Source organism: Peromyscus maniculatus, chromosome 19, assembly GCF_049852395.1.
Source record: "Peromyscus maniculatus bairdii isolate BWxNUB_F1_BW_parent chromosome 19, HU_Pman_BW_mat_3.1, whole genome shotgun sequence".
NCBI classification, from domain to species: domain Eukaryota; kingdom Metazoa; phylum Chordata; class Mammalia; order Rodentia; family Cricetidae; genus Peromyscus; species Peromyscus maniculatus.
Genome location: NC_134870.1, coordinates 7,878,586 through 7,950,674, shown reverse-complemented (window position 1 = coordinate 7,950,674; position 72,089 = coordinate 7,878,586). Strand labels below are relative to the sequence as shown.

The following is a 72,089-nucleotide window of genomic DNA, read 5'->3' as shown; positions in this document are numbered from 1 at the left end:
TCACTTCAAATATATTCACAAAACTAGTTCGATTGAGAAAAAAGTATTAAACTATAGCATACAACTGTGAGTCAAAAGAAACATGAGGAAAGCCAAGGATAGCTGTATAAATATAAGATACAGTCAATGCCAAAGGAAAAAAATAAATCTTCCAAGAAGAGAGATATTATAGAGTATTTTTAAATGCCAGCACACAGAGAAAATATAGCAGTTCTAAAATATGTGTGTAGGAATCAATGATGTTCAAAATACGTGAAATTCATTATTTTTAATTTGTTTTTATTTATAAAATAATACAATATATTTTGTTATTATTTCTCCAACAACTCCTCCCAGAACATCCCCCACCTCCCTCACCACCCAATTTCATGTTCATTCTCTCTCTATCAAAATAAAGTCAAAACAAACAAAAATTAAATGAACAATAAGACAAAAATACTGAAACTAACACACATACACACAAACAAATGGAAACCACTGAGTTTTGTGTTGGTCAACTACTCCTAGGCATGAGACTTTCCCTGGAATGTGGCTGATGTACCACAGACAGTCAACTGGAGAAAATTGGTTTTCCTTTTCCCACCAGCTATCAACTGCAAGTAGCATCTTCATTAGTGGGAATTTGTACCCATTTCTACTTCTTAGCACTACGGTTTTGTCTGATTTGAAACTGTCTATGTCTTGTGTGTGCTGTGACAGTCTCTGTGAGTTCATATGTTTATCAGTCCTGTTATGTCCCTGAAGTCACCATCACTTCTGGCTCTTACAATTCTTGCTCCTCTCTTTCCCACAGATCCCTGAAGCATGAGGGAAGTTGTTTAATAAAGACTCAGCTGGCTATAGCCTATTCTTGGTTCTGAAATTATTACTTGGTGGAATAAGATGTTTAGTTGTGGCATTGTGTCTCCCATTATATGATGTCTCCATTTAAATTACTTTCATGTGTATATATATTTTAGGAAGCTTCTATGATAGTTGACTTGCGTATGGCTTCTCCAAAGGCCTTCAGTGTCAGTTGCTGCTCCTCTATTATCCCCCCCCCTCTCTCTCACACAGACACACACCCATTTAGTTCAATTCTAATTTCTCCTTTATCTCTTTATAAGATTACACTCTATTGTCCTTTCCTTGGAAGATCTACTCTTTTCCCTTGGTCTTTTACCAGCTAGCTAAACTCAGAGGCTATTCTGAGTAAAATGTACACACATAAAGCATAAGAGATAATATCCATGTGTAAAACAAAACATGCAATATTTGTCTTTTGGTACCTGTGTTACCTTGCTCAAGATGAACATTTCTAACTCCATTTATTTACCTGTAAATTTCATTTTTTCCTCAGCAGAATAATGATATTTTCATTATCCATTCAACATCTGATGAACATCTAGTTTGTTTTCAATTTCTGGCTGTTACAGAATGAGCAGAAATGAAAAATGGATTAGTAAGTATCTTTGTAGTAATGAAACAGGCCCCAAACCATACCACACCTGACTCCATGCTGGAAGTATACCATTCAGGCCATAAAATTTAGCACACAGACAGCATCACCCACCAAAATGAAAACAAAGGCCTAATCCATCATAGTCCATAGTTCTGAGAACATCTTTAAATGTACTGACTTTAGTTTTTGGCTTCCATAGTTTTGCTTCTGGCTAACTGTTCTTGTTAACTGAAGTATTTCAACCCATGATACATTTTTATTCTTAAAAGCTCACCCCAAGAAAGGCTCAGGATACGTTGGGATTCTGAATACCTACTGTAGTTGCTGGCTGGCTAATTAAAATTTTTATTGGTTTCAACCATGTCTTACTAGTCTTCTCAGGTAACCCCTCAACAGTCAGATATGAGCTCTTTGGATATATGCCTAAGAATCGTATAGCTGAATCTTGTAGTAGATCGATTTTCAGATTTTTGAGGAACTGCACAGTGATTTCAATAGTGGCTTATTAGTTTTCACTCCAACCAACAGTTAATAAATATTCCACATTCCCTGCATCGTTGCTAGTATGTGCTGTCATTTGTTTTATTGATCTTGGCCATACTGACTGAATGAAATCTCAAAGTAATTTTAATTTGAATTTCCCTAGTAGCCAAGGATGTTGGATATTTTTAAAGTGTTTGTCATCCATTTGTGTTTCATCTTTTGAGACCTCTGTTTGGTTCTATACTCTAGTGTATAATTGAGTTATTTGTTTTCTTGATGTTCAAGGGTTTTTCTTTTTAGTTTTTTTTTTAATATATTCTAGACACTAACTCTCTATCAGATGTGCATTTGGTAAAGATTTTTTTCCCCACTCTTTAGACTGCTGGTTTTCTCAAAGGATGGTGTCCTTGGCTGTAAGTACAAAAGGTTTTTTTTCTTTGTTTTAGCTTTATGAGGCCTTATCTTTACCAATTTATACATCAGATCGAGGGTTATAACCTTGGTTATCTCAAGATATCTTTGAGGCTATTTGTGAAACATACTGTTTCCAGATTTCCTTCTACGAGTGTTTATTATTTATATTTAGGGAGGCTACTGATTTTTGTGCATTAATATTGTGTCTGCTTTGCTAAAAGTATTTATCAACTACAGAACTTTCCTAGAGTGGTCCGCAGGGTCTTTTTATGTATAAAATCAGATATTCTGAATGAAGAAACTTTGACTTCTTCCTTCTGTATTTGAACCACTCAGTTGTCTTCTTGCTGTAGCTAAGACTTCAGGTACTATATTGAACAGGTATGGAGGGAGTGGATACTTTTGTCTTATTCATAATTTTAGTAGAAATACATTTAGGATGATGTTGGTTGTGAGCTTACTGTAAATTGTCTTTATTATATTGAGGTGTGTCTCTTGTATTCCTAGTCTCTCCAGGACTTTTAACATGAAGGGGTGGTGATTTTGTCAAAGGCTCTTCCTGCCTCTAATGAGATGATTTTTTAAGCTGTTTCTGTGGTGGATTATGCTTATTGATTCTTATTGATTATTATGTTGAGCCATCCCTGCATCTCTGGGATAAAGCTGACTTGGTCTTGGTAAATGATGTTTTCCACTGGTTCTTGAATTTGGTATGCAAATATTTTATTGAGATCGTTTACCTCTAGGATCATAAGGGATGATCTATAATTTTCTTTTGTTGTTAGGTCTTGTGTGATTTTTTTGATACCAGGGTAATAGTGGCTTCATGAAAAGGATTAGGCAATATTCCTTCAGTTTATATTTTCTGGAATAAAATCTGAGGAGTATAGGCACTAGTTCTCCTGTATAGGTCTAATGTAATTCTGTGTTGAATCCATCTGGCCCTGGGTTTTTTTTGGTGGGATGGAGTGGAAGATTTTTTTTAATACCTGCTTTTATTTCATTAAGGCTTATTTATTTTTTTAAATTGTTTATTTATTCTTGGTTTAAAATTAGTAGAATATATATTATATGTGTATATCCTACAAATTTTATTAGTATTTTATTAATTTGCTGTGGATATTGCTCTATATGCTGTGAATGTGTTGCTCTGATTGGTTAATAAATAAAGTGCTGATTAGCCAGCAGCCAGGCAGGAAGTATAGGCAAGACAAAGAAAGAGGAGAATTCTGGGAACAGGAAGGCTGGGTCAGGAATTTCTAGCCAGACACAGAGGAAGCAAGATGTAAAGGCAGAACTGGGAAGGTACCAAGTCACATGCCTTAACATAAATAAGAATTATGGGTTAGTTTAAATGTAAGAGCTAGTCAGTAGTAGGCCTGAGCTAACAGCCAAGCAATTTAATTAATATAAGCTTCTGAGTGATTATTTTATAAGTGGACTGAGGGACTGTGGGAGATTGGCGGGACCTGGAAAGAAATTTTTCCAGCTAAAAAAGGCACCCAATGTGGGGCAAGAGTTTCCACTTAAAACCTGAGAAAGCTTTAAAAAAAAAGATTCTAAAATGGAGCTAAAAACAGTTCCCAAATTGTCTCTCTCAAGTTAGCCACAGCTTGCATGCTTGAGCTACTCTATGGCAGGTACAGGTGTGTAGGCTTGACCTGCAGCATGGTGGCAATGAGGTGTCTCCAAGCCACATATTATGCTGCTGCATGATGGATTTAGCCTTTGCTAACACAGACCAAAAAAAAGGAAGAAAGAAAGAAAGAAAGAAAGAAAGAAAGAAAGAAAGAAAGAAAGAAAGAAAGAAAGAAAGAAAGAAAGAAAGGGAGAGAGAGGAAGGGAGAGAGGGAGGGAAAGAGAGAGAGAGAGAGAGAGAGAGAGAGAGAGAGAGAGAGGAAGGAAGGAAGGAAGGAAGGAAGGAAGGAAGGAAGGAAGGAAGGAAGGAAGGAAGGAAGGAAGGAAGGAAGGTTGGTTTTTGGGCTATACGCTGCTTCTCCCATTTCACAGGCAATATTATATCCTTCTGAGGTCTTTGATGTAGTTGAAGACTAGATAGTTATAATTTCCTTAGTTATGATAAAAGATAAGTTAGATATAAAACCTTAGACTCACAGATATATGATAGATAGGATATCTTCTTTAATTCTGCCAAATACAAATAGACTAGATATTGTAACTGTAATTCTTGCTTGATAATTGTTTTGTTATATGTAATTTTACTATGTTAAAGTTAAAACCTTCCTTTTTTAAAGAAGGGGGGAGGGGAAGTGCTTGGATATTGTTCTGTATGCTGTGAATTTGTTGCTCTGATTGGTTAACAAATAAAGTGCTAATTGGCCAGTAGCCCAGCAGGAAGTATAGGCAGGAAAAAGAGAGAGGAGAATTCTGGGAACAGGAAGGCTGAGTCAGGAGTCACCAGACAGACACAGAAAAAGCAAAATGTGAAGGCAGAACTGAGAAGAGGTACCAAGCTACATAGCTAAACATAAATAAGAATTATGGATTAGTTAAAATGTAGAAGGTAGTCAATGGTAGGCCTGAGCTAATGGCTGACCAATTGTAATTAATATAAGCTTCTGAGTCATTATTTTATACGTGGACTGTGGGACTGTGGGGGCTTGGCAAGACCCAGAGAAAAACTTTTCAGCTACATTAATTTCTTGATACATCAAGAAATTCATTCATATCTTTTGTTTTGTGGTCTGTTAGAATAAAGATTTTTAAAGTTTATCCATGTGATTCTCTGAATTTCTTCAGTGTCTACTATAATGTTTCACTTTTTATCACTAATTTTATTAATATAGATCTTTTATGTCTGTCTTTTTAATAATTAGGCAAGACATTTGTCATTTTTTTTATTTTCTCAAAGAACCAACTCTTCATTTCATTGATTATTTGTATGTATTTGCTTCTATTTTGTTGATTTCAGTCTTGGATTTAATTATTTCTTCTCATCTACTCTTTTTGGAGGTTATTATTTCTCCTTGTTGTAATAGAGTTTTCAACTATGTTGATATTAATATGAGAAATGCAGTTTTCAATGTAGACACTTAGTGCTGTGAACTTGCCTCTTACAGCTGCCTTCATTGTATCCCACACATTTGGGTATGTTGTGTTTTCATTTGGAAAAAAAACATGTCACATATACAAGCAGACTCTTGAAAACAACATCTGACTTTTAATGGAGACCATGAAAGCCAAAAGGGCCAGGATTGATGCTCTACAAGCAATGAAAGATCAAATATGCCAGCCCAGATGACTATATAGAGTAAAATTATCAACTGCTGTCTATGTATGAAAATATTCTACATTAAACGAATTTAAGCAATATATGTCCACCAATTCAGCTCTATAGATAGCACTATTAGGGAAACTTCAGTCTGATGAGAAAGTAAACTACATCAAGAGGACACAAGGAATAAATAATCCCAGAACAGTAAATCTAAAGAGCAAGGGAAAACCCATACCACAACAACAAAATGAGAGGAATTAATGAACTCTGCTTATTAATAACTCTCAATATTAATGGCCTCAAATCCCTAATAAACACATAGACTAATGGAAATGGACTGGACTAGAAAACAGAATCCATCTCTCGGCTGCATCCAAGAAATATACCTTACCATCAAAAATAAACAATACCGTGAGATAAAAGAACATAAAAAAGCCCAAGAAGCAAGCAGATATAGCATTATACTATCTGATATAATAGAGTTCAAGCAAAAACTAATCAGAAGAGAAGGAAGTACAACACATACTTATTAAAGGAAAAACTCTCACCAAGTGGATATTACAATTCTAAACATCTATTATTTTGAAATAAAAGGATTACAAATCATGAAGCCTAAATTATTCTGTGCTTTAATTTAACAAACATTGCTTAATACCGATAATAAAATTCTGTATATAGATAAATAATACAGAAGGGTAGCTGCTCTCTTTTTATACTAATTAGAAAATGGGGTCCTTATAACAGATAAGTGAGATTCAGACTCAGTATTTTGTTCTCATATGCACAAGATTGATATATTTTAACTAAATAGCTTGATTACTAATAACATAAAAATAGTCAAAAGTGAATAACTTAATATGTATCTGAATTGAGAGCACATTAGGTTCACAATAATGAACTTACACTGTATATTTACAACAGACATATTACATACAATTAAATTCAGTCAAATGCATGTTCTTGTATGCCTATGTCATATCAATTCTTCATAGAATTCCATTAAGTTAAATTAAGCCATATAACAATAATGCTCCTTAATATTTAATTCAATCTGACAGTAGATAATTTTAAATTATCTATAAAGATAAATAGGAGGTGCCAGGCTTCCAGTACATAAATGCTAATTTGCACAACTTTTTACAGAGGAAATTCTCAAGGGAGACCAAGCAACAATGCATGAGCTAATTTGGTCAGCAAGCCATATATCAGAAATATAGAAACTAAATGATTTCTAGCTCATAAATGTTCTGATAAAGACCATGCAACATCAAGTGACATTTTGGCTCAATGGGATAATTGATAATAACCTAGCGAGTCCATCTTCATAGTTTGAGAGAAAAGTATGCTTGTTAAACAATCTGGGTAGATGTCTTAACACAGACCCTTAGTGTTGGTAAGAGATACACCTAACACCAAACTACAGATACTACAGGTCAAGATGGCAGACTAAAATGACGCATTTATGTCTACTGTCCACTTGGAATCCAATTAAAATATAAGAGGGTACAGAGATCAATGAGTTTATAGCAACACTAAAAATGAGTGTAGCCTCTCACAAATATGTAATTACAACTAAGATCAAAAGAAACTATGAAACTACATTGGCAAAGCAAATCAGATAGCCTGAGAGACATCATTCAAGGAAGTTGAATAGAAGGAGGGACCCTCTACTTGGGCAGAATTTCAAATACTTTCATCATGTCTACCTTTAATTTTCTGACTTTTGTCATTTGTTTGTGTGAAGAAGTATTTTGATCCCCTTACTCATCACACAGCAAAGTTCTCCATAACCTTTATTTCATGTTCCATCTGATGTAACCTGAGTAACTTAAAGGAACAGAAGCCAGAACGAAAGTTGTGTCTTGTTCAAATATACATTCTCATGGAGCATGAATTAAGTCTAGATAATAATAGCGAAGTGGTAAAATTTAAGCCTCCTCTAGTATAACTACACTTGACTAAATACTCAGTATAATTAAGAAACAGGGATCAGAAATACTCATTTATGTCTCAAAGGAGAAACACTCACCTATCAGCTCTCATTCCCTCTTCCAGCTGCATGCATGTGGTCTTTTGAAAGTTACTAGAGGTCCCCTGGGGTAGAGTCACACACTTCTTAGAAAAACCTAGTAGCAAGATGGTCAGTGCCTTGAAGGACTTGTGCCAGGGTGGACTCAACAGAGGATCAGAGTAAAGAAGCACACTGTCAGACACACCTTCCTTTCTCCAACTGGTATGAAGGGCTCATTCATGTAAACAATTTTCCATAGCCGTGTCCTTCCAGAGACTTTGTTCTGAAAGCACTGATCACTGTTCTTCTTTCTAAGTCAATCAACCTAGGTTTCTGCAGTAGCTTTCTAGTATAAGCTGATACCTGGCAGGTTCGTAGACCTCATAAGCACTCTTTCAAATATGTAATGGATTTTTCTCATCACAGCTTATATAGTTGATGGATTTCAGAACCATTTTGTTAGAAATTAAAAATCTGTTTGTAGTTGAAATGGTATTGTTTTGAACTAAAAGGTTAATTTAAAGAGATCTGGGAAGCCCTCACTCTATCCTGTCATATCTTTTAGTTGGGTTTGTAAGCTTATATTTAGAACTGCATAATTTTCTCTAGATTTACACTTACTGGAATAAGTAATATTGATGGTCAACTTGATTGAATTGGTGCCAAGTCATTAATAAAGCACAAATCAGCCGGGCGGTGGTGGCGCACGCCTTTAATCCCAGCACTTGGGAGGCAGTGGCAGGCGGATCTCTGTGAGTTCGAGGCCAGCCTGGGCTACCAAGTGAGTTCCAGGAAAGGCGCAAAGCTACATAGAGAAACCCTGTCTCGAAAAACCAAAAAAAAAAAAAAATAAAGCACAAATCTGGATGTGTCTATGAGGATGATTGTAGAGTTAGTTAAATCATGAAGACTCTTGTGTAATCCAGCAATGGAGGGATACTCTGAACAAGCAGGAGAGAAAGTAGGTCACTGGAAGTATGTCTTCCCCTCAGATGCCATCCCTTGGCTACTTCCTATCTTGACTTTGTTTCCTGGTGATGGAGAAGCTCTGTCCCATCATCACTTCCTGTTACCAAAAAACGAAATCTCTAAAAGCAAGAATAAGATAAGTACTCCATGCTCTAAGTTGCTGCCACCTGGTATTTTATCATATAATGAAATGGCTGTCTAGCCCAACTAGACATTCATAAATGTAGGTACTTTTTTTCATTATACCTTACAACTGGAATTGTCACATAGCAAAGCTGTGGCATTTTCTATAGAGATATCTTCTTAAACGAACAAGAGAGTCTCACACTTTACTTTTGTTACTCTTGTTTTTAATGATGAACTTTCATCATTTCATGCTTCGAATTATCTTACACAGTGATATTTAGATATCCAGCAATAATCTACAACTTACCTATATTCGAATCTAATTTCCAATAGTCTGACGAAAAACATTTCACAGCAAAATGAAAGTACCATTAGATTTATAGTTTTTCATGCAGTATGCTCAAACCATTTTTAAATTTTATGAAATTCTCCTTAAGGCCAACACATATGGATGAATCTAGGGCTTATTTTGTGATAAGAGACTCTGGTTCCACAGAAACTAGTTTATTAAGTGAAATACTAGTTCTGTGGTAAAAATCTCAGCCAGTGGTTCTCAACCTTCCTAACACTGTGATACAGTTTTATTCAGTTTAACCCTTTAATATGGTTCTTCATGTTATGGTGACCCCCAACTAATGAGGCAATTCCATGGAGTCTGTCTGATAGTCAAAAGGGCTTATTTTGGGTTAAATTACAACAAGCAAAAGGGAGTTGGTTGTGGGGTTCAGGAGAGGTGAGGCACGGTACGACACACTTCTCTGGAGAGCTCTGCCATGGTCCGTAGTACCAGCATCCAAAACCACAAGGTAGCCAAGACAGTGAACACATATGCATTACAGGGGCGGGGCAGGCAGATACCTAGCAGTTACCTACTGCCTACAGGGGCATTGCTTCAGGGGTAAAGCATAGACAACCACCCCTACACTAAACCATAAAATTATTTCAATGCTACTTCATAACTGTAATTGTGCTATTGTTATGAATTGTAATGTCTGATAGGTGACCCCAAAGAGTTTATGATCCACGGGTTGAGAACCACTGCCATAGGCTAATAAATAGCCCTCACAAATTATCATTTTTGGGTATGGAAAGGGGGAGTGCCTAGAACAGCTTAGCACTGGAATGAGTAAAACAGAGATGTCTCCTCACCACCCAGTCTGTGAAGGATCTGAACGGAATGAATAAATGGAGAACAGAGCCAAACTAGTGAGCAATTTTGCTTCCAGTTTAAGCTGGGACTTCTATCTGTTCTATCATGTCCAATCCCACTCAGACCTTTGGGTTGACTAGATCTTTGGCTTCCCTAGGTCTTTAGCTTCTAAGTGAACAGTACACAGCTTTTCTTAGCTTCCACAGTACACAAGCTGGTTTCTATAGCAAATCTGAATTCTAAACATTACATTAGAATAGATTAATTCAGGGGATGGGATGATGGCTCAGTGGGTGAAGTGCTTGATATACAACCATGAACACCTGAATTCAGACGCCCATCTCCCATATACAAAGCCAGGAGTGGTGGCATCTATCTGTAGCCCGGCACGAGAAGCAGAGACATGAATTGCATGGCCTCCCTGGCTAGAAATTCTAGTTAGAACAGTGAGCTCCAGGTTCAGTGAATGACCCAGTCTTTAAAAAAAAAAAAAATGATGTATAGACAAACTGACAGAGATAACCCAGTGTCAGTACTTGGTTTCTATAATATACTTCTGCACTGGTATTCTCTCTCTGTCTCTGTGTCTCTCCGTCTCTGTCTCTATTTCTCTCTCTCTCTCCATCTCTTTTGCTCCCTCTCTCTCTCACATACATACACAATAAAAATTTATATACAACCAAGAATTTAACCCAAAATTCTTTTCAGAAGAGACTGTATCATCTGGTATTGCTCAATGTTTTCAGCAAATGGTTTTTAATAAAAAGCAGAGTAATTTTATTTTATTTTATTTTATTTCTAGACAGGGTTTCTCTGTGTAGCTTTGCGCCTTTCCTGGAACATGCTCTGTAGACCAGGCTGGCCTCGAACTCACAGAGATCCACCTGCCTCTGCCTCCCGAGTGCTGGGATTAAAGGCGTGCACCACCACTGCCCGGCTGTTTTTTGTTGTTGTTGTTGTTTAAGATTTATTTATTTATTTATTTATTTATTTATTTATTTATTATGTATACAGCATATGTGTCTGCAGGCCAGAAGAGGGCACCAGATCTCATTAAAGATGGTTGTGAGCCACCATGTGGTTGCTGGGAATTGAACTCAGGACCTCTGGTAGAGCAGTCAGTGCTCTTAACCGCTGAGCCATCTCTCCAGCCCCCAAAAAGCAGAGTAATTTTTAGTCTACTTTGTCATTTTGAATTGTCTACCCAAGTAATAACCTGGCTATAATGGGGACTGATTCCCCAGTGCCCCACCATCCTTAAATCAATGGTTATTATATACAAAGTAAAGGTGTTTACTAACTTACTAAGTGTATAGGTAGTATTTAATTCATGCAAAGGAAGGAAAATTCTTCCAAAGAGAATCTTTTAATGAGAACTAATGGAGCTCAGGAGAAAATTTTGAAAATCTTCAATTTTATAAGCAATGTGGGTAGAAAGAACAAAAATTACAAAGGAGGTATGGTAGTTTGAAAGAAAACACCTCTCCAAAAGGAGTGCCACTATTAGGAGTTATGGCTTTTCTTGAAGTAGGAGTGGCCTTGTTGGAGGAAGTATGTCACTGTGAGGGTGGGCTTTGAGGTCTCCTGTGCTCAAGCTGTGCTCAGTGTAGTAGACAGTTCCCTTCCTGTTGCTGGTGGATCAAGATGTAAAAATCTCAGCTACAGCTACAGCACCACATCTGATGGCACACCACCATGTCCCACCATGATGGTAATGATCTAAACCTCTGAAACTACAAGCCACAACAACTAAATGTTTTCCTTTATAAAAGTTGCTGTGGCCATCGTGTCTCTTCACAGCAACTGAAGCCTTAATCAAGACAGGAGGATCCAGAGAATAGATGTGACAAGTGAACATAAAATCCAAAATGTCCTTATAGGGGGAAGAACAAGATGTTCCTAGTCCTGGTTTTCCTGGTTATTTGCACAGCAGAACTCTTCATTCCACAATTCCACCTATGTCTCAATCAAGATCTTCACATAAGATTAGTTCATCAAGGTCCACTTCTTAGACACACTGAGCCATGGCAGATGATGCCACAGAATAAGCAAGGAGTGCAATCACCCAGAATTGAGGGGATATTTCCAACTGAATAAGGCCACAAGATACAACCTTGCATGTGAAGGAGCAATGATGATTAAACATGGAAATGACAGTTAGAAGAGAGGATTGAGCATGGGAGAAATTGAAAATCAGTGGGTTTTAAGTAACAATGAGAAGGTGTATCCATTAAGTCCCAATGATGGAAAGTAGATCAGATAGATCAGAAAGCAAAGGCACCGCCGCCAAGCTTCTCAACCTGAGTTCAAACCCTGATACCCATACAATGTAAGAAGAGAACTTGAGTCCTGCAAGATGTCCTTTGACATCCACACGTTCACATCACGTGTATGTGAACACACATACATATGTACAAAAATATAAAATAAATTTAAATTTTAATGAAAACAGCAAAAGTCCCAATGATAGAAAAGGAAAGTTATATATACATATTTTTAAAAAGACAGTAGTAGAGGTGAACTGGGAAAATAGGAACTGTCAGCATGAGAGTAAATGGAGTCATTGAAATCACGGAGGAGTCGTGGTTATGGGAAGTGACAAGATCTAGGGTATGTGCATTCGAGTGACCGGAAGAAGAAAAATACTAGACAACATCATAAAGACAAACCATCAATAAATTGCAAGTCAAGGCACTAAAGTTTAATCAGCAGGGATATTGAAAATATGTAGTACAATGATAAGAATAGTATTGGAGAGTAACAACTATGCTTGGAGGAGGAAAAGTGCACAAAGTTCATGAAATTGAATTTCTGGTTTGCCTGAGATTTTTAAATGACACAAGCAAGTAGATCAATGAGGCAACAAAATGTACTTTATTTGAATTGACTTCCAGAAGGGACTTTTAGTGTGGCCCATTCTTCACACCACTAAATATCTGGAACTCTCTGGGTTTCTCTTTGTGTGCTCTGGGCAGTGTATTTTATGTTATTGACCAAAAATCCCATTTATAGCTCAGTTAATACAATGGCAAAAGCATGATACATGCCAAGCTCTTTCATTCTTTATGGTTGGCTCTGTGATTTTAGTGAATAAAGACCTATAAACTCTAAGGAGAGAAAAAAGCAGAGTAAGAGCCAGTGATCTTTCCTTCTCATTAAAACTCATGGATACTCTGACACCAAATAACTTTACCTTATAGTTCAGTATCTTTATGAAACATTAGTACCTTTGACTCTATGAAGAAATGCCAATCACACTTTAATCCAAAGGCACAAACTCAAAAATCTAGAACAAATACAATTTTATCAAGGAAGTATCAAATCCTTTTCTCATACTTTAAAAAATGTCTCATTCCCATACCCATTCATTAATATTTGCATCCAGATTCATTAGGGCAACTTTCTGTGGGATGGGGAGGGACCTAGAGTCAAATCAGTTGTTCAGTGTGACATTCTAACAACATGAATCTAGCATGGGGAATTTTTTATGATTCTTCAATGCAACTTCAACTGAGGTTGTTTGATATTCCCATGCTTCCTCTCATAGAGATTATAATCTACTGTTCACAATATACTATCAACGTTAGTGCAGTATGTCTTGTCAAGAGACTGCTTACAATCTGATATTATGATTTGACTGATCTGTTTTCCCTGCAGTCATGGTTATCCAAAACAACAGATTGCATTGTCTCTCTCGTATATAAAGAAGAAAGATATGACATGGTATAAAGACTTGTTATCTTTTATTAATGCATACCCCCTTAGACTAAAATCAACATAAACAATGGATAAATAAGTGTGAGGAGTCTATATATGTATTTGAACTTTAAAAGATGGTTTGGCATCCTATAATAAAATCTTATTTTCAAATGCTTCATTGTGACATGGGCAGCATCATATAAATTTTTAAAATGACTGAAATAAATGGGGGTATGTCAAGTTCAAGGTCAAGTTTTTAAGAATTTTTTTGATTTATGTTTGTTTGTCAGAAAGAAAGGCTAACATCTAGATAAATTCCTTCATATGGAAAAGCTATGAAATGTAAGAAGAAGCTGAGTTTGTCAAAATACAAAGAAGAATATAATCAATATTGAATTCTATCACATAACTCATTTAGGACATTAGAGGAAAGTGATCTTTCTCTAGAAGATGAGTCATAGTTATTGCATGATATTCAAACATAGTGGTCATGAATGAATGCAATATTAATTTTAAAATTATGAATGTTTGGAGTTTGTTTCCTATTCTCAAAAGTGATTTACTTATATCTTTTACTGTTTTATGGTTTTTAAAACCACAGGTCATTAGATGGAAAACACCTCTGTTTTAAATGTTCTTCTTTTGTTTTAATATCATTATACAATTTTTTTCCTTGGGGGTGATATGTGTGTACATGTTCATGTGGATGTGTACATCCATATTAACATGCACATGGAAAGCAGATGTAGACTGAACACTAATCACTAATGTAGACTGCCCCTAATCACTCTCCACCTGTGTTTTGAAATAAATCTCTCACCAAATCCGGAGCTCTCCAATTCATCTAGATTGGCAGGCCAGCTGGGCCCCTGGGATACTTCTGTCTGCTTTCCCAGGGCTAGGATCACGGGCACATAGGGCCACGCCCACCTTTTTTTTACACGGGTTCTGGTATATCAAATTCAGCTACTCATTCTTATGCTACAAGTACTACAAGTACCAATGTAAAGTATTTTACCAACTTTGTGCAATTTCCTCAGCTCCATTATTATAGTGGTGTCTGTGTGTGTGCATGTGTGTGTGTGTGTGTGTGTGTGTGTGTGACTATGTGTGTGCATGTATGTGTGTGTGAATATGTGTGTGAGAGTGTGTGTGTGCGTGTGTGTGTGTGTGTGTGTGTGTGTGTGTGTGTGTGTGTGCGATACTCTCCTATTGTAGGGATAAAACACCATACCAAGGCAACTTATAATAGGAAGGGTTTATTTGGGACTCACAGTCCCAGAGGTGTGAACACCCATCCCCATTATGCTGGGAGGAAGGACAACAGACAGACATAGCCACTGTAGTGGGAAACTAAGAGCTGAGGGCTTAACATAGTGAACCACAAATAAGAAGCAGAGAGAAAACATGAGACAGCAAGAAGCTTTCAAACCTCAAATCCTACTCCAGTGTTGTCCTTACTCTAGTAAAATCCCATCTCCTAAGCCTCCCTAAATAGCATCACCAACAGGGAACCAAGTATTCAAATGCCCAAGAATGATCCATCACATTAAAACCACCACAGTGTGTGTGGGTGTACCCATGTGTCGGTGTTCATGTGTGAGCATGTATAAGAACATGTGCAGTAGCATGTATGTGGAGGGAAGAGAAAAACCTTGGGTGTCAGTCCTTGTCTTAAATGTTTTTAGACAGTGTCTTGTTGTTCACCATTGCATACAACAAGTTAGCTGGCCCTGGAGATTCTAGGGTTTCTACACTTCCTATTTTGCCTGAGGTGTGCTGAGGTTACAGATGCTCACTATCACATCCCAGTTTTACACGAGTTCTGGGGACTGGAACACTAGTCCTTGCACTCATACAGCAGGTGCCTTGTCCACCTAGACACCTGCCTCCCCCTCATATTCTGAGCCTTAAAGAACAAGAACAACAAAGGGGAACCTATTTTCTCAGATGTCTCTATCATCAGTTTCCTAACCATCTTCTTGTTGTCCACGAAGCTGAGCTTTGTCAAGCCCTGGACTGCTAGATGTTTAATTCATGTGTGTTTGGCAAGGCATCCCTTCATCTGCAAGTTGAATAATACATTCTCTTAAGACTCAAAATTGTGTTACTACTACCAACACAATAATAATAAAAGTCCAACATCTGGTGTGTGAAGCTGAAAGACTCTATCAAAGAGCAAATGAAAATCAACAGTATAAAGCAGAAGACAGCTACTGTTTCCTGAAGTGTCTGCCAGCTCTAAGGCTGGGTCAAACACAGCTGCCAACTGCTCATGTTTTTGAAACTCCACAGCATTTTGTCTCTGCTTCTCTTGGCAGTAAACTCCATTGCATCTTACAGCTCCCACAATGGGAGTAAAACAAAAATGAGGGATCATCACCGTCCTCCAAACCTCACTACATCTTTTGGGATCATAGCAAGAACTCCACATGAATAGAGCACAATTCTTTATAGGAGAGTTGGCTAAACTCATAACCAGCTGAAAACATTGATGAAACATTCGAGCTCACTTTCATCCATACCAGAGCTGCGAATGAGGGAAAGCTAGCAAGTAGCCATAATATGAAAGATGAAAATATATTTTATCTTTGCACCAAAAACAATGCTGAGGTTCCTTCTCTCACACACCAACTAATTAGCTTCTAATTCCAGTACCCCAAATCCAGATGTCCCAAGCAAGTCAATATGTCAATATATTCTTTATATTGGGCATGGAGTCCCTGATTCATATCTAAATGAAGAATTCACAAAATAAGAGGGGACTTCAGCTAAAAAAAAAGAAGGACTTTCTACACAGGGCTGGTGAAATGTACAGAGAGCAGCCATGTGGTACCAGTTCTCTATGGCTTAATTTCAAATGGGATTTCTGAATGTTAGTTAAATTTATAAACACCCAGAATAAAAGCCAGATAGACCTTTTTTAGTGACTTTGCTCTGGCCAATGTAACATACCTAGAAGTGATAGAATACCTTGCAGAAAGTTTCTTTCTGCCTTGGACACATGTGAGCAGTACAGAGGGCACACACACCTGCGATCACAAAAGAGAATTCAAATATGGAAGGTGATGGAAAAAGTAGGCAGAAGAAACCTGATACACAGTAATCATAGAGGTTCTAAACCTTATTGCTAGACTTTGAGAAGAGAGAAAAATGAACTGTGTCTTATTTTGTCCAATAGCATATTCTTTATTCTTGTCACATGCAAAAGAAACTGATCATCACTAACACAGCAGAGGAGGCCCATTGTCTCATTTTATTTGATGCATTCAGAAACAATTATGGACTTCCCTTCACAGGTGTTCCGGGGAGAGGATTTCAATGTCATATGCATCTCAAGAACCATAATAGCACTGTACAATGTAATTAATTCAGCCCATTTTACTACCTCATCCATCCTCTGAATTCTCTAATTTTATTCGAGCTTTTAAGGTATGTTGGTACTTTTATAAATGTTTTCAATATTTTCAGTTCTCTTTCCAGATACCTGGTAGTGTTGCTCTTCCACGATCACTTAGAGTCAGATGACTGTGGCCAGTGAGTAGTGAGAAAAGGTGGTACTTGTCACTTCTGTTAGAAAAGTATGAGAAGTAATATGGGGTTATCAATGTCATCTTTCTTCCACATTGATGCCTGAGAAATGCTTCTAAGACAGCGCTCATTTACTGCAGATCCCCAAGTGCCTGTGATAAGTGCCTCCAGCTGTCCTCATACCAAACATGATGTAGACAAGAAACACTCTTCAGTGCAGTGTTGTTTTGAGTAAATGAGGTTATTTTTGAAGTAAATCAGACCCATGACTGATACAGACAGTGCTCTGAGCATCCACTTGTGCTTGACTTTATATCATAGGGGAATATGAATCAATTTCTTAAAGCTTGTACCAATTGCAATATCAATGTTCTTTGCTCAAGGGTTCTTCTATTTTCACTTGAGTCTTTCATATATCCCTAAATATGTTCAAGTCACTCTTCCTTTCCAGAATGTCTTTATGGCTCAATCTTTACCTTTCTATGCCACTACCCCCAAGTATCTGTTTCATGCTATCTACAAATATCCATAACTCACTAAATACCATTATTTTTTCATCTGTATTCTTGGTCATTCCTAAATCTCTAGTTAGACTTATCCACATGACTCTATTTAAAAATGCTTTGTGTAGGGCAAAGAAATTGACCAGTGGTTAAAGCACTTGCTGCATAACTATTAGGACCTAAGTTTGTTCTCCAACACTGTAAAAAGAAGCAGGTGTGGTAAAATGCCCTTGTAATCCCAGGGCTAGGGAGACAAGCAGATGACTGTGTCTTGTTTGCAGGCAAGCTTAGACTGATCAGTAAATCCTAGGACCCACTAAGGTAGATGTCTTAAATAAAGTAGATGTCTCCTGAATAATGAAACTTGAAGTTGACTTCTGGCATTCACACACACACACACACACACACACACACACACACACACACACACACGTACACACACACACATGTACACGTACACACACACACACACACACACACACACACATACACCAGTACACACTTATGCATCTGTATACAAAGGAGCACACACATGTACATGCACACATATGATGTTGTAAATAGGGACATCAATAGTTTCATAGTTACCAAATACAATGACTTTGTTTGACTTAAACATTGTGCCCCCAATGGAACCCTTGATGGCATTTTTCCATAGCTTTAATTTTGCTGCTCTTTTTCTTGGCCTCTTCTCATCCCAAAGACAATTTTTCATGTCCTTTCTTGGCTCCTCTTCTAACCTCAGAAACCACCAAGATTGTGTGGTCAATCATATTGCCACTTATACTCTTTTCTTTTCTCAGATGAGCTTGTTAGCCTCAGGGTCTCTTAAATCTTAAACCTTACAGCCTCTTGAAATCTTAACTCATAGTCTCCAAACTCATTCAGTAATTACCAACAGATCTCAGAGAACTCTAAGCTCTCATAAGTAAATAAGAAATCGTTATCTTCTTTCTCTAGTTTATACTCCTTCCAATTCTGTTTCTGTCCAATCAACACACTTTGCTGGAATCATGTTATCTCTTCTTCTTCAGCACCTAAGTCGGAGTTTTCTCCACCCCACTGCCAAATTTCCCTCAACAGCACACTCAGGCAGAGACCACTCATCACCACACGGAGTCCAAGGCCTCATGTCTCTGCATTGTAATTACAAATGAATTTCTTTAGTTTTGTATCATCTATTAAGTTGCTCTCTTAAATATCCCCCTGGTTAGCTTGCCTGTCTTCCTTTTCCACTCACACAAACTGGCCCATCAGATGACTATCAAATCATCACTCTCAAAACTTGATTTGGTTAGATGATCTTTAAAAATTATACACAAAGCCCCAATATAAAGCCAAAATTTTATAAAGTTTTAGGTAAACCTAACCTACCCAACAATCTGTACTATATAGGCAGGTTAATGTGAACCTCAGACCTTTTCTGTCCCAAAACTTATTTTCTGTATTACATTTGTCTAATGAATGTATGCTTGTATTTTACCATCTAGACCTTGAATGTCTCTCTATGTTTCCAGTACAGAGAACAATGGCATATGAATATATATATTCAGTTATAGGCAATAAAATTTCCAAGCTTGGATCCTTTTTAAGTAAAAAAAGAAACAGAGATCATAGCCAAGCTATCATTTATTGAACTTCATTGCTATTTTCCTTTCCAGCCAAGGTCTGAGTGAAATCTAGTTTTCCCTCTTTGTAAAGGATCATGTTATCATAAAGCAAATCTTTCATTTAGGTAGAAAGTATTTTCTGATCTTTTATAGAAGAGGAAACTTGGTGCTAAATTACTTAGAAACGGTTTCAGAATGTTGTAAAGTAAAAGCCATAATGAATAACTTGTCCATACTTTGTATGCTGACTCATTTTTGAGCAAATTTTTAAAGCAATGCACAGGGATTTAGATGTGAGACTTTCAACAAGATTAATGGAAGCAAGTCTCCTTAAATCCCCTGCACAGCTCTGAAATTTTCCATGTGCTATCAGTTATAGCTCTGTGACTTAAAATTCTGGCTTTGGTTTCAGGCTGCAGATTTAAAGGATGCATTGGATGTGTTTGATATTGACAACCTTGGGGCCTCAGTTAATTAACGTGATACTGAGTTTTGAGGATAAGCTAGAGAGTGTCCTATCTGGTGCTGGAGTCTTTTCGGCAGAGTCCCTGAGAGCATCTGCCTCTCGGATGTCTATATCAGTTGAAATATACAGAGACAAAGACCAATGGAACTCTTTTATCATGTTAAGAGATAAGAATGTAATATATATATATATATATATATATATATTACAGAAAGAAAATGCCATCAGTAGCACAGTTCCCATATTCCCCGGCAAAAGTATGACTGTTCTAGTAACTGCTGAAGGACAATGATAGAAATGAGGTTTCACTTTTATTTAGTGTGAATTCACTAGTGTTAAAAGATTTTTAGCAGTGACTTGTCCATACTTAGCTCACCATGAGATAGCTCTTGCCCACAAATGGAACATTTGTGGAAAACTCTTCCCAGATGGATATTATTATCTACTTAGGACAAGGACAGGAATGTTGATGGAGTCTAAAAGTAAATTCAAATAGTTTTAAATGGATACTTCTAAAATTAATAATTCCCCTTCAGGTATCTTCCACATCACCAAAACAGCTCTGAAAGCTATGGGATGTTCTGAAAACTTTGTGCCACTCCCATGCTAATTTAACTCAGGACAGTGGCTCCAAACATAGAGTAACTCATAACAGATCGTACCTAAAAGCATATTTCGTTCTGTTCCTGATAGGCAAGAACTGAAAATCATTAATATTTGAAGACTATCTCTTTGTTACCATATGTTTGGCAATATTTAACTGCTGTCACAATCATGTAGGCTACTTCTCTAAGATTAAATTTCTATTAAATGTAACATTGATTCAAGTCAAAAAGTCCATAACAAACATATTTTCACATGAACTATAATCTATATATCCACACAGAACACCACTTCTAATTCAGAATCCTGCCAAAGTGCCAACTCTGAACGAAAAGACATTCCATTTTAAATGGAAAAGCCTGGAAGAACATGATAGTCAAAGCATTTAATGCTTCAATTTGTAAAGTTACCAGGGAGTGGGACTTTGTAATAGTACTGTTGTTCTAGGTAGTATGTGGAAGCTCTACAGACTCTCTATATCTTTAAGACAATCATATTCTCTGATTCAAATTATTTAAGCTGAAGTAGTTCTTTATGCAAGCAGTATTGAACCTATAGAGAGTTTTTCTTATACACACACACACACACACATTATACATACACATATATTCTCATGAATATATGCATCTACATCAAATCTAAGAAACAAAAATGAGAGAAAATGTGTTGTTTCATTCTCTCTGGTGCTGGCTTAACTCAATGTAATTTCCTCCACTTTATACAATATTTCCCTGAAAATATGACTTTGTTCTTTATGGATGAAAAAGTTCTTTTATGTATAGGTACCACATTTTCACTGTCTATTTCTCTATTGTTAGACACTTACTCTGGCTCTATAATTTAGCTTGTATAAATGTTGATGTACTAAATGTTGATGTGCAATAAAAAACAAGAGCATTACCATATACATGTATTAAATAGCTACAGAAAACTCCCTGAGGAAGAAAAGGAATTTCCAGGTTGAAAGCTGGTACCTTTGCAAAGAAATTTTATAGAAACATGGATTGTCTTTGTAAAAACATCAGTAAAATATATCTGAGAATTCCAGTCACTGTGTTCTGTTGGCAAAACCATTAACACAGTGCAAGTGCATTAGTAATGTCACTGATCACACAGAGATGGGAAGGAAGGGAAGGTCTTTCTGGAACTTTTTGAGCATGAGAGGCAAGGAACAGGAATAATAGATGTGACGGAATAACCTCTTCAAGGCATCCCCCACCTCATCCTAGCTTGCTTTCTGTTGAGGTGATAAAAACTGGTCAAAACCAACTTGAGGAGGAAAGGATTTATTTCATCTTATACGTTACACTCTATCACGAAGAGAAGTCAGAATGGGTACTTAGCAAGAATCTAGGGGCTAGATTTAAGCATACACCATGAGGGAATGCTATTTGTTGGCTTGCTTCTCCATGGCTTTCTCATGCAAGACTCCCTGTCAAGCGGTGACATTGCCCATAGTGATCTGAGCCCTCCCACATCAATAAATAATCAAGAAACTACCCCCAGATACTTGGGCAACAGGTCAATCTGCTAGAGGCAAGTCCTCAGCTGAAGTTGTCTCTTCCCAGGTAACTCTAGCTTGTATCAAGTTGACAAAAACTAACCAGGGTTCTCCCATAATGAGAAGTAAAGAAAAAAACTGTGACTAGCTGTCAAAATGGACCCACAGTTGGATCACAGGTATCTATATGGAGAATTTTCCATCTAACATTGAAGGAGGAAATAGTTGGAGATGGAAAAGAATTCACATCTTTAGCAAAGTAATATTTTTAACCATAATTCTTTTGAATTTGACCCAGAGTAACTTTTCCATAGTATTCAATTCTAGCAAAGTCACAGTGCAGAGGTAAAGAAAACCCTTCTCACGTACATGCCTCTGTTCCAGATTCCTCTTTTAAGTGGGGTCATTACTCTTTACCCTGCAAAACAAGCATTCTGCCTAACACCCACCAAAATTGAAATCATTCCTCCATGTACAAATTTCTTCTGCATACTCTCTACAACATTCAGGAAACGACAAAATCTTAGCTTAATCTAAATGCTTGAGCAGATCAAACACAGGTCTGAAAACCAATATTCATTCTAGATTTGTATAAATTCAGAGAATGTTGGACTTCATAGTTGACCTATTTAATTAGTTTAGGTATCAATATTCATGGTCCTTACCATAGGACATTAAAATTGTGGTGTTGGGCATATTGTGAAATAAAGTCTCAGGAAAAGTTTAACCTATGCTCATTTGAGAACTTTACACAGTTTTACCTGCTTGCACAAGGTGCAATATAATGACCAGACTCAATGTTCCTTTTTCACGGAGTAGCATCTGTACTGACATGTGGCTAAGTCTTAAACCACCTAGACACTTCTTTGTGCTTAAAAACATTAGTCTTCTCCTCTGGGGTCCAGTTACTTTAAAAAGAAACCTGTGTGCCACCTATGCACCACCAACTTCAAGAATGATAGCATTTGGAAGTAGGGGAATGAATGTGTGTCTCCTTGGTGATTTAACTGTGGTTTTTTTGCTGCTTTTGATCTTCATTGTTAGTCACTTTATTTAGTGAAATTAGACTATCTTCCTTTGAACAAAAGAAATGATTTTAAACTTAGAGTAGGAGATGAAAATTCATTCCCATGGGAGACTATTATGCTCTTTAGATGTCATATCCCTGGCTGGAGCTGCTATTCCTTTTTCTTAAATAGAAAAAAATGAGGTGACTCATCTTTATCTAAAGGATACAGTGAACTGACAAGGTTCAGTAGATAACAGTTGTTGTTGTTGTTGTTGTTGTTGTTGTTGTTGATTCTTCCCAGGGACCTCTGGTAATTTGGTTCTCAGCATTCCCACAACACATGCACATACACTTTGGGATTCTGAGGGGAGTTTGCACACTGTATGATTGCATGCATTGGTCACAATTCAATAATCTGCAGGTATGCACTTGACCCTTGACAATCCTATATGAGTATTTAGTGGGAAATTTTGAGACTGGTTCTGAAGAACTTTAGTGTCTCCTTGGGTGACAGGTTGTTTGATGAAAGATAGGAAGCTGTCCTATTCTGGAGCCATTGACTAAATATGTGAAGAAAGGGGCTTTATTATGAAAGGCAAGCATGAGTCAAAACACACAGCAAGAAAAAGACCTTTGAACAACTCTCGATTGCTTCACCTTCCGTTACTGGGGAGTTGTAGCTGGGGACAGAGCTCAGATTATACTACTGGCCTTTGGACAGTGTAATCACATGGAATGTTATTATTCTGACTCCAAAAAGCTATGGACATGCTGAGTGGTCTCATCAAATCCGCTATTCCCTCTTACACTGGCAGTGCTTTAAATGTATTAATTTACAATTTTAGTGAAAGTATCCAAAGCCAAACAGCCAAGTATATTGTCAAAATGAGCCCCATAAAAATCAAAGTCCTGATACTAAAAACTTCTATGAAGAGGAATGTAGAGGCATTGAATATCACAAGCAAGTTTTCCTAACAAACACTGAATAAAACCTCCTGATCTTATAATACCAATATTGTATTGATAACACTTACTTGGCTTATTCTATTTTTTTCCAATTGCTTCTGGTTGCAATTGCTTCTAGATACTATTAACTTGTTCTCTGTAGGGATATCCTATAAAATGTTTCATTCTGTAAGGCTTATTTTTTATAAGGTGAATTTTTTTTATAAGACAGGGACCATAGCAAAATCTACTCAGTCTCATGATATGTGTAAATGAGAATCGGTACAATGTGAACTCAGAACCCATATCATGATGGGTAGAATTAATTTTCATATCCAAAACTTAGATGTGGCATTAGTTTTTTTAAAAGCAACCTAATATGCTGATGAGACAGCTCAGTAATTTAGAGTGTTTGCTGCTTCTGTAGAAAAGTCAAGTTCACTCCAAGCAGCCACATTGGGTGGCTCGCAATCACCTGTAACTCCAGTTTGAGGAGATCTGATGCTGTCTTCTGACTTCCATGGAAGCCCAGCACACAAGTATACACACACACACATACACACACACACACACACACACACACACACACACACACGTACATACATACGTACGTATGTACATACGTATGTACATACACAATAAATAAATAAATAAATAAATTTTTAAAACAAAATCATTATTGCATTCTAAAAATCACTATCTTTATATTTAAAAATCCCATCATTTTTTCAAAGATTTCCTTACCCTATATGTATTTGTATTATGTGACCAGCATGAGTCTATGTGCATCATTCATGTACAAGTGCCCACAGAGGCTGGAAAAGGGCCCTGGAACCCCGGTAATTGGAATAGCAGGCAGCTGTGGACTGCCACGTGGTAATAGGAAAGCTCTGGCTCTCTTCTGGGTCAATAAACACTCTTTAATGCTGAACCATCTCTCTGTGCAACTCACCATCATTCTTTTAAAAGTATTATCTAATCTATCAAAATGACCCCTAGATATTTTTATCTCTATTTTTAATTGGCATTATTCATTATACATGATTCCATAAAGACATTTTCATACAAGTACATGATGGACTTTGAGCCCATCCTTCCTGGCAACCTTCTTTCTTCCTGTTTCTTACCCACACCCTTGTAGCTTCCATTCTTTCCCCTAAAATGTTGATTCTACTTCCAGGTCATATACACATACATTACCATAGGTTTCTATAGAAAAGCTGGGACCCGCAAATGAGAAAAAACATGATGTTTGTCTTTCTGAAACTGGTTTAACTCATTTAATTTGATAATCTCCAATTTCCTGAAGATTATATAATCTTAGTCTTCTTTATAGCTGAATTTTTTTAATACATAGACATACCATGTTTCCTTTTTCACACCTCTGTTGACAGAAACCGAGATTGGTTCCACATCTTGCTATTGTGACTAGTAAAATAATATGTATTGAAGTGCAGCATCTGTGGTATATTGACTTGGAGTCCCGAACATAAACATCCAGAAGAGAGTCATAGGTTAGATCCATTTTGAGTTTTGGAATGCATTCATACTGATTTCCATAATAGCTGGAAAAATCTTCCTTCCCAGAAGAAATTTATAAAAACTCCCCTTCTCCATACCCTCACCAGCATGTGTTATGACACATTTTCTTAAAGACTGTCATTCTGCCTGGAGTCAAATGAATCTCAAAGCTGATTTATTTGTATTTATCTGAGGATTGATTAGGTTGATCATTTTTCATGCTGGTTGGAAAACTGTTCTTCATTTTTTGAGAAATGTTTCTTCATCTCTTTATCCCATTTAATGATTAGATTGTTTGATTCTTTGCTATTTTGTTGTTTTGTGTTCTTCTACTTCTTTGTGTATTCTAGATACTAAGTCTCTAGCAAGTAAGTAGTTAGCAAAGATTTTTCTCCCCTTCTGTTGACTGTCTCTACAATCAGTTGCTTGTTTCCTAGGCTCTTTTGGACAATAGAGGTCTTGATGGAAATAACTGATCTGAGCAAGTTCTATTTTAAGAAATACTGGATCACAAGGGAAATGATTACTATTTATACTCCCAAAAAATAGTGCAGGTGGTTTAGACTTAGTCACATGATGAAACAATGCTGGATGGAGAGACTTTGACAATCGCAAATGCTTCATTTGATCCTTCTGGCTTTTTCTGTGTTTTTTGTTTGTTTGTTTTTCTTTTATTTTTTGTTTTGTCAGTTGAAACAAATGTGTATTAGAATTAGCCAGCAGGACTCAGTTTAGGATCTCAATTAACCAGAAGCCAGCTAAACATACACCTTCTTCTCTCTACCAGACCTTATCAGGGTATTGATTTTGGCCACATCAATGTCATAGAGTTTCTCCATGGCCTGTTTGATCTGGAGCTTGTTGTCCTTGACATCCACAATGAACACAAGTGTATTGTTGTCTCATACCTTCATGGCTGACTCAGTGGTCAGGGGGAATTTGATGATGGCATAGTGGTCAAGCTTGTTTCTCCTGGATCCACTCTTACAAGGATATTTGGACAACCTCCAGAGCCTCAGGGCATTGGGCCTCAGGAAAGTGGACACAGATCTTTTTGTGTTGTGACACCTTTCAGCTCTGCCTTTTTGGCTTTCAAGCCTTTACTTTGGCTTCAGCTTTGGGGAGGAGGGGCAGGAGCTTCCTTCTTTGCTTTTGGAGCCATCCTAGCAAAAAGCTTTTTTTCTGGGTTTATTTTGGTTGGTTGGTTGGTTGGTTGGTTGGTTGGTTGGTTGGTTGGTATTTTGTTTTGTTTTGTTTTGTTTTGTTTTCCCCAGCTGTCTTAGGCTTTGGTCATGATTTCGAGACATCATTGTGAAATTTGATGCCATGAATGTTTGACTTTGCTTATTTCTGTGAGAGTCATGGTTGCAGGTCTTATTTTTACATCATCAATCTGTTTTCACGTGGATTTTGTGTTTTGCAGATTGAGGGCCAAAGTTCATATTACCACCTGTATATATCCAGTTTCCCAAGCACCAAATGTTGCAAATGCTGTTATTTCTCCTGAATAGGCTTGGAACTTTTCAGAAATCATTTGTCCATATAGGCCATTGTTTACTTTGGGCTTTTTAACTTGATTCCAGCTTCTGGGTCAGTCTTCAGGACAGAAACACACTGTTCTCATTTCATAACTTTGTCGTATTATCAGTTACTATGAGGCCATCTCTTTTTTACTTCTTCCTCAAGTTGTCTTGACTAATTGGTGTCAAATTCAACAAAAACTTTAGGATGAGATTTTTGTTTTTGTTTTTGTTTTGTGTGTGTGTGTGTGTGTTTTGTGTTTTGATTTCTGCAAAATAAAATCTAAAATTTTTCACCAAATTTATAGTCTTTCTTTGATAATATTGATATCTTAATATTATTAGTTCTTTCAGTTGAGAAAAATGGAAGGTGTTTGTGTATATCTTATTTTTGGTGTTTGTGTGTATCTTATTTTTAATGTTTGTCAATTTCATTATGTAAATTCTTCATTCTCCCAGTTAACTCCTGCCTGTTTTATTATTTATTGCAAATAACATTTCTTCGATAACTTCCTTTTGGGATTTTTCATGGCTATAGAGGAGAGATGCAACTAACTTTATGTTGAGTTCATCATTCTGTCTTCCCTGAATTTAGTTAGTACTACCAGACTGTATATGGCCTCTGTAGAAGTTTTCCAGATCTAAGATCATGTCACACAGACATACTTGGCATTCCCTTTTCCAACTTTGACAGATTTTGTGTCTTTATCTTCTCTAATTTTTCTTGTTACAAAGTCTAGGATGTTGGGAGCAGAATCATTAAAAATCTCATTGATCCTAGAGGGGAAGTTCTCATTCTCACTAATGAGTGGGCTCGTTTTCACTTCACGCAGGAGGTTTTCCTTCACGAATGGCACTTACTGTGTGGAGACAGCTTTCAACTGTTGCTAATTTGCTAGGAATTTGCATGAGCTAAGGATGTTGGAACATTGCCAAATGACGACTTTATGTGTCAGTTGAGATGAGGATGTCAAGATCTTTTCCAATTTATTCTATGAATGTGATCTATGGTTATTTTGTCTAGCCAAACCCATAGGAAGAGACATCCCATAAATGATAGTAGGAGAGACTACAGGGTATGGTCCCAAATGGACCTGAGATGATTAAGATTCCAAAGAAAAGTGTAAGTGCCAGGATGTTCAGTCCAATGCCTACATAGAAAGTGCTTCAATTTTCTGCACGAAAAGATCATGAGGAAAGGAATGCGCTGCCTCCTTGTATTCACAAAGAAAGGATATGGCTATGAAATTTACATGAGGTTTAGGAGACTTGGCTCTTGGCCAAGACTAGTTTCTATCTGATTAATAACATAGTCAACCTATGTTTTCTTGCATCAAACTAAACAGTTTCTTCATCATTTTTGGCATGATCAAGATCCCTGCTTGGCCTCAAACCTGAAGAACAAAACATGCAGTTGACTGGGTCTCAAAAGATTCAAGGCACCAGATGTTTTTTGCTCAGAACAAACAAAAAAAGCAGAGGCATCAGAGATAGACCTGGAAATTTGTTGACCATCCATCAAGTCCAGGAATAAACCCCGTTTGGTCATACTTCATAATTGTCCTAGTATGCTGCTTGACTCAGTTCACAGGATTTTGCTGGAAATGTGTAAACACTGCTCATAGGGATAGCAGTCTGTAGTTGTCTTAGAGTCTGCATAGTTATCCCCAGACTCCACATACTCCCTGCATCCTCATAGCCACAAAGGACTGCAGTCGTCCTAGGCATTTAAAACATGGAAAACCAGCTCCTTTTTCATTTCTGTAGAATCATTATTTACTTTCCCCAACATCATTTCTGATTTTTAATAATTTGAGTCTTTTCTCTTGTTGTAAATTTTTTCTTATTTTTTATTGTTTGAAACACTTGTTTAGAGAAGGAGAAGAATACTTTGTTCATTAAAGTATCATGAGTAGCTTATTGAAAGCAAACATTTCTAAAGTTGTATTTTGGGAAACTGACATCTCGAGTCAGTGGGAAAATTTAAGGAATATACTGATTTCATCAAAATATGGGATAGGTGAATAAGCAGTGTTCCGGGAGCAGAAATCTTGAACACTGTTCTCGGTTCTGGCAGCAGCAGAAATTGAGAGCTGTGGAAAGCTATTTGTTTTACTCAAGCTTCAGTTTTCTTATCTAGAAAATGAAGGAAGTGGACTGGCTTATCTCCAGAAAGACTTCCAGCAAGAAGCTTTATCATTTCTACTTACTTGTATGTTTATCATTAGCATGTGTTTTTATTTACTTTGAGCAAATTGCAGAGATTCCTGTGGATATTTTAATTATGTAAAGTAAGAGGGATTGTAACTGGCTTGCCCGGCAAGTATAAGGAAATACTAGAGAAATTCCTGTCTCCCTCCTTTGACAATCAAACTTTAGAAATAATAGACCTCAAGAAATTAGAACCTTCCCCCAGGAATCTTGGCTTAGGAAGCAAAAAGCCGCTAAAGCCTGGGCCAGCCAGAGGGGAAACTACTCTTCCGGAAAGATATTTTCAACATGTCTGATCACTTCATTGGAAAGCAGAGCCCAAGGAATGGTGGTCGATGGTGAGCACAGTCACAGATGCACCAGAACTGGTTATGTCAACTGTCCCTTGCCTTCTACGTAAACCTTACACCCACTAAGATCTCAGAAATCGGCTGAAATGGGCCTTGTATCTCTGTGGTCTTCTCTCAAGTGTGGAAACACTAGAAAACCTCACCTTCCCTTGCTTTTACTCTTAATGTAGCTCTTCTGGTTGACTAACTGAGGGCACGTGACTAAGCCTGGCCGATTTAGGCAACCAGAGTCTGGTAACAATTTCTTTTTATTATTTCCATACATGTATATAATGAACTATAAGGAACTTTCATCAGATTATCTTTTCTTTTCTTTTCTTTTCCCAAGGGTTTTTCTATGGAGCTTTGGTGCCTTTCCTGGAACTCACTCTGTAGCCCAGGCTGTCCTGGAACTCATAGAGATCAGGCCTTTTCTGGGATTAAAGGCGTGCACCACCACCACCACCACCACCACCACCACCACTGCCTGGCCGGATTATCTTTTCTTATATTTTATCTATCTTCAATTAATCTTTCAGAAAACCAGCTTCGTCAACCACTGTTTGTTCCAGCATTTTCTATTTTTTATTTATCAATGCTATAAGAGTTATTATTTTCATCCTTCTGGTCTTTGACTTAGTTTCTCATTTTTGCACTCCTTAAATTTTAAGAATATATTGCCAATTCAAGCTCTTTTGGTTACTCATACATACAAGATCTCATTTTTTAATCCAGACTAGCCTTAAACGTGAAATTCTCCTGCTTATGAAACCAAAGTTCTATAATTTCAGGTGCATCTCGACATGCTTTTCATTGCCCTTTTTGTTATTATTGTTTTGGTTTTCATTTGCTTTTTTGAGACAGGATTTCTTTGTGTGGCCTTGGCTGTCCCGTGACTAGCTCTGTGGACCAGGCTGGCCTTGAATTCACAGAGCCAAGATTTGGGATTAAAGACATGTGTGCCACCACTACCTGGCTCATTGCTTTTGTTTTGTTTTTGTTTTAGAAAGATTTCGGTCATATACATTTAATTACTCGATAGATTAGCTGATGGAAAGATATATTGAGCAGATGAAGGCAAGGTTCATAAACTCAGGAGGGGCAGGTTACATTTAGGCCAGGTGAGGTTTAGACATTCAGACTACATTTAACACTGAATATAAAACCTTTTGCCACAAAAAAAATCAGTGTATTTACCTGGTTTCTAGAATTATCCAAACTTCCTTTTAAACATGATTTTGTTGTTGTTGTTGTTGTTGTTGTTTAGTTTTTCAAGACAGTGTCTTGCTCTGTAGACCAGGTCAGTCTCAAATTCACGGAAATCTGCCTGCCTCTGCCTTCTGAGTGCTGGGATTAAAGGCTTGTGCCACCACCACCCAGGCTCATGATTTATCTTTTTAATATTTAAATATTTTCTTTAGCAAACATATCCAAAATACTAAGCTTCCTTTTATAATATTTTTTAAATATCAGAATATCCTAAACTGTTCAAGATACTTTTCTCTAAGCCACAACAGCTTTACATCTTTCTTCCCTAACACATTTGTCTTTCCACATTGTAATTCTCAAAGGTAGCAGAGGGATAGGGGTATAGCTCAGGAACAGAGCATATTTGAGGCCCTGGGTATGATTCTATCACCCCAAAAAGAGGGGAGGGGGAAGCCTGGAGAAAAAAAATAAACAAAAGCTTATCAAACCCCTGTAACCTCTTCCTCACTCATATTACAGCGCAGCAGCTTGTCAATTCTCGCTCTCCTCAGACATGACTGACTGCAGCTCACACAGCAGCCACTGGCTGGATTCCTCCACTTCTTTACCAACAGTTCTAAGTCAGGTTAGTCTTTAGTCTATAGATTTCAACAAGTTTTAACCTGTGAAGAAGGTCTTCCTCTTCCTGAACCTGCTCTGTCAATTTTGCTTTTTTTCCCCCTTTAATCTTTCTCTAGTATTCTCATTGACAAACCATTTTGGAAGGCACTGGATGATCCAGTATCAAATGACTTAGATTCGCATGTATTGATACTCTCCAAGCTACCTTTTTCAGATTCATTCTCTGTGTGGGTGTGTGTTTCAAACTTCCTTGGAACTCTGGAGAGCTTTCTTCTTTGGAAGATGCTCCTGGTTCTGAAAAGGCCTGATCGCTTTCTTCATTCTCCACTTTAAATAACTTCACCACAAGACAAGAAGAATGAGATGGAGATCGTGTTTTCTGTCTTTAAGTGTCCCACTCACAGATTGCTTTCCTGAACTATTTGTTTGGGGTGATGGCGGTTTCTCACTAGTCTCAGGGGTGTCAGGTAAAATCGATGCTGAATCTGACAGGCTCTCCTTGGAAGTGAACTCCTGATTTCCTTCTTTGTCAGCCACGCCCACAGCATGACACAACAGACACACAGCACAGCCAAAATAGATGGACCTCGTCCCAGGGGCAGGCCCAAGGGTGGCTCATTGCTGTTCAATACACACATTTATACCTTTACGTTTTCCCCTTATCCCTACGTTAGTGGTGTCTCAGACATTGTATGGTATATTTCATTAAGGCTCATCTATCCTTTTTTTTTCTTCTCTAATTTCTCTTGTGATTTTTTTTTCTTAGATCTATTGATGGTTCAGGTATTTAATTCAATCACCACAAGTCTTGTTTGATTGTCTCCTACCTTCCAATTATATTTGCGTTAAGTTCATCATGCTGTCCTTAACATGTCCTTAACATACTGTCCTTCCTGGAAAATGTCCTAGGTGTCTGTGTGCGAAGCTGCTGATAAAAGTGTTTCATCTCTAGACTTCATGTGTACTCTTCTCTTGTGTTAATCAAAGGTTTTATTCTGTGCTTCTCCTCTGCCCAATTGTTGTGTCCATTGTTATGAGTTAGGCATGGAATTCTTCAACTGTTATTTTGAAACTGCCCCCTTGTTTAATTATGTTAGAAAGGCTGCCCATCTTTGATGACTTCTTGCCAGGAACACCTTTTCAATTCCTTCACTTTCAATCCATTTCTGCCTTTGGTTATAAAATCAGTTTCAAGTCTATAGAAAGGAGTCATAAGGTGCTTTATCAGCGCTGCCAGCCTCTGTCTTTTGACTGGGGAGATTATTCCATTCACATTTAAAGCAATTACAGAGAAGGAATTCTTCAGTTGTTTCACTGCACTCTTTGTTTTCTGTGACATAAGACATTTGTTCCCTCATTTTCTGCTTCACTATTTTTGGTTTTAATATTTTGATTGCCAGCTTTCTTGGATTAAGGGGCTCCTAGAGATTAGTGGAGTACAGCTCTGTGAGAGTCAATGAAAGAATTTCTAAACATTCTGTGCCTCAAATAATAAGTAATAATTATTTTAAATTCATTAGTCTCAAATATTACACAGAAATCACTTCATAATTTAAAAGAAATTCACAAAAATATTAGTAAACAAGACTAGTAATTAATTTGTTAATTTCATGAGTCATGTAGAGAACAAAAACTTTCATACTTGTCCAAATACTTACCTTTTTATGGAGCTTAATTTATTCATGTATCTCCAAGTTAATAATGTTTTTCTGTTGCTCTCTGTCAGACTCCCTTAAACTTTTCTTATAATTCACACATGTAAATTCACATATTATTCACAATTTCTGAGAATGTAATACTTTCAAAGACATCAGTCCAGATGTCTCTGCCCAAAGTCATGCTAACTATGGCATCACAACTTGTCAGGGATGAGTATTCAGCTTTCTTGGGAAATATGTTGTTCTACAGATGAAGTTTAAAGCCTGGTTCTTTGTTTTTCCTTCTCTCTGGCTTCATGATATTGGGTTAATTTATGTGTTTTTCAATGAAGCCCTCTGGGTACAAGAACTACCCATTTTCTTTATCCCCATTATTCCCATCCAGGATGTACAAATTGTACCTTCCTTGAGATTATTCCTGAAACTTTTAAAGAACTTATGATGTGCCACTGCTGATATATTTCTGTTGATAGGATTTTCATTCCAGTTTATAATGAATGTATGCATTTTTAAAACGTTCCACAGTGGGTCATGAACTTCCTATGGGCTACCTACCAATATCAATGGGGTCTTCATTGCACCTTACTGGTACACTGTAGCTGTGATGATCCATTTCTGAATCCTATGCTAGATATAAACTCCTGAGATCACTCCAGATACACATATTTGTAGACCAGATGCCCTTTGCCTCCAGGAAGTGAATTTCAACGTGTCCTTTGCATCCAAACTTGAGGAAGACTACAGAAAATGGAACTGAATAGAGACAGGAACTGAATGGTGAGGCATCCAATGGGAATCAACAGCTTCACTGAAAAGGTACATAGTCCAGGAATAATACCATGGCCTATCTCCTGGGGAGCTCTGGGCTGGGAACACCCTTCAAAGTGGTCTTATTAGAAAGAGAATCAACCTACCCACTGAAAATAAAGAACTTTACAACTATTTAAGTCAATATTGACTCCACCCTTTTACATAGAGCCCATATATTATTATTACTTTGACTCAAGTTAGATTTCTGTTACTTGAAATAGGTATACCTGCAAAATAAACAATAAACAACTATCTCAACAATATGGTTGCCATTATGATACCTGAACCATGACAATACCAATGGACATGCTAACATGAAAGGGGGAACTCTCATAGGACACAGCCTCAAAGAAGTACAGGCATCTACCAACTGCTGAGAGAGAGAGAATTTGACTTCCCCAAGAAGGTGACACCTAACTAGTTACCCAACACTAAATAGTCAGCCCTGAAATCATGTACACACAAGCAATAATGAAGGAACTCAGTAAATTGTGTGTGTGTGTGTGTGTGTGTGTGTGTGTGTGTGTGTGTGTGTGTGTGTGTAACAATAATAATTAAAGAAAAAGAAACCATGAATTTGACAGGGCAGTGGGAAGGGCTGGAGGAAGAAGAGAGAGGGAGGAAATGCCACAATGATTTATACTTTAACTTTTAAATATTGCAAAAATAAAAGTAACTTGGATGAGAAAAAAATCACCAGTCCCAAAAGAAAAAATAAACTAATAGTAAAATAAAAATAAACAAACATTAAGCAATGGGAACATTCCGGATTCTAATTTTGAAGACTCTAAGTGAAATGATCTTGAAAGGTTATCAAATCCATTTTCCTGCCTTTAAGCAGAAAGACACAACCCAAGACAGCATGTGGATTTTTAATAAATGCCACCTGTTACTGGCATATGCTTGTGGGATTTGTATGTATAAATTATGGTTATGAAATAGCACAAAAATAGAGAACAATGCTATATTCCTATCACCTCTTTAGAAGGCAAAGAGTCATATTAAAGGGTATATTCTTTGTTTCTCATTTTGAAAGAGCATTACTAATTACTTTAGAAATGGATTTCGAACAAAGCTAATACTGCCTTGATGAGACTACCTCATATCTGTTTTGAAAAGATATACTCAACTGTCAAAATTTTTATTTTAAAATGTCATATCTTTGAGAAAATACCTGTGTTCTGTTATTATTATCAGTTATGTATGGAAGAGATCAAAATTCATTAAAACACACACACACACACATACACACACACACTTCCCACAACTATAAATGATATTACATAATATAAATGGCATTATATCTGACATTATTTTATGTGCTTCATACTGCAAACATGCACTCTACAAACCAAGGCAGAATCTGAATTTCTGCTTTAAGAGACTGGAAGGATGATGAATGCCCAACAAATAACTAAGAATTTTCTTAAAAGTCAGAGAGAGATTTCTTTCAGACTCCAAAATGATAACACCAATGGGGGAAAGAGATGGAAAACTCATTAAGTCATTTCGTATATCTTTGTTGTCAATACTGTATAGACATGTCAGGAATGAGACTGCCTTTGCATTTTGCACAGCCAAAGTGGAAGAGAACCCACTTCAGAAGCAATGGTATGTGGTGACTCCTTATTCTGCTATTTGAAATGCTGACCAAGAAAATCAGTTTGGTTTTTCCAAAACTGTTCCAAGGGATGTCTTTAGCTAAGAAGTCATAAAGACAAAAACACAAGTTAGATGACTGCTCATGTCCCCATTCTGCACAGGACTTAATTTATTCAGCAAATTTAAAGCTGTATGTTTGCAAACAAGGACATGTTGGTGTGTGTGCCACTTTACTTGCCATGTATTCACACTATCTAATTCTATAGAAAGGTTTTGGTAAAATATCACACTCGGGACAGTGCTCCAGACTGTTTTTCTCAGAATTCTCCAGACCAAAAAAGCACTTGGAGCTTCATCAGTCACAGACTTCAACTGCCCAGATGATATAACAAGATTAAAGTGTAAATTTCAAAACAAATAAGAGTACCCATTTCTCTGTGTGATTCAGATTCCCTTTTATAATAAAAGAGATCACATTTCCTACAAACACTCTCCTTACCTCAGTAAACAAATCTCATTCTCTCCTGGTTGGAGGGGAAGCCATTATTTTCTTCCAATAGGAAACGTTTTATATTTTGATTTCCTTTTAACACAAGATATTGAGTCTGCTAAGTAATTAAATTAAATCTCATGTATTTTCAATTTTTTTATTGTTTATATATTTATATATTAAGGTAATAATCTAATAACCTTGTATTTTGTGCTCTTATAGATCTCAAGGGAGTTACATTCCACACTAGTCATATGATGTATTTTGTCCAAACATTTTTTTGAAATCCATTTGAAAAATACTTTAAAGAAGGTACTTAAATACTGAGACAAACAGACTCACAAACACAGCCATGCAGATTTTTTGGTTCAAAACTTCCAAATTCATATAACTATTGAAAATCCTGAGGGAAATGTAGAATGATTAGCCTTGATAGAAGCTTGATAGAGCACACACTACCACAACACAAATATTATTTCATCTGAATTAGCTTCCAATAAGCAAGAATAATCTTATGAAAATGCATTATATGATACAAAAAAATTATCAACCCTACATATTTGCATATGACTATGTGGATGTTAGTTTTGGCCAAGAATGGCTGAGGGTGGCGATTTTCTTTATCTTTGATTCTCCTGATTATAGCCATCATGTTGTGTCAGAGTGACTTGGATGTCATTACAGAGTTAACCTACCTGTCAATCTACTTGAAAGGAATCCTCCCCTTCAGTATCTGCTATAAATCTTCAGTGTCTTCAGTGCTATATGACGTCTGTCTGAAGTACATTTTTCATAACATCACCAATGCCAGTAGAAGAGAAATGAATCACAGGGTTAAGTATTTACTGGAAGGGCTGATGTGCATCCAGAGATGTCAAGTCAATGATTCTTGCTATGGTTTGAATATGAACTGTCCTCTACAAGATCATGTTTTGGATGCCATATCTCCATTACAGATCCATTCTGAACTCCATAGAGTCTTCAGAAGCTGGGGCCAAGCTGTCAGATTAGGTCACTAGGATTAACCTTATGAACATGAGAGCCTGGCCCTTGGTACCTCTGCCACCAGGAACTTCCCCATATCTTCCTCACTGTGATGAGCTGCAATTCCTCTGATACTCTGAGCCAAAACAAACCTTTTCTCCCTCCCATTGTTTCTGTCAGATGCTTTCTGTCACAGCCTTGGAAGATCAATGAGCGCAGTCATCTTGACCCACTTGACCTTCTTCACCTTCTTGGCCTACTTGGCAGGCAGTGAGTTCTCGCTTATGTAATTACCAACATCAAAACTGCTTGCTTCAAGTTGAGCCCAACCTTGGACCCTTTTCATGTTCTAAATAAACCTTAAATACACCTACGCTCTTTTAAAATTTTATTTTAGAATTTTGCTAAGGCATTTCTTAGCTGTACCTGCACCTTCTAATGTTTGAGTAAATCACAGATATATGTCATACTTTTATCTTCCTCCTGCTGATGTTCCTGCTAGCCTTTAAACACAAAATTTAAAAATACCTGATCATCTAAGAGCACACAGAGCAGCAAAAGTCCTCGTCAAACACTGTACCCTGACTTCTCATCTTTTGGGATCACATCCTTCCCTGACTATCTCTAAGTGGACTATTCAATCTACACTAACTTCTATAATATTTTATGTCGACTTGTCAATTTTTTTATGATTGTGGAGGCCATAGGTGATGTGGTACATCTTCCTCAGTCACTGCCCACCTTATGTTTTGAAAATGTGTTGTTTGGCTAGATGGGTGGGCCAGTAAATACCAGAGATTCTCTTCTCTCAACCTTCCTAATACTGGATTTATAGGTACAAGCCTCCATGCCTGACTATCATGTGAGTGCCAGGACACCCTAACATAGGTCTATGTGCTTGTGCAACAAGAACTTTACCAGCTGAGGTGCTGCCTAATCCCTTACTCCTTAAATTGTTTGTGTAAGTCCTTGGTTTACCAGAGATACAGAAGTTGAAATACCAAAAGTGTAGTAAAAATAAAACAACCTGTAAACATACTATCAAAAAGGAAAAAAAGTGCACCACAAGAACCCCAGCACCTTTAAATGTGATTTTTTTCAGTCTTTATTACCTTCCAATTCTGTATACCTTGACTACGTAAGCTCTTCAACAACTAGAACATTAAATGAAGTAACATATATAAAATAATTTACTTCACTAAAACCTCAAAAGTAAGTAAATTATCTATTGAATATGCTTCAGTTTGATTAGCTCAGATATCCAAGTCTCTCCTGAGAGAAAACAGTTACATCTTCCAGCAGCTCAGTTCAAATGACAGTTTCTTGAAGAAGCAACATCCATAATTCAGGCCAACCTTCTAACTTTGTCCATATGTGTTCAGCTTGGTGCTTGAGCAAGAGAATAATAGATGAATCCACAGGTGGGGGAGTGTATTAAAGAAATAGTTTCCATGAGAGACAGCACATTTTATATCTATTGGTGGAGACTTTATTTACTTCAACAGATACTTCCAAACTGTTTGCAATGTCTCATGCCCATAATATTTCTTATGTCAGATTATTTTCCTTAGCAAGTCATTTCATTTCATCTTCTTTGCAATACAAGCTCCTATATATTCTTCAATGAAAGTCAAGTGGAGACTGGAGAGATGGCTCAGATGGTAAAGCCCTTGCCTCTCAATCCTGAGGACTTGAGTTCAGATTCTCAGCACTTATCACACATAAAAAAACAAGTATGGCAGTATACACCTGTAATCCCAGCAATAGGGAAGAGGAAATAGAAAGGTCTCTGGGGTGGGGCATGCTGGCTGTCCAGTCCAGCCAATTGGCTAGTTCTGAGACCCTGTCTCAAAAAACCAATAGGCAGAATAAGATATTTGATATTGACCTATGGTCTCCACATGCACATATACCCATATACTTGTTGTTGGTTATTTTTTACCCTTTACTTTTTGGGAGGCCCACTGCCCAGTTCCCAAATGAATACACATTTCTCATAAATGCCTAGCCTTAGCTTGGCTTGTTTCTAGCCGGCTTTTTTTTTAACTTACATTATCCCATCTACCTTTTGCCTCTCAGCTTTTACCTTCTTCTATTTCTGTATATCTTTTCTTTACTTCATATTCCGTGTCATGCTGTGTGACTGGGTGGCTGGTCCCCAACATCCTCTTCCTTCTTTTCTTCTTCTCCGATTTCCCTTTCTCCCATATTTCTCCTATTTATTCTCTCTGCCTGCCAGCCCATCTATCTTTCCTCCTGTCTCGCCATTCAGGTCTTTATTAGACCAATCTGATGTTTTAGACAGGCAAAGTAACACAGTTTCACATTTAAACAAATGCAACATAAAAGAATGCAGCATATCTTTGCATCATTAAACAAATGTTCCTCAACATTAACAAATGTAACACACCTAAAAATAATATTCCACAACATGTACACATACAAACACATGTAAACATGTATGCTCCCCACATATGCACACCCACATGCATAAGAGAGAAGTGGGAAGAAAGGAAGGAAAGGAGGAAGGGAGGGAGGAAAGTGAGAAGAGATGTGGCTTCCTTCAGGACATGTTCAGGGTATACCCCTTGCTTCCTGTAGGCTCAGGACCTCTTTTTCTATTTTACCACTCCTTCTTCTTAGTAAATTCTAGAAGAAAAGCCACCTCTGTTTACCCTGATTTTACTTTTTAAAATGAAATTTTAAATGATTATTAATTATTTCTTTTATTTTTTGAGATTGTAATACACACACACACACACACACACACACACACACACACACACACAACTTCCTTCCTCCTTCCCCCTTCCTTCCCTCCCTTTCAACCCTTTCACATACCTTCTGTTGGTCTTTTTAAATTCATGATATCTTTGAATTAAGTGTTAACACAAATACTATATAATACAAATATATAAAATATATCCCCCAAATACATAAGTACTACCTACTCAGTTTGTGTATTACTTGTATGTATGTTTTCAGGGCTATGTATCCATTTGCTATTGGATAACTAATTAGTATGTACGTTCCTGGGAAAATGTATTTCTTCCACTCCCAACATTTCTTAGTTGACTACAATTCTTAGTATAGGTTGATGTTTCCTGGGCTTTCCCAGCCCCATCCACATTAGACTCTTAACAATGGCATCAGAATGCTTGATGGTAGGCCTGCTTGAATATCTTTCCTAGACAGGAGTGCAATTCAATAGGAAAATTTCTCCTAAGAATTAGGAAATGAGATAAATGTTGCCGTCCTAGACAAAGATTGAAAAGCATCGTAAAATAGACATGAGTACGAATTTTAGTTTGCAAAATCCAATCAATCAACTCTGAGCCTCTCTGGGAGTATCTGGTTAGCTGCACATTAGCTCCCTAATTTTCTGTGGGGAAAGGCCCTATCTATCTTACAGGTTTGCTAAGAGTCCCTTTGACTGTATGCAGACTTTAGGATTAGGATAAACCATGCTCTCCTGGCAGCTTAGAGCAATGTTCACATTGTCTGAATCTAAAGAGCATCTCCCTCCCTCCCTCTTTCCACCCCAAGCCTGAATCAGAAGTGATTTTACCAATGGTGTCAAGACCACAGGTCTTGATAGTCAGTGCACTGACAACGCACCATGGCAGAGTCCGAAGACTTTGTTCCCCTGGGAAGATACAAAGCACCCAATTTTAGACACCAAATGTTTATGTAAAACTCACTGATGGCCCACAGGCTCCTGGGCAGGTGAGTGGCAGAGTTCTTGCCCACCAAGCACTACCCTGCCCTCCCCTGTCTAGCATCTCTGTGGCCCCTGCTGACCTGACCTGTAAGTGGTTTTCCCCCAAAGGAGGGTGAGATCAAGAACAGTCTGCCTTTGGCTCTTCAGTAAGGTACAACTGGAGGAGAGAGAATTGCCTTTTGCTTTCCATTATCTTGCTTGTTCAGTGTCCTTCAGAGGCAAGGGCTTATTGTCCATATCAGAAAAAAACGGAATCGCTGAAGCAAATGTACACTCGAGAACATATCCCGAAAGAAGCAGCCAGAGAAGATCCTTTTTTGGTGTTGTAGTGCCTACTCCTTTGTGAAGATGTGAGCAGCAGCTTGGGTCTCTGGGTATTTCTGCCTATGAGAGAAAGGAGGAAACAGAAAAGCATGGCTACATGTGTATTTCAGCTGGCACAGCAGTTGTTTCTTCTTGCTGTAATGAATTGACATTCTGATTTTGTAAATTTGTCCTTGGAGCTTTGATAATGTGAATCTTTTATTGGAGAAAAGGATTCTCTATAAATAGGCTAACAATAGAAAAGTAGGAAATCAAATCTGGGTAATGCCACCTAAGACAGCCTTGGGAGAATAACCAGGAAGCAGCCTCTGCATCCTCTCTTAAGAGTTTTCCAACACTCTTCAGCCAACTGGATTTATACAAGGGGCTGAATGGCTATCTGCTGAATGGTTAAGCCATATAAATGTCTACAGAATTGTAGAGACTCCAAACACTTCTCCAGACTTTATACTGTAGAACTGCCAGGCAACAAAGAAGACTTGCTATGAATGTTTACATCCATTTTTCCTGCAGATTTCTTTGTGTGTGTGTCTGTGCATGTATGTGCATGTATATCTTGTATACATAGTTGCCCAAAGAGGCCAAAAGAGAGTTACAGGCAGTTGTGAGACTCCTGCTTTGAAGCCAAATCCTCTTAACAGCAAGTACTCTTAACCACAAACCTATTTTCCAGCCCCTCCATCCAGGTTTTAAGGGAATGGTCTGATAGTGTTTTATTCACTTGCTTGAGGTCACAAAACCAGTACTAACTAGTCAAGCCACAAGATGGTCAAGAATTGGGCTTAGTATTCTTAATTATCTAAGATCCATCTTTCATGTCTTTCTACCTCAAATATGCCATTCAAAAACACAGATAAGTAAAAAATATAGTAACTGCTGATTGTGCAGCTTTTGTAAGAATTTCTAGGAAACTGAGTCATGAGCCATTTTAAGTTGGGGTGAAAAAGTTTATTAAACCTTGGGTTCACCAGTCTTTTATATGCAGAAAAGCAACCATCAGCAAACAGGAAGTAGAAATATGAAAGTAAGTACAGGGCAGCAAACCGAAATGGCTGGGCAGGGCTTTCCCAAAGGGGTGGGAGGGGTGGATCAGCAGGAAGGAATTTCTGTTGTCCTCAACAAGTGGCAGTTTGGAGGATTTCTGCCACATCCCCTCCTCTTCATTGTCAGGACACCTTTTGACCTTTCTAAACGGGATCCTCTGATACTAGCAGAGGACCTGCAGGCTAACTGCTTCTGCCATATTCCTAATGACATGAGTTAAAGCTTCATAAGCATGGACCAAACAATAGAGTTAGGAGAATCATAATCAAAGGTCCTGTGGGGAGAGGGGAGCAGCCATGGCTTTGAAGAGGTCCAGGTCTCAATCCAGTAAGATCCTTTGGTCTTGTCTCTAGCATTTATTTGTTCTAACAAGTGTCTAGCATTTTTCTCTCAGGATCCCTGATTGGTTTTCATAGAAACAACATTCTTCTCCCAAGAAGACACATATGTCACCCTTTCCAGGCCTGAGTAGGTCTAGTCCGCTATGATATTGTAAGAGCATGGCTGCCAGGGACGTCTATCTGGTTCCACAGGGTAATTGTATTCTACTGAACTGGACTGAGGTTGTCCAGTTTGTTTGGACAACTAGCTATGTTGGACCTGTTGGGTCCCAAGCAGGATTGTCTCTGTAGCAGTAGCACTTGTGAGGGTCTTTCCCAATAGCACTGGGAGTGACAGCATCCTTCTTACCCACTGTTGTGATCCCCCAAATATTGGTCCAGGAAGAATATCTGGAGTCGGCAATATCATCCTGAAGCACTCCGCCCCCTGCATGTGCCCCAGGCTCTCCCTCTGTGAGCCAAAACAAACTCTTTCATCCATAAACTGCCTTTGGTCATGATAGTTTATCACAGCAACAAAAAGTAACTAATACAAAATATGTTTATTTACAAAGCTCATTTTATCTACAAAGGAGGGTCAAAGGCATCTTAAGTCGTCTATGTTGGATTATTTCTAGGAATTTGGGCATATTTTGCACGAGTAATAACACAGTCTAAGACCTTTCATTTAATTTTTATGTACACAAACAAAGAATGAACCAATTAATTTTGTTTCCTGAAGTTGTTTCATTCTAAGCCAGCAGCTGGAAGTCCCACTATTTCAAATAGGCATTAGCAATTAAAGGAACCAAAAAAAAAAAAAAAAAAAAGAAAGAAAGAAAGAAATTAACACAGAATGCGGCTATTTAATCAGTTCAGCAGAAAGAAACAATGGAAGGGGCTCCTGCCACAGCGTATTCTAGCGCAGTACCTGACAGAGTCTTCCTCAGCCCCTAACCCCAGCTCCATGTGTCCCCCATTGTCCTGCGTCTCCCGCTCTAAAAGCCTTCACAGAGCAACACCTCCACCACTTGCTCCGGCACCTCTGGGCTCACTGCACAATGAATTGGGTCAATATACTTCCTATTCTCAGCCTTTTCTTTTCACTCAGCAGGATGCTGGCATGCTTCCTAACCTGCTGGGTCTCAATCCCAGTTTCATAGGGATTTTTTTTAAAAAGTCAATGAGAGGGAAAGAACCTATTCCTGGATAGCTCTACTGCCATGGCCACAGGCAGGGGCTGGTGGGTAATTTGCCATATGACCAACCAGATGTGGACTTTGCTATTTCTCAGATTAGCCTGACAACCAAGTCCTTCAATCACTGCAATCAGAGCTAGTGCTTGAGGGTAAAAATAAATAAATAAGCACATGGACCAGCACACACAGCAGCTAGGGCTGTGAGCACAGAGAACAGCAGCAGAGGCAGAATCAGCCTGCTGAGGTTGAAATCAGCGAATCAATTCCTGATTGTTTTCTTTATGTTTTATCAGTTAACAGATTGTGACCCATGAAATTACTGCTTGATCAAGGGACCTGCGCTAAGGAACATTGTTCTCGCCGAAAGGAAATTTACTACATGTAGCATAGCCAGGTAAGAACACTAGGCACAAGCCACTGAACATCAGGAGCCGAGAGGCGGGAGTTTTACCTAGTCAGTAACAGGAAGAAATCCCTGGCTTTAGAGCGTAGGAATTTCTTAAAAGGCTCTAGAAGGTACTCTTCCTCGCAGTAGCTCAGGGATGGTGTAATTTATGCAAAGCATCTCATTTTAGGATTGGAAAAAAAAAGATGGAACTATAAACCTACCCAACTTGGCATGAAAAATATAAGCGGGTTTGAATAATTGAAAGCAAGCAGATTTCACCATATTGCAGCCCAAACCCAGACAGCATGCTGGCCCCTGCTATGTAGGAAAGCAATCTCAGGCATTTCTGAGTTTTCTGTCGACTTTTGACTTACATTTTCAGGATGAGCACTAGCTGAGAGCAGCATAAAGAGTGAGCATCTTTAACAACTTTAAGACACTGGGAAACAGATTTGTAGAGAAAAACGCACACATGTACATTGTAGCCTTGTGGAGGTCTGTCTTCACTTTGCCAGCGCTGAGGAACAGGGCTGTCATCCATTATGTTAGCACAGGATGTTTGAATGCTGAACGTGTGAGCGGAGAGGAAGTTGCTGTGGGCAATTCTATCTCTGTTATTTGTATTAAAAGTGAGCATCTTCCTACCAACGGGAGAAAATACTCGTTTCCATCCACGACGCTAGAATTTCACAGCTTTGCTTCTTTCTTCTAACATCTCCCGAATTAGCTCTGGACTCCTAGGGCTGTGCTGCAGCATGACCTGAACTTCGTGCAAAGTCCACTGTGCAGCGACATCCTCTGTGTATGACGCACAAACATGTCCGCAGCTGTACAGGTGCATCTGCTGTACAGTTGGTTTTATTTATAGACAGAAATTCATATTCTCAGCTTCACCAGGTAGGAAGGAAGAATGAAATGAAAAACAGTTGGTGAATGAATAAAGAGCTGATTGATGGTTGGATGTCACCAGAACACAGACTGTTCAGAATAAATGATAATTTTATCCATAGAAAGGAATGTAATTAGAATAGAAATGGCGGCAGCCAAACAGCAGTGATTGGTAAGAACAATGTGTTTTTGAAAATGGTGGATAATTCAAATCAACAAGCAGATCCAGTGGGGAGAGAGAATGGCAGAGGAATTCAGACTGGTTAAGTTGGTTAAGACACTGAGAAGTAGCCAGGACTGATGGCACACAGATGCAGTCCTGACACTCCAGAGGCCAGGACAGGGGGTTGTCAAGTTTGAGCTAGCCTAGACAATATAAGGAGTCCTAGGACAGTCTGATTTGTGAGATTTTACCTAAAAGTTAAAATGAATGAAAGTGGAAAGGAGGGGGGAAAGAGAAAGATTACTCCCTAAAAACTGGAAGTAAAAATGGCAACCTGGAACTTCATAAAACTTTGTGCTGAACTGCCTACCTCTCTCTTAAAATGAATATCCTATACCACCCCACCCACCCCACCTTATATATGTGTGCTTCCTATACAAAGAGACCAAGGCTTCTTTCTCAAAATTAAGCAGGTGAAATATGTAGTGGAGAAGTCCACTTTAAGTGGAAAAACAAGTGGAATTTTCTCTACTTGTTGAATACTTGTCCTGAAATTGAATCACTTCAAGAACACTGCCTCTTGATGAAAAGAAAAATACACACAATATATTAATTATACAGAACAGTGTATTTTGTCTTTTCAAGGTTGTCTGTCTGGTCTGGATTAGAAAGTTTGTCTTCAGGAATGGGAAGCAAACCATAGAACTTGCTTTCCCCAAACCCCAATGCCTGTGCTCAGTCAAACGGACTCCCTTAATGCTATGCCACTACTACCAAGTGGACCTTTTTCTGAGATCCTTTGCCTCATAAGGACCTCGAAGAACAGAGCTCTTCAAAACAACCTTCTGAGAGAAAGGAAGAAAATCTGCTACATTGCCATGAGTGTAGGGTGGGAGGAGCCAGGAAGGAGTGAGTACAGGACTGTGGTCAGCAGACTGGGGAGTCCCAGTTCTACACTGTCCTGAGTGTAGGGTGGGAGGAGTCAGGAAAAATGAGTACAGGACTGTGGTCAGCAGACTGGGAATTCCCAATGCTACACTGTCCTGAGTGTAGGGTGGGAGGAGCCAGGAAGGGGTACAGGACTGTGGTCAGCAGACTGGGGAGTTCCAGTGCTACATTGCCCTGAGTGTAGGGTGGGAGGAGCCAGGAAGGGGTACAGGACTGTGGTCAGCAGACTGGGAAGTCCCAGTGCTGCACTGTCCTGAGTGTAGGATGGGAGGAGCCAGGAAGGAGTGAGTACAGGACTGTGGTCAGCAGACTGGGGAGTCCCAGTTCTACACTGCTCTGAGTGTAGGGTGGGAGGAGGAATACAGGACTATGGTCAACAGACTGGGGAGCCCCATTTTTCCCAACATTATCTTAGTGGCATAAACATTTGAGTTTTGGAAGCACAGGTACATGTGAATGATGGGCTTTTACTTTCTCATTAGAATTACTCCATTAGTCTTTTGAAAATCAGAATTGAGAAAGAATAAACTGAACTGAAAAGAATTCATTTATTAAGAGGAACTCTACTAAATAAATAAAGATACAAATAGTAATACCTCTTTTGTTATTTTGTTCATCTGTTTCATTTAGACAAGGCCTCATGCAACCCAGACTCCTCCAAACTTACTACGTAGTCAAGAATGACCTTGAACTTCTGGTCTTGCCTCCACTACCCAGGTGCTGGTATTACAGCTAAGTGTTGCAACACAAGATTGTGTGGTGCTAGTGGTCAAACCCATAGTTTACAGGATGCTAGACTGGCTTCAAGTACATGGAGCACTCGGAGAAGCCAGAAAAGGGTGTCATATTTTCTTGAACTAGAGTTACAGACGGTTGTGAGCCACGACAGGGGTGCTAGGAAACAAACCCGGGTCCTATGCAAGAGAAGTAAGTGCTCTTAACTGCTGAGCCATCTCTCCAACACCAATATCAGTACTTTTATCAAGAACTTTTAATATTCATCAAATGGGAATGTAGACAACCAAGAGTAGCTCTGATGGTTTCATCAACGAGGAAACAAGAAAAGACTCCAAACAGTCAAAGTGATGCTAAACAGAAAAAGCCATGTTTGAAGAATCACACTATGATTTCAAAGTGTAAAACAGAGCTATAGTAAAAAGCATAGCATGGTACCATCACAGAAACAGACACGTGGATCAGTATGATAAAAGAGAAGACAGAAAATAAACTCGTACAGCTGTAGCCAGGTGATTTTACACAATGGCAGCAAAAACAAACACCAGCAAAAAGACAGATTCTTCAGCAAATGATTCTGGGAAAACAGGATATAAGCATGTCTGTATCTCTCCTCATCCTGCACTGAAATCAATGCAATGTGGGTCAAAGACTCAAAGACAGAACTTACGCAGTAAAACGCCCAAGGAAAACATGAGGAAATCTTAGAGGTTATATTGTCAAGTGCATCATAGTTTTTAATTCTATAGGATCTAAACTATCATGCTGACTAAATCTAAAAGGAACAATATACACTTATTTAAATTCTTACATACTTGTCTGTTCCTTCCTCTAACCAAGTATATGTCTCACACTGTCATTTTCCTTCATATTTTACAAGAGTGTAAGGATTCTACACAGGCATCTATTCTGCAAACCCCGTGTCCATAAAAATGTACTAAGTCAATTATTTTGAAAACTTGCTCTCTGGTTGAATTTCACAAATTTTCTCCTATCTCAGCAGAATCTAAAGGACTGGCTGATGGACTGTATTTTCAGACATCAGGCAGTGTAAGGAGTAGAGAGAATAACAGAGGAAGAATTTATGCTTTCACTTTTTTCTTTTAAAAATTCTATAAATAAGAAATATTGTGAACTCCACCGACTCACTACCCCAGTGTTGTCTGCAAGGACCTCAAGGGGAAAGTTCTTCTGTGAAGATCATCTTCTACTTTCTTTATACTTACAAACTACTAGGAAAAACACAGTTATTCAATACTGGCCTGCTTACTGGCCTCCACATTCAGATGGATTGACTATAAGAAGCCTGTTGCTGGAGTTGTCATTTCTACAGGACCTTAAGGACAGGAGGGCTGACACTTATGACCTAATCACATCTAAAATGGCACCTATCAACACTGCATAACTGATGATTAAATTTCTGACATATAAACTGTGATGGGGGTACATTCAAACCATAGTGTAAAGTCAAAGCTTTGGAAAGACTTGAACACCTTGGCCCTTGTTTTGAGTCTTTTTCTCACTTCAGAGTCCTTGGAGCCATGAAATTCCAATGTTCATGATTGAATTAATGATCTCAGTGTTTTTAAAGACAATGGAAAACAGCTCACAAAAAAGCAAACACTGAATTCACACTTTATTTTTCAGACCTATGAGGAAGCCCCCCTCCTCTTTCTGTGTCTCTTTCTCTCTGTGTCTCTGTCTCTCTCTCTGTTTCTGTCTCTCTGTCTCTCTATATCTCTCTCTGTCTCTCTCTCTGTCTCTCTCTCTGTCTCTCTCTCTGTCTCTCTCTCTGTCTCTCTCTCTCTCTCTCTCTCTCTCTCTCTCTCTCTCTCTCTCTCTCTCTCTCTCTCTGTGTTACATGTGAGTGTTGTGCTGAGTACTTGCCAATGCACACATGCAGAGACCAGAGAGCAGGGAAGGACTTCCAATGACTTGCTCAATCACCCTTCACAGTATTTCCTGGAGGTCTCTCATTGAAACCTGAAGTTTGGCTTTTGGCTAAGCTGACTTTGCAGTGAGCTCTCAGGATCTGCCTTCTCTTCCCTACAAAGCTGGGGTTCCAGATATGTGCACCCATTTCCAGCTTTGCATATAGGTGCTTAATATTTAAAAGCAATAATCATGCTTGCAAAGCAGACACTCATACCCACTGAGTCATTTCCTAGCTCAAAGAGCCTTTGCTTAGCAGATATCAATCTCATTTCCCTATGTCTATACAATAGGGTCTTTCACTATATTTTATCATAGTCCACATCTGATTTCAAAGCAGTTGCCTAATGTCTTTTTTAAATGATCAACATATGGTTAAAATTAAAGTAATAATACTCTTCATTCCATGTACAAATTATTTTTCATCCTGGGGGAAAACATTGATTGCTCTCAGAAATTGTACTCATGCACAGATTATTATATCCTATTTCATAGAGCAAGTGTAGAAGGAAGAAACAAAGGCTAAACGGAGATAGCTGCAAGGAACCCCAGTCAGAATAAGAGTCGGGATGTTAAGAATATGGTTTTCCAGATCAGCTTCAGATCTACCCTCATTGTAGGCACAGTTACAATTCTTTGTCAGCTCTGAGCTTACTCTGCGTGATAAGTCTAATGCCACAGGAAATGTCTTTCCCTTTCAAAGTAAGCAAAATAAAACCATGTTAATTATTATTAAGCATTTAGTTTGTAAATTCTAATAAATATTTTTGTTGTTTCAGGCAATTGAAAGGATTTTGCAACCTGCATTTATGCAGCAAACAGGGTACTGCTTTCTCCTGCTAGGCTGCTTTTGTCGCTTGGAAAATATCATAAAGCCAAATAGCATCTTGCACAACCTACAAATCATTGGCATACACAAAATGTGCTGCTTCTACCCTCAGATCTCTGTCTCCTCTAGAGCCTGCTTCTCAGGGCAAAGGCCACTCTCCACAACAATGTGTGAGCTGATGGAGGGCTTGTATCTATTTAGAGAATCTGAGTTCATAAGGAAAGGGGAAGTTGTTTCTCTTCTGAGAAACATCTTTGAAGGTTTCACTCCTGAGGAACGTCTAAGTTATAAATACCTTGCCTCTGTGGGTCTACCTGCCCCCAGCACAATTCTTCTCTTCCTAAATATACTTATCTCTGAGAACCCTTCCTTCTGCCATAATGCCCCAGATTTTGCCAAATAGAGTTGCATTTTGTTAACAGTAATTCTCTTTTAAAAGTCAGATACCTTTGAGTGCGTCTGCCATTTGACAAATAGTCTCCATGGCATCTTAGAGAAATTAAATTTTTAATTTGTGGGGATGATGGGCTTATTCTTTACAGTAGCTAAACCAAACTACAAGGTGATGGTTCTCAGAGTTCAGTGTATGAAGAATGTTGTTAAATCCTAGGACACACTGTATCCAAGATATGCAAACCCTACATGGTGTGTGTGACCCATTTTCATGAGGGATTAGGCAACTTGACTAATATAGCCTTTGGGGCTGATGGGAAATCTGTAAAATGGAAAGACAGATAAATACTTGATATCTCCGCACACAAGGCAGAGGTGACATTTCAAAATCCCATCAGTTTCTCATTGCACCCAAAAATGTAGCAACTTCTGTTTTCCTTCTCCTTTTCCCTCCTCTTCACCTGTGTCTTCCTCCTCCTCTTCCTCTTCATCTCATTTCTCTTCCTCTTCCTTATCTTCTTCTTTCTCCTCTTCCTTCTTTTTCTTCTTTTACAAAATTCCTGCATCTTTCAGACTAGTGTCTATTTCACAGAGTCTAAATTCATATGAGAAAAATACTGTTCTCTGTTTCTCTGAGGAATCTACTCATCATCTCTAATATTACATTTAAAAAAAAAACCTTTGCCAATTACAAAGAATCCATCTAACACTTCTCAAACTATATTTCTTAGTATAAAATCAGACAGAATTCTCAGGGAAATAGAAAGTAACAATATTGTCAAGAATGAGCAATATAAAACAATTACATTTCCCCTTAAAAAGCTACATTGAGGGGCTGGAGAGACATCTCAACAGTTAAGATTAGTGGCTGCTCTTCCAGAGGACGCACATGGCAGCCCAATACAGTCTGTAACTCTATTTCCTGAAGATGTAACACCCTCTTCTCGTCTCTGTAGGTACCAGGTACACATGTGGTACAGATACACATGCAGACCCAGCACCCATAGAACTGAAATGAAAAACAAAACAAGACAAAACAAAAAAAAATTCTTTAAAGTTGTGTTGAGTAAGAAGAGTACATTGAGGAACAGCTGCCACAATCTAGGCTTTCCTAAACATTGTAGCTATCTTATAAATATTTTAATTGGAATACTTGACATTTTCAGAGTTCAATATGAACTCCTAATCAAAAAGATCTAAAAGAGTGTTTTAAAGGAAGTTAGGGATAAATTCTGGATGAATCTCCAGTTCTAGTCCATGAAGATAGACAAATTAAATGCCTTTATTCCTTTGCTGTAGGAAATACAATCCTCAGACCAATAGCCAGCCCATGTGCCTGGAAGCCTGTTAGAAATGCAGAATCACAGATCACATTCCACACCATTGAATGCAAATCTCCCTTTCAGTAAAGCACCAGTAACTGTGGTCATAAGAGAAGCATCATTTTACTTCCCATCAGGAATTACAGCTGAGGAACTTCATGGCCTGTATGCTGTGCATATACTCCAGGCCACTGATGTAAAGTATTTTGATTCTGGGTATGAAATATGCATAGGCATTATAACTTTAGAATTGTCTACAGAAACAAATTAGTTTTATGGATGATAGTTTCTATTTAAAAATCTTATATTTAGGATCTCTCAGTTTTACAAAACAATGCCAAATTCCTCAACTCCATGGTTGATCTGTGGGTAGATGAGGGCAGATACTCTTTCAACAAATAGTAGAACCAAGTATCAAACTAGTTGGGAGTTTTCATGTTCAAAAGCTTATGATAATATAAAATGCATGATTCTTCTCCCCAGAGGGTATCTTCATTGAGTATTAGCCATTCTCATTGCAATTGCAGAGGAAACAAAGCTAACCATGCACGTTGACTTATTTATTTGCTTACATACTTACTGCCTTCATTAGGGTTACTATTGCTGTGATAAAACACCGTGATCAAAAAGCTTGGGGGATAAGGGTTTAATTGGCTTACACTTCCATATCCCTGCTCACCACTGCAGGAAACCAGGACAGAAACTCAAACAGGCAGGAACCTGGAGGCAGGAGCTGATGTAGAAGCCATGGAGGGGTGCTGCTTACTGGCATGTTCCCCATGGCTTACTCAACCTGTTTTCTTATAGAACCAGGACCACCAGCCCAGGGGTGGCCTAGCCACATTGGCCTATGCCCTTCCACATCAATCACTAGTTAAGAAAATGCCCCACGGGCTTGCCTACATCCTGATCTTATGGAGGCATTTTCTCAATTGAGGTTCTCCCCATCTTTCATGACACTTACATGTGTCAAGTTGACATCAAACTAGCCAAGACTGCTGACCCCTTATCAACTTGACATACAAACATATCACCACTAAGCCACAATTTTCCTTTCTCGTTCATTTCCAAGATCACACATTAATATAAAAATCACAATATAAAACATTTTAGAAGCTTAAAGTGTCACACATTCTTATAAATTTCAAACACTTAAAAACCAGTCTCTTCTTAAAAATTCAGTCACTTATAATTAAAATTCAAAGTCAACTGTGGGTTGCTATAAAATAAAAAAGTAAGTTCAATACTTTTTTTTATTTCAAGAGGGAAGAACAAGGTCACAGTCACGATCTACACAAGGCAAAACCCAACTTCAACAGTGTAAATAACTCAGTGTCCAATGTCTGTAATCCATTCACCACCTTTTGGGCTCCCCCAGGTGCTTGGGTCACTTCTACAGCTCTGCTCTCTGCAGCACACACAGCTTATCTCCCAGGCTCCAGCTGGCTCCAGTCCATTGTTGCCAAGTTCTTGGTGGTCATCTTAAAGTACTTATATTTCTAAAATGCTGGAGTCCCTTGTTGCAACTAAGCTGTTACTTTCACCAATCGCCTCTCCTGGGCTCTCTTCAGGGATGCTAGCCCTGCCACACAGTACCAAGGCTCAGCTTCTCTCCAAGATTCCTTCATGCTTTCAAAATCAGTACCATGTGGGTGACTCTTAACACTACCAAGTTTTTGGCTTCCAGCAGGAGGTGTAACCTTGGCCTCCTCCGGAACACAACTTCTGTGAGCTGATCCTGATGAAACACTTCCCTAAAGACTTCACTTCAATGATGCTGATCTCTTCTTAATCACAGATGATTCTCCAGTCCCAGCTGACCAGCATCCATCATCCCAGCAAAGCAAAGGATTTACTTTAGTGGTTCTGGTCTCTTGTTAATCACAGCCTATTCTTTAGCTCCAGCTAACCAGACATTACAGATTCCTCGTACAAAAGGCCTGGCAGCATCTTTGATTCCTTCTGAGACTTTACAAGCCATTGTCAGCATTCTCTCAACTTTCTTATCACAATCCTCCCAAATACAACACTGGCAGGTCTGTCACAGCTATACCTTACTATTCCTGGTACCAATTTCTGCCTTAGTTCATTACTATTGCTGTGATAAAACACATGCTCAAAAAAAAAAATCGGGGGAGGAAAAGATGTACTTGATTTCCTCTTCTGTATCAGTCTTCACCATTAAAGGAAGTCAGGACAGAAACTCAAAAAAGCAGAAAACTTGAGACTGAAGCTGATTCAGAGGCCATGGAGAGGTGCTGCTTACTGGCTTGCTCCTCATGGCTTGCTCAGCCTGCTTTCTTATAGAACCCAGGACAGCCAGCCTAGGAGTAACATCACCCACAATAGGCTGGGTCCTTCTCATCAATCACTAAGAAAATGCCCCATAGGCTTGCCTACATCCCCATCTTATGGAGGCATTTTCTCAAATAAGGTTCCCTCCTCTTTAATGACATTCACTTGCTTCAAGTTTACATAAAACCAGTCTGGATACTTATTTTGATTCACTACTGAACCCAGAAACAATTTCTTTTATTAGTTTCCTGACTCCCATTTCAAATATCCCAGGTACCTTCAGTAAAATCATCTGCAAATTGTGAAAACACATGGTAGAAAGATAAGAAATGAATAAAAAGATTTATTCATAAGTGATCTTAAAATTTCATGTAGTCAATTTTACAAGGTCATTTACTCCCTTGAAGGTGAATTCCAGATGCTGCAAATTGGGACTTGATTTCTACTAAATTTGTCTTTTCAGTAGTTGGGAAAAGTACAGCAATGAGTTTACCATGAATCAAAGGCAGAATTTTTGTTCTCTGGGGAACATTTCTTTTACTTTTCTTTCTTACCTTGAGTCACAGACAAGCAAATAAGCTAGAAAGAACATGCAGCAAATTATTCAAACACAGAGAGTAGGTCAATGATCATAACACCAGAAGCCCAATCAGCCCAAAGCCTGTGTCTAATGAATTCATAGTGTGTAGCATAAAAAGCATGTGCTTATCCATCATAAAAATACCATACAATGCTGATGAACCAATTTTTGCTCATTTAAATTATTTCATCCTTAATTTCCTAATTTTGAATTCCTAGTCTTGAGTTATTCTGATTTATGACAATTTGGGATTTTATATATCAGTTTTATACAATTTCATCCATTTTAATAATCTCTTTTCCAAAAATCTTAATATCTCATCATTGAACAACATATCTTAGCTAATCAACTTCTCATGGACAAAAGTAGACCTGAAAGTTAGTATGCAAATTTCATCCATCCATTAGAGCTGACTTTCTGAAAAACACAGGGCCTGGGAATGTAGATCAGCTGATGGAGTACTTGCTCAGTGTATTAGTCAGGGTTCTCTAGAGGAACAAAACTGATATAATGAATCTACATATGTAAACAGGATTTATGAGAGTGGTTTACAAGTTGTGGTCCTGCTAGTCCAAAGATGGCTATCTCCTGACCAAAAGTCCAAGAATCCAGTAGTTCTTCAGTCCATCCATAAAGGTGGATGTCTCAGCTGGTCCCCAGTATACATTGGAATCCCTAAAATGTAGCCTTTAAAATAGTGAGGGAGTGAACTTGCCAAAGAGATGGGTCAAGAAAGCAAATATCAAGTGTTCCCTTCTTCAGTGTCCTTCATATAGGCTGCCACCAAAAGGTGTAGCCCAGATCTATGATGGATCTTCCTGCTTCAAATGACTCAATCAAGAATAATAACTCACAGGTTACCCAGCCTCTTAGGTTTCAGTTATTTCCAGATGTAGTCAAGTTGACAACCAAGAATAGCCAACACACTCAGCATACCTGAATCTCTAGATTTAATCCCCAGCATTGCATAAACCAGATGTGGTGCTATGAAACTAAATTCCCATCACTCAGAGAATGGAGGCAGGAGGATCAAAAGTATGCTGTCACCCTTCAATATATAGTAAGGTCAAAGCCAGACCGTGCTACCTGAGACTCTGTCTCAAAAACAAATATCCCTCAAACACTTGTGATTTAGAGTATATAACTCAAATTTTTCATTTGTGCCATATAAATATATATTGTAGTTTGGTTAATTGAAAAAAAAAAGATTTCAACCAGAGATTTTAACTAGAGATACTTTTAAGCAAGTAATTATAACTTAGATTTATATCAACATGCCTTTGTTGCTAGGCACTGGGAGCTCTGCTACCTTTGAAAGCACAGAGACACACAGAAGGCATGGTGTGTGCCGCTTTTCTCAGTTACCCAGAAACTTAACTATCAAAGTACTGCGGTGATAATGAAACTCAAGGCTCAAAGGACAGGACAGAGATTATTCCATATAATGTATTATGCATCAATAGTTTCAGGCAGGCGAACTCCATGGGCCTTTCAGGCCATGACAACCGAGCTAGTGAAAAGAATACTAACTCTTAACTCATTCAAGATATGGAAAAATATCAACAACAAAGAGACCAAATTCATTATCTCTCTCTCTCCCTCCTTCCCTCCCTCTCTCCCTCCTCCCCACCACTTGTGTGTATGTGCCTTCCTTACCTTAAAAGACCAAATCAACATCAAAGTCAAATGTATATTCACTGTCACTCCTCCAGATATTCACTTGTCACACTGAGGCTATTTCAAACCAATCCTTCACTGTGATTATGTTCTGACTTCAATCCTAACTGTGCAATCCCAGATTTTGACATCAGTTCTAGCTCAACAGATTTTACTTAACTTTTCCTGCACATAAAATCTAGAGGGCTGCAAGATGGCTCAACAAGTAGAACTTGCTACTCTCACAGAGGACCTGGATTAGATTACTAGCATTCACATGGTCACTTAATGCCATCCATAACTCTGATTATAGTTCTCCTGGCCTCCATGGACACTGAGCATGTACACATACACACATGCAGGTAAAAACACTCATATACATGAAGATATACAAAATAAATAAGCCTTAAGGATTTCACTATATATTGGCTTTTTTTCATTATATATTCACTGTATATTAGCTTACATGTGTAATTACAGCTCATTGGAAATAGAGGAAGAAAGATGAGAAATTCAAGGTTATCTTGGGCTACATCACCAGCTCTAGCACATAAGAATCTACTCCCTCCATCAGAAAATGAAAGAAAGAAGGAAAGGAGAGAGATGGGGGAGGAGGGAAGGACGGAGGGGGCAGGAGAGAGGGAGGGGAGGAAGGAAGGAAGAAGAAATTACACTGATACCAACACCAATTTAAAAAAAAATGGAGATTGGCCAGTTTCTTTGTCTTATTACAGTTTTTAGCTGTCATTTCAGAAAAGATTCACTGGCTCATTTACCATGGAGAAGCATATCTATTTCTTGTATTCTAGCAATAATATTATGTCCTGATCTTTCAAGCCCATTTGTATTGATTTCTCTCAAGTCATATGTCCAGTGTCCAGGGAAGATATGTTTAGTTCCTTTGTTACCAGTATGAAAGAAATGCATCCAATATCTTCCTTCATGCCTATTAAAAGGCAAGGCATATCTTCTGAAAAATTGACAAACAGTACTCTGTCAGACAGAGGGACAGAAATCAGCCAGATTCAATAATAAGTGAACTACAGACTTTGCATGGATATTTTAAAATACTCACCCAGAAGTTATGAAAGTATAGAAAGAATTTCCAAATGTTATTATCTCAAGAAGGGCATATTACAGTTTTCCCTATTGAATTTTTAGACCTGTGTAAGTGATTTAACATGTGGACTTTTAAATATAAAAAAATTCTTGTCTTTGCATATCAAAAATTTGCTAAGTTAAAAAAAGTTTCCAACATAATTAAGCAATCACTGTGATTCCTCAGAGACACATTAGTAATTATCCTTTGGCTTTGCAAGTTTTTCCACGAGACACAGATTCTGAAGGGAGCTGTTTGCTCCTTTCATCAGAATTATTATGGACTCAGAATGAATCTCCTCATCAGGTTTATATCACCATGGGTACATGATGTTTCTATTTGCATAAAGGCTAAAGTGTCATTTATGAGAAAGGAAGCTGAAGGAAAGCATCAGCTGACGTTTTTAAGAAAGGTAAGCCTTTTGACTCCTTAGTCAGGACATTAGCTCACTGTCCTACAACCCTTGTCTCCTGACGTGGACTCTTGCCTATTCTGTTCCAGCCTCTCCACAGGGGAAAGCAAGAAATTGAACACTGCAACCCAATAGTGCATGTCCAGCATTCCCTGGCACACAAGTAATATTGCAAAAGAATCATAAGCAAAAGCCATCAAAAATACAAATAATAAGCTCCTTTATGTCACATCCACAAAATGACATTTGGCATCAATCTGACAAACCAAAATATTAGCCCTACACCTATTTCCTTACAAAGAAAAAAAAACACAATTCAACATCCTATTGTTCATGTTTTAACAAACATTTGCAAGTTGGATCTGAAGTCATGCATTTCACCTAAATTATGTTTGAAATGGGTTTCTTTATTCAATTCATAACAAATGCTTTCCAGATGAGAGTCAAACTCAAAAATAGAGGCTAGAATTTAGAACTGTTTGGTTGGGTTATAGAATTTGTAGCCTAAGACAAAAATGAAGGTTGAGATCTGCAAAACACAAAGCAGTTTTCAGCCTCTGTGCCTTTGAGAATGCTCATTCTAAAGGCTATGTGATTTCTGTCAATTCCTAAGATTTCCAACCATTGCTATTCTTTTAGAGACCTAAATAAAGAAGAAATACAACACCCTTTGTATGACAGAGCATGAAGTTCGGAATGAAAGTATGGGGTTCCAGTCTGCTAGCTGAATGGTTAGAGAGCAATCAAGCAAGCCACAGGCACTTCCGATCTGTTGCCACTGCTTTCTGTCTTCTAGATTTCCTTCCTCCTGTATTGTCAGGTGCATGGTACCCTCTGCTTTGGGAAAAAGTAATAGGCATGACTACTTGTGCTGGATTCTGTCACAGAATACTTTTCAAAATCAAGAAACAGTACAGAACCAGAAAATAAATCTGTAGTCACATTCGGGTGACATGTCTGACCCTGTCACAGTGTAATACTGATATGCATGGGCACAAGGGAGAAAAAGCAACAAAATTATTCTTTGAAAATAATTGGGATTGTAAGTCTAATTTCAGTGTCCACCAATCAGTTAAGATTGCCTGTTCCTCAGTTTCTCTCCTGTTTAATTATACTTACTTCTCAAGCATGTCAGGAGGGTCAGGTCAATGTTTCTAAAGTCCATGGTCCAGACTTTGACACATAACAGGTAATCACTATAAGACCTATTACTGTTCAGATGATAAAGGAATAATAGATTGCTCAAGCCTGTATTCCAGCCCATTAACAATATCACATAATATCTACATTCAAGAGCACCGAAGATTACTGTATAGATGATAGACAGACAAACAGACAGATAGGTAGGTAGGTAGGTAGGTAGATAGGTAGGTAGGTAAGTAGGTAGGTAGGTAGATATAATGAAAGAAAGGCAGATGAAATCCTTATATCAATTGCCTTATCTCATCATGGTTTTGAATATGCATTGGAAATTGGCAGGCACAACTACAAAGTAAATGAGAACTAACCAGCCATTTTTATGGGAACCAGCAAAGATACACATGCCCTTTCTTTTTCCTGTTTCTAAGACATTTCCTTATGCACAGAAACAGTTCTTTTAACAAATTTTATTATAATGTATATTTTTAAGTGTTCCACAAATTTCCAATAAATACAGACAGTAAATTCAAAGTGTGATTGAATGAAGGTACTCTAAATATACTAAAAATAAATCATGTGCATGAAACTGTCCCTTCCCCCACTGCCCTTGCCTGTCTTCTTTCCATTTCAGTTGGGAGCTTAACTTCTCCCTCAAGCTTAGCAAGGGAATGCCTTCCTTCTTTAAAATTCTATGGAATGGAGTTTCATATTTTTGCAGTGCTTATTAACACAAACAAATGTGCTTTGCATGCAGAAACCTAAGCTGTAAGCAAGGATATCACCTAACAATGTCAGTAGATTTGGCTCATTCAGGCAGTTCCTTTGTGCTATCAATTGGTGCCTGGTCTTTGTGCTATCAATTGGTGCCTTTCATGACCTCCTACTCCTCACCTAGTTTACAGGAAATCTTCTAAACCGGTCCTCCTGCCTCTAGTCCTGAACCTTTGCAAGTTTCCTCCAGACTGTCACCAGAATGTTCTTTCAAAGCATCAACCTCATCATAATGCCAACTTTGTGAATCCTCTTTCCTCTTGTCAACTTTGTCAAACTGTGGATCTGGAGCAGAACTGCATACGTATTCCTCCATGTGAAGACATGGTAGCACTTTGAGGCATTCAGTTTCCTAGACACACAGCCTGAACTTACTACTCTGTGACTGTCCCAGTGATTTTTATGTTGCTGTAACAAAAGACCTGACAGATTACATACATTATAAGTAACAGGGTTTATTCATCTCAGAGCTCTTGAAGGTTCAAGAGCAGGACATCAGATCTGCTTTGTTTTTCAAGGATCTCTCAAAGGATGGTATCAAGGTGTATGTACATGTAAGAGAAGGGAGCCACATAGTAAACTGGAAGAAAGATAATGGGGGGTCACTCTTTTTGTAATAACATACTCTTAGAAATGAATCCATTCTTGCCAGACCTAACCCAACCCTGTAAGATAGCATCAGTACATTCACAGAAACACCGTTCCATGCACTCCATCTCAATAATTCAGTGTTCCTAAACCTTCCTAATGCTGTGGCCCTTTAAAACAGTTCTTCATGTTGCAGTGACACTCAACTTTATCAAATTATTTTCTTTGCTACTTTATAACTGTAATTTGCTACTGTTATGAATCATAATGTAAATATCTGTGTTTTTAATGGTCTTAGGCAACCCCTATGAAAGGGTCTTTTGACCCTCCCCCGAAGGGGACAAAGCCCACAAGTTGAGAAACACTGCAATAGGTTCTAATGCCTAGAAATTCTGACATCTCAACACCACTACATTGAGGACCATGCCTCCAGTACATAGTCTTCTGAAGGACCAGCCATTTTCAGAGTGCAGCAAGAATCAGGTCTTTAGTTCTCTAATCTTCCACTTTTGTAGAAGGGCATGGGAAGCACTACATGCAACAGTGATTTTTTTTTACTGATTATTGTTGTGCCCAGATCGTGACCCCCAGAGAGACCACCAAAGACGAGCATGCCGGAATACAAAAGCAAGGTTTAATTCTGGATATCCAAAAGCAATACAAGCCTAGGCAGGGACTTCGTCCAATACATCCAACGCAGTGGAGGCTGGAGGAAGTGCCCACCTGTCTGCAAGCTCAGCTTTTAAAGGGCAAAGTCACAAGGTTACATCATTTAGGGGTGCTAGTACGGGTACAATTCTGATTGGCTCGCTTCTAGGGACTTTCTAGAAATTACTTCTAAGGGAGTGGTTGCCCGCCACCATTTCTCATTGGCTGCCCTCAGGTGGGGGCATTTCTGTGGTCAGTTACCCTGGAAACCAGGGAGAGGACATTCCATAGTCTGGCAGGCATTACCTCGTGACTATCTTGTGATTCTGTACTTTTACACTTCCTGGTTTCTGGAATCTGAACTGACTGGTTTCAGTAACTAATGGCCTATTCCTAAAAGGAGAAATCTTAGGCCTTAGTTTTAGGGTGAAAGCATTTTGATCTTATTTCTAAGATGGCTCATTTTGGTCTCACAATTATGAGAGTCTCCCACATAGACATCACAGGCAAACATTCATGATGATCACCCACAATATAACCCCCACTTGCAGCTTTATCTCCATCAAACTCCACACACTAGCAATATCCTCTCCTCTTTTTACGTTTAGAACAGAATCTACTACCACCACTCTACTAGACCAGAATAATTCCTCGCTGCATTCTAAATGTAGTGGATCAGTGTAGGCACCATCCCTCATCAATGAAGCTTCTCGTTACAGCAAATGGAGACCATCACAGAAAGCCACAACTGGACACAATGCAGAGATCAAGAGAGCATGGAAATCCCAGCCCCAAAGGACACATCTATATCACATCTTCTGCATCTATGGCTCAAGGAACATCAAAGAGAGTGGATGGAAAAAGTATAAGAACCAGAATGCCAGAAAGTGTGCTGGGAAACAGTCTCTCCCTGTCCTCTTTAGCTTCAAACATACTATTACCTCTCTATGGAAAACTGCCCACATCTGTTCCTTCTATGAATAGCAATTACATTATTTGGTGGTTGTTGCCGAGTCTCTATATTTGTGATATGAAAATGATAATATTTATCATCATAGGTAAATTTAACTTTTCCATTTTAATTTCACTTCTCTGGGGAACAAAATCTACTGTCATTCAATCCAGAAATGTCTTCCTTTCAGGTTGAATATAAGTTCTGACACATTCATATAGCACCAAACCACTGGATTGTCCATTGGTATTTTTTAGTGCATTCTTATTCCTGCTCATATTGCTAACATTTTTGTCTAGCTCTTGACCACTTATCCACCAGGCATAACTCTCCTCCATTGCCCCTTGTGACCAGTGAAACATTGGTTCTAATACTTTTGCATCTGTTGAAAACTAAGATTGTGCTGTGACTGGCTTTCTACTTAGAATTCTCAGTGATGTTTTTTGTTCAAGGGTCCAAGCATCTCCTGAGCATCATCCTGACTATACCTGCACCTCTGGTCCTGTATGAAGGCTTTGTCATCTCTTGAAGGTGGAGGTTAGTACAGTGTCAATTCTAAGCAGATGTGACTCCATGAATCCTTTTCCTGAACTTATTTTGCCCTATACAGCAGAGTTTTGTTTTCTTGGCTTTTTTGCTTTATTTTAGGTTTGTCTTTATAACCCTTCAGTCTTTTGAAGTCTATTCAGTTCATACCCCAAACTCGCTCTTCATCTTTCCACAGCTTTGCTTAAAACAAAAACCTTTCAATAAAGCAGTGAACTGGCAGCTTGGGTGCTCTAATTGGGAATAGTGAAATAATAATAGACAATATCAGAAGAAAAAGTATTGCTTATATTTCAAAATATCATCACAATGCAGAAGTAAAAACAGCTAACATTTACTGGGTAAGCTCAACAGATAAGTCCTCAGGAAATTTACAGTCTGCCTCAGTCAGGGTCCCAGCAGGCAACAGATTGTACACTCTGATTAGGAGTCTTTGCAAGGGCTTTTAAAAGGGAGTATTTGCAAATGTGTGGGCAGTTAGACATAAACTACTAGAAATAATACAACACCCTAGGCTAGGGAGGCCTACCCTAGAACTAAAGAGACAAGAAATGGAGCAAGAGGAGATGAGTCTCAAAGACTTAGGAATAACAAGTTGCTGAAAATGAGAAGGAAAGGAAAGAGTTAAATCCTAAGAACAAAAATAGTCATGGTCAGCAAGGTAAGATGCTGCACTCTTGGAATCCCAGAAAGTTGAGAAGATAAAAAAGGAGAACGATCATTGGTTCAAGACCAGCTTGGGTTACTCAGTGAGTTCCAGGCCAGAGTGAGATACAGACAAACAAACAGACACTAGTCACAGCCATTATCACATGCCTGAGGCTCCACTCCTCTCCTGGGCACATGTTTCTCTTTATTCTGCTTATCTCCATGAAGTACACTCAGGGCTGCTGCTGTCCCCCCACCCCCACCCCATCCATTGGCCCTGTTGCTATGTACTACAACAACTGATATTTGGAAACCCAGTGAAAAAGAGAGTGGTCACAGGTACTTTTCTAAAATGTAATCATCTTTAATCATTGAAGGCATATAATTTAAGTAAAATCTAATAAAATATATGATGTGCAAATACATGTTTCAACCAAGCCCCTCTGAAATAGTATTTTCTCACATCCTTTCAAAAAAAATTTTTAAAGCATACATGATCTCTCAGAAACTTTTAAGTTGTCATATAAAAATTTTCAAAACATCTTTAGTTGCAAAGGACACAACATATGGCACATTGCAAAAGCTGGCTAGTTTTAAAACATATTACTAGCCCATTTAAAGGCATCCAAGAAGAAATTATCACAGGAATTTGGTATCTTCTATTATCCTTTTGAAAACACACAATCTGATATTTATGTAATGCCTTTTTTTCTACTTGAGTACATATTTCTATCCTGTTTCACTGCAGACTTTTATACCAATGTATTTTCATGCATGAAGTCTTTTGTTGGCAATTCATGCATATGTGTCTGTTCATCAGAATTATTCAGTTCTAAATACCTTAGGCAAATTAATATTTAAGGTTATTATGTAATCAATCAAACCATTAAAAATACATTTGATATTTTGAAAGATATTAGTAAATACAAATGTAAAATATATTGCTGAGAGGGACAAAATCAAAATTAGCACATGCACCTGTACATACATTTTAATTGGTCATTTTTTAAAAAATATATGCTTCGTTGTTTTTATTTTTTTTTCTTTATTAAGAAATTTTCTACTCACTCTACATACCACCCACAGATCTCACCTCTTCCCATCTCCCGGTCCTCCCTCACAAGTCACCCCACATCCCCACATCCCCCAAATCCAGGTCTCCCATGGGGAGTCAGCAGAGCCCGGCACACTGAGCCTGGGCAGGTCCAAGCCCCTTCCCACTGCACCAAGGCTGTGCAGGACGCCACACCACAAACACCAGATTCCCAAAAGCCTGCCCATGCACCAGGGATGGATCCCGATCCTCCTGCCTGGGTGTTCCCCAAAGAGTTCAAGCCAAACAACCGTCTCTGTTTTAATTAGTCCTTGAATCAGCTCTGTTTGGTTTCTTTTGTATGTAGTGAAGCATGCATCAACTTTGTTTGAATAATCAGTTGACAATAAATTTCCTCTCATACTTATACTACTTGACTGTTTACACTGCTTTTAAGTTTTATGTCAAAAATTAAGCTTTATCTAAAATAAATGTTAGTAATCAAGCAGTAGCTTGACAAGGCTCTTTTTCATACTTCAAAAAATTCACTGGATCCACATATTTAGAGGAGAGTTTATCATGTCTTCTTATAACAGGCTTTTACTTTCTTAACATCAACAATGTTTCAGCCTTGCCATTTGTTATACACAGGATTGTCCACTCCAACGCAGTGCACCAGAATGAGAATATGGATAGAAATGAGGGAAAAGGGAAGGGTATGGGAGAGGGTCCAGTCAGCAAAGTGTTAGCTAAGCACAGGTCCTGCATTCACTCTCCACTCAAAACCTAGGCATGGTGGCAGTACATTTGCAACCCCAGTCTTAGGGGGGAGAGACAGGGTAGATCCCTGAGCTCACTGGCCATCCAGCTTGGTGTATTTGGAAATATCCAGGCCAGTGAGAGACCCTACTTCAGAAACTATATGGACAGAACCGGAAGGCTGACACACAAAATTATCCCCTGGGAGAAGAGAAGGGAGAGATAAATAAGGAAAGAAAATTAGTCATAGTGAAAGGTAAGCTAGGAACTGAGAATCCATATGATAAATTCCTGGGTCAGTTCTCAGAAAATAACAAATGGAAGTAAAGATTTGAAACCATTTTTTAAGATTACCTTTAAAGGAATCCATGGAACTCCAAGATAGCCATAATCCATGTGAAGGCTACTATCCTAACCTACACATTTCCAGTCAGTGTAGATGTAATGGGTCTTATTAAATAAGAAACACAAAGCCAAATGCAGAGTTAAAAGCCCAAGAGGTCAGAGCAGTAGCTAAGGACTGAGACTAAAACAACCTTCTTATCCCTAGCTGCCACTGCTGTCTTTCCCCTGAGAAAGAGACCTACTTCCTGTGTATCTGTCTTTTTATTGACTTTCTGTTCTGCCTTCTCATTGGTTGTAAAGCCAACCACATGACCTCCTCGTCACTGCCTGTCTATACCTCCAGGTCTCTATGGTTGGTATTGAGATTAAAGGCATGTGTCTCCATGCTGGTGGTGTCCTTGAACACACAGAGATCTGTCTGCCGTGTGATCTGGATTAAGGGCATGTGCTACCACTGCCTGACTTCTGCTATGGCTTGCTATTAGCTCTGACCTCCAGGCAACTTTATTTATTAGCATACAAATAAAATCACATTTCAGCACAAATAAAATATCACCATAGATCAGCAAGCCCACATATGGTCCATACATAGTGGACCTAAAGATATTAAATTTCTGAAAACATTTCACTAAGCCACTTAGCATTTACCTACCCCCAATTCCCTTCCAATACATAAGATACAAAGACATAAACCCATGAGTCAACTTCACTGATTTATAGTCCTTCCTTACCAGGTTCTCACTTTTACCAAGTTCCTGGAACTATAAACTAAGCAGTCTTCTTTAGTTACATTTGTCTCCTTCCTGTTCTGTATGCTTATTTTTCCAATTGTAGATAATATCTTTGCTGATGTGGATCCCATAACCTGTGACACTGTGTCTGTTATAACCACCCTATCGAAATCTGCTCATCTTAGATTTTTCTTTCCCTTAGGAAATTTCTTTTCCTACTGCAGACCCAACTAATCTCAGAGTTTCATTAACTTGCACTCTCAACATGACTATAAATATCTGGACTACTTTTTTGATGGAAGGGGAATTAATAAAAATCAGTTAAGGATTTCCCATTGCACTATTCCTTTTTACCATCCTACTTAATGTCCCAAAACAAGAAAAGGAAAGAAGAGAAGTACAGAATGGGAAATTAAGATTTAAATTTCTTTTTCTTCACAAGTGTTATTGTTTACTTAGATTAACTATAAAAATCAGGAAAAAAAATCTTGGAATGTGTTACATATAACGGAGTTGTTGGTCAAAGGGGCCCATTGAATGACTTGGGCCCTACTGCTGAAGAAAATACCTACATATCTCAGTGAGCATGAAGAAGTCAAACTAGTGCCTAACTAGAACCTTCACCCCTACTGATAGTGTTCATGGTACTAGAAGGTACTCTGCAGTCTACCAAAGGAGAAAGATAACCATAAACCCTTCTAGAAGCCTTTAGATCTACAATGGTGGCCTGCCTGACAGATATGAACCAACCTCTAATCCTTTGTTATGCTGCTGCAATAATTGTAGCTAGAAGAGTTTTTGTGTCTCAGCCTGCCGGTGGTCAGGACAAATCTCCCTCACCTGCCAGTCCTGCAACTGCTCGGACTCAAGTAAACACACAGAGGCTTACATTATTTATGAACTGTATGGCCATTAGCTCAAGCTTATTACTGACTAGCTCTTACACTTAAATTAACCCATAATTCTTATTTATGTTTAGCCACATGGCTTGGTACCTTTTCTCCGTCTGTCTTCACATCTTGCTTCCTCTGTGTCTGGCTAGAGACTCCTGACTCAGCCTTCCTCTTCCCAGAATTTTCCTTATCTGTTTATCCTGCCTATACTTCCTGCCTGGCTACTGGCCAATCAGCATTTTATTTATCAACCAATCAGAGCAACATAGATTCACAGCATACAGAACATCCCATGACAAACAGTGACAGAAGCACTGTGGGAGAGAGTAACCAATCACTATCTGATTGTATTTAAGGCTCAGTCCAGGAGATGGGATCTGTTATGCCCAGATTGTGACCCCCCAAAAGAGACCACCCTAGACCTTGGATGTCCAGAATGCAACAGCAAGGTTTATTCTGTAGATACAAGTCTAGACAGGGAACTTATTCCTACACCCAATACAGTGAGGTAGGGAGGAGTTGCTCTTTCTTTGTGAGGCTAGCTTTTTAAAGGCAAAAACCACAAGCCCTTCAGGGGATTGGGGGGGGGGGTTGCACAGGTGCAACTCGGATTGGTTTATTTTTATCTCTGTTCTCTTTTAATTGGGTGAGGGTATGTAACCTTTGAATTTACTGGTTGGTGGTTACAATTATCACTTTGGGGGCAGTCCAGCACAAGTCCCAGGCTGTGTCCTTGAGCCGCCATGGGGGCTGGCTGGCCAAGCACGTACTGACTGTGGGGGCTGGCTCAGTGGTCCAGGCTCTGTCCTTGATTTATGCACAAAACTCTAAGTTGGTGAGGGGTCCTAGTCAGTAAACATCTGGCTGAACTTTGAGCAGTCAGAGTACGTACAGAAAGGGAGCTACTGCAAGGACTATGTCTTTTGTTCATGGCCCTCCCAGAGACTGCTTGCTCAGTCTCAGGAAACTGAAATTGAGGCCTGATCTCTGAGACAAGACTGAGCAGCCTGTTATGGCATCTGCTTGGTCCTTTCAGGATCCATGACCAACACTGCTCAGGTGGCCAAAAACCTGAGACTAGATAGGGCATAAACCTAGAAGGAAAGCAAATATGATTTTCTGTTAAATGATTCTTACCAATATTCTGCTATACCCATGGATCAATGACTTACTCAGCTATCATCAGAGAAGCTTCCTCCTGCAGTAGATGGAAAATACTACAGAGACTCACAATTAGACAATGTGTAGAGAGTGATACTTTGCAACACTCAGTTCTAAATGGGATGCTTCCATCAAATCCCTCCTTTCAGGGCTCAGAGAGGAGAAGGCAAAAAGATTTCAAGAGCCAGAGGGGATGTATGATAACAAGAAAACAGTGTTTTATGGACACAACAGGATTGATGCACATATGAACTCATAGACATTATGGTAGCATGGACAGCCTGTACAAGTCCAAAGCAGACAAGAGCCCAGTGCTGAGATGGGAAAGTAGAGATGAGCTTCCATTCCCAACCCAGAAGCTATTTCCCATTGACAACCACTCACAAAGGAAAAATAAGTTTCTCCATGGGGGTTTCACTGGGTATACCTACCACCACACTGACTATGCCCCATGACCAACAGTAGATGTCCAACATAAAACAAATCAAAGATATACCTGGAGGATTTCTTGTCTCATTTTGTTCTGTTTGAGCATTTTTTAATCTTTGTGGTCTTTTGTTTGTATATTACGGTTTCCATTTTTATGGTGTGTGTGTATGTGTATGTTTCCCATACTCTTACTTTTTTTCCTTTTGTTAGTTTATTTATTTTGTCTTGTCCTTGCTTGTTTTTCTTTTTATTTGCCTGTATGTTTTCAGGAGAGAGAGAGAGAGAGAGAGAGAGAGAGAGAGAGAGAGAGAGAGATTGCTGCAAGAGGAGAATTAGCAGGGACAATGCTGGAGAGCTAACCCTGGTGGTGAAGACAGGGGAGACCTGGCAGGTAGACCAACCTTGATGCTGCCCAGGCCTAGCACCAGGATTATTACATCACTTGCCCCAACATCCACCCCATCTGTGATCTGCAGGAGCACTAAAGGGACATGACACATAGATCCAAAGCAGCAGGATCTCCACAATACAGGGCAACAACAGGATAACCAAAGGAGTCCCAGTGAGGACCCAGCGTTGATGGTGTAATAGAAATCAGAGGCCTCGAACCAGATCAATGACTTTGCAATGAACACTTGCAAGTAAAAATATATGGACAAAGGATTTTATTGTATGATTTACTGTGTCACACACTACAGTTTCCATGCTGAGATTTTTAATTTTTCCCCTTTTTTCTCTTAAATTTTGTTTTATTTGGGGGTGTTTTCAGGAGTGGAGAGCAGATGTGAAGGGACGGGGAAATAAATGGGCTCAAGGTACCTAATGTAAAGGACACATAGAATAAATAGAAAGAATGAAAGAGAGAGAGAGAGAGAGAGAGAGAGAGAGAGAGAGAGAGAGAGAGAGAGAGAGAGAATAAGGCATGGAGTTGGAAGAGTGGCGAGATAGGGAAGATCTGGAAGGCACTGAAGGAGGGGAAAGCATGAACAGAATATACTGTATGAAAAAAAATTTTATTTTCAATTTAAAATAAAAAAGAATCACTAAACAAGGCACGCAAACTTTCAAGACAAGTTGCTAGAAAACTTGGTTCAAGTATCTTATCAAGTAAAGAAATACAGACTGCACTTAGAACAAACGGTGCTGGGGAAATTGAATAGCCACATGGAAGAAAACAATTCCTGAACCAGATTTTATGATCTTCAAAAATTAACTCAAAATGGGTCTCAGGCTTAAGTGCATAAACAAAACTATAAATTTCTGCAAGACAGTAAAGCAGAAAGCCACGCAATATTGGATGCACTGTGACTTTTTAAACAAATAGCAAAAGCATGGGCATGGGAAAAATGAAAAGACAGATTTCAATTTTGTCTTTCAAAACATATCAGAAGAATGAAAGAAAAGACTCTGACTGAAAGAAAAGATATATGGGATATTTTATTATTACCTAAAGTATATGAAGACATCTTAGAATACAATAAAACAGTAACAAAAGGATTAAAAATTGGTCCGAAGAACTCTGCAGATACTTCACAGGGAAGCTTTTCTGGGGGTGAATAGACCCATGAATGTGTGATGCTCTTATATGCCACTAGAGAATTGCAAAAAGAACAGTGAGATATGATGACACACATTTTACAGTGACCAAAATCTAAACCATGGACAATGTCAAGTGCTGGCAAGGATGTAGATCACTCTCAGTCATTTCTAGTGGGAATGTAAAATGGGATGTCTTCATCCCATCCCTGCCCTCAAAGCTCAAGGAACTATATGGAAGAGAAGGTAGAAGATATACTGTAAGAGCCAGAGGGGATGCATGATACCTACAAAACAGTGTCTTCCAGACACCACAGTACTGACATACATATGAAGTCACCGAGACTTTGGCAGCGTTCATAAGGTCTGCACAGGTCCAGATTTCATTGGTCTATGGCTCTTCCTAGTTGGCTTCCCACTTTTCTCTCATTTCATTCATGGGGCAGCTTCTTATCAGATACGCACAGCCTTCCCAACACATCTAACAATTGCTCTCCTTGGCATCTGTCCAAGAAAGTTAGAAAACATGTACTCTTGCAAAAACCCATGGACACACTTGTCATAGCTGTATTCGTGATTTCTGAAATTTGAAAGCAATAACAGTGTTCTTCAGTCCTGAGTGGACAAATGAACTACGGAACATTCAGAAAATGGAATAACGTTCAGCATTTGAATGAGTTCTCAAGACAGAAAAACCAAAAGGTATCCCTCCCCATTAGAAAGTATAAAAATGTCACACTGAAAAGGCTATGTACTCATGATTCCAACTCTGCAGCATTGTGGACCAGACAGAACTACCAAGATAATAAAATAAACCAGTGGTTTCCACAGGCTTCGGAGATGGAGAGCAATAAAGATGAAAAGTACAGAAGAATGTTAGAATAAAAAAATTCTCTGTATTACTACAATAGTGGACACATGCCATTATACACATTTCCAAATCCATAGACTGCATACCACATGTGATAGCTAATTTTGATTGTCATCTTGATGGGATTGAGAATCACCTGGGAGACCGACATCTGCTTATGTCCATGAAGGTGTTACAAGAGTTTATCTGAAATTGGACACCCTACAATGAATGCAAGCAGCACCACTCCACTGGCTGAGGTCAGACTCAATTCAAAAAAAGCACACTAACTGGTTATCCACTAGTCAGGAATGAGGCATCCACCATGCCATCTTGTACAATGAAAGCTAGTCCTTGGGGAAGGGAAGTTATGGTCAGTTCCAGCTCATTAGTCTCTAGGCCCTGCTTCTGGGGTAACCAAGGGCAACAGCACTGAATAGTATTGTAAGGAGTTTCATGGACATCCCTGAACAGCAGCTCAAAAGATGTCTTCTCATGTCTGGTATTGGGGTCTTTGTTAGGTGATTTTGGCTCTTGGAGGGAACACCCATCAGCCCAGATGGAAAAAGTTCATTAAAACTATATATGTCCAAAGATGAACCGAACAAGGGGAACACCAATGAATATGCCAAGTGGAAAGTGGTTGATGGACAACCCCTTGAGGCCTCAACCCTGCACAAAGAGCTACAGGCAGCTGAGGAAAGCTAAGAGCAGGAGTGATCATCTTCCCTCAGGAAGAGCACACCAATTGGTTGTCCAGGGCCAAATGGTCAGCCCTGGAAACATACATGCAAGTAACACTGTACTGACTGAATGGGTTCTGTTTTGGAATACACATACATATACACAAATATATATATATATATATTCATGTAATAACAGTGAAAAAGAGGCCATATATTTGAAGAAAAGAAGAGAAGGTTATATGGGACGATTTGGAGGGAGGAAAGGAAAAGGGAAAAATGTTGTCATTATATTCTAATCTCAAAAATTAAAAATTAAAAAAAAATTAGTGTGGCAGCATGACTGTGGGTATGGCCTGCAGGGGTGCAGCAGCCAAGCAACAGGTTCCTGCTTCCACAATATTAAAAGATGCTTCAATGAAGATAAAGAGAAGACTCATAGCTGTAAAATGAGTTAATCTGCATCCAGCAGGAGTGTTTACTTGTTCAATATGTGTATACATTGTTCTTGATTGATAAGTTAATCAGTTCAGTCAAAGAATTTCTCCACCTTACGACATCCATGGATCCCCTATTTCTGCTCCTTCACTGCCTCAGAAAGGTTGGCAAAGAGGGAAAGTATCAGCCCTTGGATCAGGTTGCAGTTAGTGGATGACATGTTTCCAAATTGCATCTTATCGTTTAAATTTCCTGGGCTTGAAAAGTCAGTTCACCATGTGATAGAGGAAAAAGAAAAAAGAACAGGAAATATTTCAGGGACAGCACGGAGAAGACAAGAAGTGGCTGAAGAGAAGGGCCAACCAGACCATGCCGGCACCAAAAGCCTCCTTTGTCTACCTCAGAGCCCAGGCACACACAGCTGCAGTTTTTGCTAGTGATCAGGTTTCCATGGACAAGGAAGGTGATGGTGTTTGTTATACCGATGGTCTTATCTCTGATTACACCTCGAAAGAATGAAGGGATGACTTACCTAATTTGCAAAGCCTCCAGAGTCTCCAGCTTCACTGTCAACCTGCTGGTCAAAGAAACTCAAGTGGTCAGATGAGTCTGCAGTAGTGAATGAAGGTGACACTAAGTTTCACACTAAAGACTTGAAGAGTGACAGGAAAAATATCAAAACGAGTGCAGCCCAGAAGGCTCTGAATAAGTCACAAGAATGGGATGAAAAGTGTTAATGCTTCTTTAGTGCAAAAAATAAAAATAAAAGAATAAGTTTAAAAGATCTGTAGCACTGAAAATAAAAGCTGATGAAGCACAAAAAAAAACAGTTGCATTATCCAGCATGTGTTATTATTTTGTTTATTATTGTTTTATGTTAACCAACTGTACATTCTCAGCCTAGCTATAAATTCAGGCTAGTTGCCCAAAATAGGAAGCATAAAAGGATTGATCAGTCCACCCAAACTTAACCATTAAGTATGCAAATATTCTTTCTTCTTAATTATTTGATTCATCTCTGTATCTTCTTTCTAAGGAG

General features: G+C 38.5%; 2 pseudogenes; one reads left to right on the top strand and one right to left on the bottom strand.

Moving 5' to 3' along the window:
• Positions 1-31,017: 31,017 nt before the first annotated feature.
• LOC102908885 (swi5-dependent recombination DNA repair protein 1 homolog) lies at positions 31,018-44,188 on the bottom strand (annotated as a pseudogene).
• A 26,986-nt stretch (positions 44,189-71,174) lies between these two features.
• LOC102909197 (ribonuclease H2 subunit B pseudogene) lies at positions 71,175-71,787 on the top strand (annotated as a pseudogene).
• Positions 71,788-72,089: the final 302 nt, after the last annotated feature.